General features: G+C 33.8%; 1 protein-coding gene across 1 annotated transcript; it reads right to left on the reverse strand.

The window, feature by feature from the left end:
- Nucleotides 1–12,197: 12,197 nt before the first annotated feature.
- On the reverse strand, nucleotides 12,198–49,707 carry PPP1R3A (protein phosphatase 1 regulatory subunit 3A). Its single transcript, XM_069462306.1, has 4 exons — nucleotides 48,919–49,707; nucleotides 17,682–17,740; nucleotides 17,460–17,584; nucleotides 12,198–15,543 (listed from the first exon to the last, which is right to left on the reverse strand). The coding sequence occupies exons 1-4, from the start codon at nucleotides 49,692–49,694 to the stop codon at nucleotides 13,138–13,140; spliced, it is 3,366 nt and encodes a 1,121-aa protein (XP_069318407.1). The 5' UTR covers nucleotides 49,695–49,707; the 3' UTR covers nucleotides 12,198–13,137.
- Nucleotides 49,708–72,089: the final 22,382 nt, after the last annotated feature.

Here is a 72,089-nt window from a genome sequence, read left to right on the forward strand (position 1 = left end):
ACCAATCTGCTTTGACTGAGTCCTAAAATTTAGTGATATACTTGTTTTTAAGTGTCTGAGACCATCTTAAGGTAACACTAAGGTACTCATGTAGCAAAGTTTAGGAAGAAAAGAGTGGAAGTTGAGATAGAAAATGGGAAATGAAAAAGCCTAGAAATCCAAAAACTTGAGTTCTCTCTCAGATTGCTAAATGGAATCACACGTCCTTGTACAGGCAACCATCAGTTTCCCTGCTACAGTGTGAGATATATTAAAAAAAATAATACCAACTACTCCAAATGCATGTATCTGGATTTTATGACAAAGGAGATGTCTTTCATTTCACTAGTCATTCGAATATATACTGTGTAAGCCCTGGGGAGCCCTTGGATTACAATGAAATAAGTATTTTATCAACTGTCCAGGAACTTTTAATAATGGGTCATTTCCTTTTCTTTCAAACATAATGACTTTCAAACATGTGTTCTATTTATTTTGAATTTCATATAAGGATATGAGGTAGAATAATTTATGGATACATCAGAAATATGTGAAAAATTAATTTCACACAGCATCTTTGGTAAAATTCTAAATGCTTATTGATTTTAAGATACACTTAGTATCCCTTAACAGACTAAGAAGAAACTTATACTTTTGTTAAAATTGGCATTGATCAAGTAGATCTTCTAAACAAAACTTTTTTTTGGAGTAAACTGGACTGTGGGATAACCCTAAATACATAGTGTTGGCATGGAGGCAGCTAGTGCACCTAACATCGCCCTCTCCTCTAACACCCCTTGTAGCTAATACTGCAGGGCTGAATTTTTCTCCCCCACTAATCTCCCTGCCATTTCCTAGGACACGATACATACAAACAACATTTGATAATGCGACTCACGGCTGTTCACAATTTGAAAACAAGAACTCGAGTGGGGCTTCCCTTCTCATGAAAAAGAACCACACGCTGACGAAAACCTAGACTGCAACTTTAACAAGGTCCAGGCCTATGGAGAATGCAGCCATAGTCTTTCTAGTAAGAACAGTACGAAAACAATCAGCTGACTTTGCCCTTGACAGAATCTGCAGCAGTTCTAGTATCCCCATGGCACAGAAGCCTCCAATTCCATGACATGGTCTGGTCTTGCATGTGGTTCTGCATCTTTACTGGGATCGTTCGTGGAACTTTCAAATGTAGAAACTCATGTCCTTCAATCCCAGAATATCCTTTCTGCTATTTATTTGATATTTTATTCCATTTATTCCATTTGTTTGTCTTTGCTGAACAACTTGAATGTTCTCTTTTGATCCTCTAATTACTCTTTTCTTTCTTTTCTTTCTCTTTGTCATTTCATTCTAATTTGGAAGAAATTTCCTCAATGTTCTTTTTCAACCCTTTCTAATTATTTATTTTCACAATTATTTGTTTTGTTCATTGTCTAGTCTTTTCAATAGCCTCTGTTTGTGTGTGTGTGTGTGTCTGCAATATTTTATTCTATCTCTTTGAGGATACCAATTATATTGTTTGGAATTATTTTCTGTTCCCAAATTTGTCTCTTACATTTGAGTTCTTTTAGTCTATTTCTTTCTTTTGGTTTCTGCTTTTATGTTAAAGACTTTCTTTAAAGAGCTCTGAGTATTGGCTTTCTAATAATATTTAGGGGTGTAATGAAGTACTAAAAAAACTAACTGAAGGTATGCATGTTTGTATGCATAGATATGTATATGAGTCATTTGTCTGAGTTCCCTATGTACGTGCATCTTAGGGAGAGGCAAGTAGACTTGTTGACTGATGGATCTCACAATAGAATGATCTAGGTGCTATTTCATAAAGAGCCTTCAAATAATGGACCTTCAAATTTTAGTGTCCCTAAGGGCTATTTTCCCCTCTATGTTGGTAGGTTGGCCAGTTTACTCAGAAAATAAACCTCTGGTCCTGCCGAGGTCTGGGAAGCACAGTTGACTAGCTATGTAGGAAGAGTAAGGGAATCTAGGAGTCTAAATGTATCTTACACAATTTTTCAACCATTCTTTATGTTTTCAGCTCTAACTGCATTACCATTTTCAGAGGCACCTAGTGCCTCTGATTTCTCAACATTTCTGGTGTCATGTGGTGCAGTTGGGTTGATTCTGAGCCTCTGCCAACGCTAAGATAAATTTCAACCTTATTTGTCTTTTAAATAAATTATCACTCATCAATATGTGTTACAGCTTCCAAAAATGTGTTGCTACAATGTCTTTCCCCAGTATTTTTATTGTTACAGCTCTTTACATTATTTTATTCTTTTAATCTCATTTTTATGAGGTTTTAGGAAGGAGAAAAGTTAGCAATAATTTTGACTCTACAAAGTTTATCCAGTTAAAGAGAAAGATCTTAAAAGCTTCCTTTTCACAAAAGGATCTTCTCTGAAAGTATGATAAGTGGGTGCACTTCCATAGGAAAAAGAGGGAACCCAGACAAACGACAATACGATATAAGAAACAAAAGTAAACACCAAATTGGATGAAATGTCTGCAAATTTAATAATTAATTTAAAATATAATAACTATATTTGTGCTAAATTGGTTTTTTAAAACTCTAGAAAACAGTAACAATATTAGATAATCAAAACACGCTTTGGTTCCAGTTGTGCTTTTTTTTTTTTTTAACAGAACAGAAAACATAAATGACTTTGTTTTAAAAAATCATTAAGTATAAATTTTAAAAATTAAGAGTAACTACTAACAGAATTGAAACAACATGTACAGATTGAGTATTCCTTATCCAAAATGATTGGGACCAGAAGTGTTTCAGATTTTGTATTTTTTCAAATTTTGGAATATTTCCATTATACTTACAGATTCAGTATCCCTAATTAAAAATCTGAAATCTGAAATGCTGCAATGAGCCTTTGCTTGCAGCATCATGTCAGCTCTTAAAAAGTTTCAACTTTTGGAGGATTTTGGAATTTGGGTTTTTGGAGTAGGGATACTCAATCTTTATCACTTCTAAAGCAGCAGAGATAATAAAGGAAGTTTTTAAAAGTTTTCACTCTTCAAAGTACAAATAAATAGAGAAAAATAATGGATAAGGGTGACAAACAGAAAACTCAAAATAAAATGGTTAAAATCAGTTAAAATATATCAGTTAATCAAAATAGTGTAAATTGCTCAAATTCACCTATTAAAAACAGATTACAGATTGGACTTTTAAAAAAATATAGCTATAAGTTTTTGGCAAAAGCCATGATGAAGTGATGGGGAAAGCTATAAAATGCAAATGCTACTCATAAGTAAACTAATGTAGCAATACTAATATCAGAATTAATTAATCTAATTAATATTAGAATTGAAGACAAACTATTAATAAGGATATTTTGTAAGATAATAAAAGGGAAAATTTTCTAAGAAATGCTAATAACCATGAGCTTATTTGCAACTAAGAACTAAGAATTTTGAAATATTAAGGGAAAACTGGCACAACCACAAGGAGAAATAGATACCTCCAGAACATCAGTATAAGATTTTCAATAACAACAATCAAAGGGAACTAAATATTATTTATAATACAGTTTTGAACAACAAACTTAAGAAGCTTGATCTAATAAATATATACAGAACTCTGTATCCAAAAGAGAATACATACACATCGAAGAATAATCAAATTGATAATGTATTATAGTAGGTCACAAAGGCAGTGCTACCATGTTTCAAATATTTGGCAATAAACAATATTCTATTACAATAGCCTAATATAATCTAACATCAACAATAAAAGATATTAAAAAATTGACTACCTTTCTAAACAACTCAGATGTTAAATCACAACAGAAATTACAATGAGAATTAGAAAATAAATTTGAAAAAAATTAAAGATGTATTTTACATGTGTATATGCTTTTTAGATATAATTATCTCAAAACCAGTTGAAATCAGCTAAAATGTCAGGTGTATTTTATAGCATTATATGGACTTTTTTTGAAAGAGAAAGGATTAAAAATAAGCAAGCTATACATTTAGCTCAAGAAACTGAGGAACGGAAAATGGAAGTAAGTGGGTTAAAAATAAAACAAACTAGTTTAATGGAAGAGTTTGGCAAGTTGTATAAAAGAGTATATAAAAAATTGATAGTGTTCTTACACTGTTGGCATAATTACCAAAGTATAAAACTAATAACTAGTAGAACTAACAATAGTTCAACAAAGTAGCTGAATAAGAGACACATAAAAATCAATAGCACTATAATATGCCAATAATTTCAAAAATGAAAATATAATAGAAAAAATTATTCATTTCTATTATAATAGCAACAAAATCCTTAAGGTGCTGAGGAATATGTCTAATAATAAATGTGTAATGCATTCATGGAGAAAATTATAAATCATATTTGAAGGAATAAAAGAAATGAATAAATTAGGAAAACTATTCTCATGGATGAAAAGACTTAATATTTTTAAAATGTTAAGTCTCTTCGAATTAATGTCCCCATTCAATAAAATTCCAATAAAAATCAAATTCTTCAAAACCTGATAAGCTGATCATACAATTCATATGGAGGAGCAAGGGGCCAAGAGTCAGAATTTTAAACAACAAATTGTACTACTTGATTTCAAGATCTAATATAAATCTATAGAAATTAGGGCTGTGTGGATCTACAAAAGGAAAAAAGAAAGGCAGAAACATTTTCATGAAGATGTGAATATTAGTTACCATGAAACAATGGATTGTACTCCGAATGAATATCTAACCCAGACTGAGCCAATACAGTTCTGTCCTAGGAGTTCAGAACTGAGACCCAGGAAACTCTAACCAGCTGGCATTTGGATGTAAGGCCACTGTTGGGGAATTCTATTTTCGGCACCATACATCTTGAAAAGTAAGTGGAAAGAAAAAACTCATTGACAAAAGTAGAAAAAATGAAGTGGACGAAGAAAACAGAAAAAAAAAAAAGATGAGAAAACATGAAAGCCAGGAGAGACTCCATTTCCAATGGCTTTTTATTTCCTAGATGCTTTTGCTAATGACTCCTATTTTCATCTCTAGCCCTGGAGTTGCCTTATTTCCTTATGATATGTTCAATTTTTTTGTTTAAACTACTTTGAGGGGTTTTGTTTATTTCTAACCAAAGAGAAGCAGTTTGACAATGATCAAATTATCCTTGGCCTTAAAAATTAAAAAATGATAATGCCCAACTTTATAAAATACTGCAGGCTTTTCAATGTGAGGACAGCTTTATAGATGCATAAACTTGACCCCAGTGATATATTTTATAAATTATAAATTCTATACAATATAAATATATATTTTATGCATTTTATATATATTTATATTGAGCAAAGAGAAGATATAGAAAGAATAGTATTCAAAAATTGTTCCTCTATGTGTTGTGTGGGTAAGGTTAGGATGAAGCCAGTCGAGGAATAGCTAACGGCTTTTAGGACAACTATGCTAATAAACCTTTTGCTAGCATATCAGTATGAGCATATTGTGTAGTCCTAAGCAATGATAGTAGCTCTTTGGATAAGCTGCCGATACACACATTCCTTAAGCAGAAGTCAAGAAAAAAAGAGATGCATTGTCATTCACAGTCTCAGAGCAATGTTACTTGTATGAAGTGAGGCTAAAAGTTAAGGTTACTGCAAAGGCCAAAACTAGATAGAGTGACACTGGTTCTGCCTGGAAATGTTATTGTCTCTTATTGGATACCTTTGGTCATTTGTTTATATTTTTATTTATTTTTGCTATTCTAATAGTGTTATCTTACCCCATAGTTGTTAAATCCCAGTAATATGATCTAGGTACTTCCCTCAAAATTTTTGTTCTTCTTTCCGATGATGAGCAGAACGTATATTCACAATATAGCTTCCGAGCAACACACACCATTATAACTTGTGTGAGCCCTCTGAATAGGTTGTAGTATCTGGTTTAACAATGTTATCGTTATTTGGTGTCGGTAAATGATTTTGTTCTAAAGGATTTTGACCAGCACATTCTTTTTAAAATATCCCTACTTTTTCTTTTTTTCCCCTGTCATTGCCCTCTACATGACTGAATCTGCAAAAACATTTCTTTGCTTTGCCTAAACTGATCAGTGGCTGGTGTATCTGAATTATAGTCTATGACCCTAAAGACAAGAATTCTGTTTGTAGGTTACAGATGGCATTTGAATTGGAAGCTTCCCATTTTATTCATGTGACACAGAGTAATTTACGTCTTCTGACTAGGTTATTTTCTTAGATTTAGGCTGAGCTTATAAATTATCATCCAAATGAAGTTACTTTGGAAAGTTAAAGGAGGTGCTATTAATAATTATACTGGGACATCAGACTTAAATAAGCCCTATACCGATCACATCAAGATGTATCCTCATCCTAGTTGTTGTGTATGTAAAAGTTAGGTGTAATAAGACATTTGGAGTGTTTTGTTGTAATTTTCTTGATACCTCAAATTACAGCGTTAAAAAGATGTCACATCTCTGGAATGTATAAAGCAAAGTGCCGACAGGATGAAATAGTTCTTCCCTTGTGCAAGATGTTCCTATCTCTATTAGTGAATTGGTCACAAGATATTGCAATTATTGGTTTATATCTTCATCTCCTTTGCTATACTCAAGCTAGGTAGGATGTAGGCCTAACACATTGCTTGTAGCCTAGCAGGAGTCCAGTGAGTGTTTTTTGAATTGAAATGATTTGAGTGAAAAATGAATTGAAAAGGATAGAATATTTTTAGGAACTTTCCATATTTAAGAGCATTAATAATGAGAGGATTCTCTGTGCAAAAGATACAGTATGTTATGTGTAATATATCACCATACATCATGCTGACATAGAACTGTGGAGGTCATAAGATAGCTCAGTGTATATCTGGATTGAAGGAGCAACATGGTGCAATGGTTAAGGGGGTTAACGCTGGAGAAAAACTGCTAAAAGCTGAATCTAGACTTTACTACTTACTAGATGTGTAGTCTTAGAAAAATTAATCTTTTTATGAAGCTATTTCTGCCTATAAAGTGAGAGAGTACAAGTACTTCTCTCATGAAAATGTAGAAGTAGAGTAGAATGGTGGTTGCTAGAGGCTGGGAGAGGGTGGAGAGAAGGAGGAATAGCCAGAGGATCATTCATGGATATAAAATTACATCCAGGTAGGAGGAGTAAGTTCTAATGTTCTATAGCACTTAGTGTGACTATAATTAATGACAATCTATTATATATATTCAAATAGTTAGAAGAGCAGATTTTGAATGTTCCCAACACAAAGAAATGATAAATGTTTGTGGTGATGGATATGATAATTACCCTGATTTGATCATTACACATTTTATACATGTATCAAAATATCACACTTTACCCATAAATATGTATAATTATTGTGTCAATTAAAAATAATAATTAAAGCAAGAAAAGACTATGAGATACATATGAAGGGCATTTGTAATCTCTTATCTTTATTTCTTATTTTCCTTTCCAATTTTCAAAGGGTAGAAATGCATTTGAAATATTTCCATTTATATCTATGAAAGTGGGAAATAAATGATTTTTTCTTTAATCTTTGTTCCCTTCTTTAGGTAGGGCTCAAAACCATTTCACTTTGAAACAGGGAAAATTTATATGCATCGTGAAAGGAGACAATTGGATTTTCCAAAGATTTATTTATTAATAAAATAAATATTAATATGTAGAAACAAAATACAATTTTTAGAGTTTTTTGTATAAAAACTATTTAAATGTGTGATTTTCACAAATTTCCATGCTAAAAAAATATTTTATAAACTCCAAAATAAAAGCCTTCTACATAAAATGACTAAAAGTAGATTATGGTTTATTTAAGTGTTTACACAGAGAATTTCTAACCTCTTTTAATGATTTTTAAGCACCATCTCTCTGGTGTTTGATATTATGTTTTATAGAGTGTGTCTTTTGAAAACTTTAAATGTTTCCACTCAGAACCAAGTCAACCAATACACAATATTAATGAATTCTACCACATAATAGACTTGTATCTGGCTTTTGTTTAAGTCTTAAGAGACTAATTGCTGATAGTCTTAAACTGTTATATGACATGCTAAAACGTTTCCAGGTCACATACTGTTTTCCTTTGGACTCTGCCTTAAAAATAGGCATGTCTCTGTGTTATCATTTTAATTTAATATCTAAATCTTATAAGATGAGTCTCTTCAAGGAAAGGATAAACCTTCACCCATTACATGCATCCCTATGTGTAGTATTAGTAGCTTATATTCACTGCCATTACCGTTATTTACTGGATGTAAGAATCATATGTGTTTTTATGTGTGCATACTCCCTTATAATCAAGCAAATGCTTTCTTTTTTAAATATCCACTGATGTATTTTTTCTAGTTGCTCTATTTTCTTACCCTAAAAGTTGTCGTGCAGAACAGGTGTGAAATTGAGAGATCAGCCATTTTCAAAGGGCATGGCAGCAGCTGAGAAGATTGAATTTCTTACACTTTATGCCTTGTGATGTTTGTTGGTTTTTGAGCCACTGAGCTACTTTACCTGAAAACATGCCTTGTTCTATTAATTTTCACCTTAGCCAGTGAATTAAATTATTGTTCTTTTAATATGTGATTGGCATATTGTTTTCCATGAAATAGAATAAAGGGACTATTTTGTGTGCTAGGAAGGATTTATGAATATGGAAAATCAATTTAATTGTTAGGAGAAATGGAGAGAAAGGATTGTCTCTCTCCTTCCCACATTCTAAATCCACTGGACCACCCTGTCTTGCTTCTCTATGTTCTCTTTGCCTTTTACAACCTTGTCTTTGGTAGTTAACTAAAACATCCTGGTTTCTATTTGGTCAAATTTATTCATGTTTAATTCAGACCTGAGATTATCTTGTCCACATTTCAAGGACAATAAACAATAATACAATTCAATTCTGTCTACAAGTATTGAATGAGGATTCCTACAAACTAGCAATTGCAGGGTGATAGGATGGAAGAGAAAGACCTATGTCCCTGTCCTGAACAAGCAGACAGTCCAGTTAGGATGATTAGTCAAATGGCCAGTGAATGCAAGAAGAAGGTTAGTGTCACAAGAGATATAAAAATGGTTTGATCCCACAGAAGGAAATAGTAGCATACTTCAAAACAATGCAGACTTCAGCTTTGCATAGCAAAATGTGCAGAGTTGGATAGGAAGAGAGGAGTAGAGATTATGCTGAAAATGTCCTGTAGGTAAAGGGGCATATGTGAGTAAAATCATGGAGGAACAGACAAGCATGGCATGTTCTGGGGACAGTGTGATTTGTTCAACTGACAGAGGGCTTGAGGCAGGGAGCAATGGGAGGGAGATAAGGCTGGGTGGCATGGTAAGAAGGAAGACGCACCCATTCTAACCAAGACCAGTAATTCAATTAGGCTTGATAACTGCTGCAAAATCAGATGTTGGAGACATCACAGCCAAATAAAAATAATTTCTCTGTAACCCACTATAGAGTTACCCATGCCTCTCTTTACTTTATTACCATTACTATAAAGAATTAGATATATTAGGAAAAGATTTAGGGTATTTATCATTAAATTTTCTCATAATGCATTGTTTCATATTTGAAAAATGAAGGTAATATGTATGCATTTAATGTATACAGAAATGACACAAAATCATAATTGCTATACTTTTCAAAGAGTTGTTTAATAATATTTTAGCACACTACAATAAAGGCATTTCTGGTAAACATCTGATTGTTCACATCTAGTGAAAATTTAACCTGCTGTTTAAAGAGGTTTTGGTTAAGTAATAGAAACATTGGATTAATGACAAAAATCTATTTTTAAAAGATGAAAAGTAAATTATGTTGCCACGATTTTTATTATAAATTATTTCTGAAACCAGAAAAAGATAAACAAGTGAATTTAATCAGAAAAATAAAAGTAACCTTTGTAACTGTTTTTTCATGTATGTGTGCAACGGTGGAGATGCCCGAAGAGTTTGTCCTGTCAGATTTCTGTCGTACCTTGTTGCAGAATCAAAGTCGATCCTATTCCTCAGTTCCACAGCAACTGGCTAAGGCAAAATTCAGATAACAAAAGAAAATCCTATTGTGTGGTTCAATTTTATATTCACTGAGGACAAATTTCAAAGAAAGGTCAGAGATCACAACAGAAATCAGGAGATGGACCTGCCTGCATCCTCACTAGTTCTCCTGCTAGTTTTTTACTGTTTTGCTTTGTTTGCTTTTTTAGTTCATTTATATGCAAAGTGAGCCTAATAAAGAAGACAACAGGCCTGGCGATATGAAATAATATCCATGGCTGGAAAAAATATTAATAAGAAAGCACTATGAATGCTCTTTAGGAAAAAGAAAATACTTTATTATTTCCCCAAATTTGGTATGGATATTTTTAAGTTTTCTACTTAACCAGCAGACTGGTTTAAGATGACAGATAAAAGATGATCCTGTTTCTTTAACAAAGAGATATTCTTTGAAATAATTTGCTACCAAAATATTAGAGCTCAGCAGGAAAACATGGCTGTATTAAGCCAGTGTTCTATAATGTTGAAGGGTGAGTGTCATCTCATGGGCTCATTTCCTCATACATTGAGAAATCTATTGCGATATTGATGATTTCTACAAATGTGATTTTTTAAAGACAATTGTTTTTACTACCTATACTTGCTTGACTTGCAAATTAATTTTTAGAATTTTGTTTCTAATGGCCAGAAGCCCAGCAAGATAAAAAGTGATAATTATATCACATTTCTTGCCCAATATATGAAGGAGATGTGTAATGCACTCTTTAGCCACACCGTCATTTCACCCTTAAACAATACTTGGACAGACACAATGCAGGCAGCCGTGCTTATAAATATTACCCTTGCTATGATGATTCACAGCCAAAGCTGTATTAACCAGGGGCTAACAGTTCTTCCTGAGATCCACTTTTCTTGCTCGACGTAGTGATGTGATCAAAACAGATTGCAAAAATCCCCCTCTTCACTTAGCAATAGTTTCACAAGTTTGTACAACTTGAAGTTCTTCATAAGTAATGTTTTGAAAAGCAGTTGAATCATGAATTATTTCTTCACTGCATACAGAGAAATACACAATTAAATATTTAAAATGTATTGAAATTTCTATTGTCATATTACAAATGTGTATGAAAAGGTTTGGTAAGTTAATGTTACCAAAAGTCAAATAAAAGAGATAAAAGCAGTTGTGTTGTTATTTTAAGGGAATAATTCCAGTTCAGGCACCTGTGTCCATAAAGTTATGAATGTAGTGTTCTTTGCATTAACACGGTATGGCATATTGACTAAAACTCTTAAAGGCAGAATTCAAAAACCAAGCCATTTAAGAACTGAGGAAATTCTAACCTTAACTCCATGGTAATTTAGACCTGTCAACAAAATTATCAGGATAGCAATTTTAGAGATAATTTCTAGGTACTACTTACAATATTGCAGTCCCACTTAATGAAAATGTGCCTTCTCAAACAATCAAATATTTGCCCTAAGTTCTACTTCAGGATGTTTGTATTTGGTCAACTAAAAAGTTGAAGTCAAGCATTCATTTTCAATGGGACTTGAGGGTAGCATGCAATTAGGGGATTTGGAAGTAGTTGTGTACCTAATGAAAATTAAGGAAATCATTTACTAATGGATGAAAGTCAATATAAATGTTTCGTTCTTATTTTGTCTTCCCATATATGCATATTTCTTAGATGTACGTGGTGATATATGTTAAGTTTTATTCATTGAATTTACCTTTACAGGTAAATAAACTGATTACTCTTTCTCTATATAGATAAATGTTACATGTTTTATTAAAGATGTTCCTACAAAAATGGAATCATACAAATAGTCTCCCTCTGAGTGGCTTTCTTTCACAATCCTAGCCAAGTCAAAAATATCACACTGCATACCAATGCCTAGACTAGCTATGCAGCATATCAAACGACGTGCTCTGCCATAGAACAGAGCACAGTTTTGCATACAGAAGTCATTCAATAAATAGTTGTTGAAATAAATTGTATATGAATCCTTGCATTACTCCTACTAGACTAAAATGAATAGTTTCATTATTTCACACATTTGGCTATAGGTAATAACAGCAGCCAAAGTCACTGCTATACTGGATACTCATTTCTTCTTCAGTAGATTTCCACATGTACCTATTTGTCTACTTAAAATTTTTTGTTATCATCTAACAACATATTATAATAATCCTATAATAAATATCACCAAAGACTACTTGTTTGCTTTCTAAGTGCACCTTAAGGAATAATTTATTATCTTACAATGAGAAAATATTGAAACTTTGAAGACAAAAATACTACCACGAAGAACACATAGTCCGTTTGGAATATTTTTATTATTATCATTTAATGCCTTATTCTTTATAGGTACAAATTTATTCTGAAGCAATGCTTGTGGAACTTTTAATTTACATTTTCAACTCTGAATAGTTGACATTGAAATAGTTCAGCTGTGTTATAGTCTCCTTTTACAAGAGAAAAACCTTGCTTAAAGGCAGGCCACCGACAAATTTTGTAGACTTGAAAGATAATCTCCCAATTGTTTCAGTCTTTGTCAGGTTTGGCTTATGAATGCCCTGACTTTGTAGGTATCAATAAGGTAAAAGGTGTATGTATAAAGCAAACAGAATGTGTTTCTTTAAGTTTTCTCATTTCGATATACATAGGTATTTTCTTAAAAATATGAAATAGAAGTTGAAATATTTGATTTATCAGTATGTGCTGGTAAGTGCAAATTTCATGGTCAATACTAAACGACCAAAAAAATCTGCTATTGTCCATGTTTTATCTGTTTTAAAAACCGTAGGGGGAAATATACTCTCAAGGAAAAAAAATGAAGCTTTACTGCAAAAGAAATGGATGTAAGAAATAGCACTTTAAATAGTGAAGAGACATGAAGCATTGCAACTTCATAACCTGCTAAAGAGCAACAGCTGTACCTAATTTCAACTTGACGTGCTTCAGATCTCATATTCATATAGGTATTTAATGATCCAAACATAATGGTCCTATATAGAATAATTACTTATATGAAGGAGCAAACTTCATACGCATTCCTTTTTAAATGATCCTTCAAGAGAAAAACTGCTGGATCTTTGAACAATGAATAGTCTCTTTCACCAATCCAAATGTTGGGGGCTAAATAGCTTATCTTTTAAGAGAGAAAAGTAATAGTGCTGAGGTTACTTCTTTTTAACAGACTCTTTTTCTCTACCCCCTTCCCAGGACAGCCAGTACAATGAAAAAAGGTAGAATGCCAGACCAATCATTAAGTCATAGTGGTAGATAGTTACAAGAAATATCAGAAACAAGAGAAAATAAGGTATTTTAGAATTGGCATATTTTGAAAACAAAGATTCGTTGCTTTGAACTTGACTTTCCTGGACAGGAAGACTAGCAGAAGCAGAGCTCTCAGATTGCTTTTCACTTGAAAAGCATAGCGATTGTCCAGAGTTTATTAATCCTTCATTTTCATGCCTTGATTCTTCTATGTTCTCAGGAGGTTCACTGATTAAAATTGTCGGCCCTAGAGATTTTTCCACACTGCTTTCTCCTGTTTGGAAAATCTGGCCTACACATTTTTCTTTTCTACTACCTGATGTCACTACTGAACTTTTGGAAACTTCTCCAAGTTTAGACCCAGGATGAGGGTGCTTCTCAGTACCCTGGACTTCTCTTGTTAGGTCACGATCATTTTCAGATTTAGTAGAAATAGATTGGAAAGTCGTCGTAGTAACTGTATTCCTTACAGAAAGTGGCTGTTTATAAGATGGCTCTGTCACGTTAGGATGGTGTGTGGAAATGTGACAGCCACTCTGAGAAGCTCGATTAGCATCTGAGCTAAAAGCAGGACGAACAATGGGATCTAAGTCCATTTTCGTCGATAATTCTTGGACCTTCCCATGATCTCTGTTTTGTGGAAACATTTTTTTGTCTGTTGGTAACATTCCCAAATGTAAATCTGGTTGTGAAATTGCTTTTTGATTTTTTGTAATGACCTGTGACAACTCTTCTACAGATGTTCTATTTCCAATGCCATGTTTCTCCCTGTCGTATGTCTTCCCAGAACTGTACATAGACATGGTTTCTTTCTTCTCTATTTCATCTACACGTACATTACAAATACCTAAACATGATTCCTTTTCAAAATCATTGTCATAGATTACACCGGCTGTATCTCGTTGACAAAGGGTATAATGTGAAGCATCATTTCTCCCTTCATGTGGATAAAACGCTGTTTCCTTTACCTCGATGGGCCTGTCACTTCGTGCTGTCTCTTGGGGTAGCTTAGCAATTATTGCTTTTTCTCTAGCAGACATGCTTTCTGGAGTACTTTCTGATGTTGTCTTAATTATATAAGCTGTACCTGCTTCTGCTCTCTCAGCACTACCATCATCAGCTAGAGAAGACAGTTCACAGCACACTGTTTCTTGGCAGGTAAACAATTCTTCTGTAGAAGGAGCTTTCAGACTCCTCGTGTGATCTCTTTTTTCCCACAGGTCTTCACAATCTGCTTGTTCTTTGATCTGCTCTGGTTTATTTGTCTTACTCTCTCTTGGTTTTCCCTGACTTTCCGGAACATTCCAACTTTGTTTATGCTGTGTGTTTTTATCCTGGTCTTCAGGATTAATCCAACCTGCTTTTTCTTCTTCAACTTGGAAAAGATAATCATTCTTCAAAACATTTCCATTTCTTGGTGAATAAACTTGACTAGTTATTCCTCCTAAAGGGATGCCTTCGCTAGTCAAGCGATCATGCTCTGGAGTGAACAGAGCTTCTTCCCCACTTAAATTTGTCCTTGGTGAATGAGATGTATCTGCTGTGATTGCCCAGGCGGGAATGGAGGTATCTTTGCTCAGCAGGGCAGTTAGGTCTCTGTTACTAGTTCCAGTCCCTTCCACACTTACCTCAGCGTGGCCCATCTCCCTTCCTTGGTCATGTGAGATTGATTGGCAAATTTGGCTTTGTTGTTCATTAACACCTAAATGTATTTTTTGTCCCTCATCATCCTTACCATTGCCATAATCTTCCTTAGAAGATACTTTTTCTGTTGGTTCTTCAAGATATGAAGATACATCTGAATGGAAATCCCTTCTTAAACATTCCCAGTCTTTTATTTCAATTTTACTAGCCCCTCCTTCCTGTTTTTTATTAAGGTTGCCTACTCTTAGTTGATCTGAGGAGGGGCAAGATATGTGCACTCTGCCCCTTTTGTGGGCTGCAGTAGCCTCATCGTCCAGGACTTCTCTGCAGCCAGTGTGCAATTGCACTAATTCATCACTACCCGCACCTCCCAAAGATGGCTTGATTTCTTCCATATCTGAAGTAATTTCCTCTTCAGGAAGTTGATGACTACACTTATTTCCTGGGCAATATTTTTCGTCACAGTAACAATCCCCCTTTAAGGAGCTTTCTGCTGATGAACTTGGAGACAAAGGCCTTTGGAACAAGTCAGTGCGTATTTCACCATGGATTTGCTTCTTCTCTAATCCCTCAGCTTTACTTGGAAAATTGACTGGATCTGTAGAAAATGTATTCCTTTCATCTCTGGAAGCAGTGCTTCTAGTTCTTAGTAAGCGTTGGTTTATCTTATGGGATAAAAACAACAAAAATAATGAGCATATGATCTTTTTTAAATATACAGAATGAATTAGATAGGTTTTATTAACTTGACTGGAAATTATCTAGTAGATTTCCTTGACTCATTTCATTTGTGGATTTCATACAAACTCTGAGAGCCAGATGTTTTGGGGAGATCTTTGTAGGCTATGACTTGGGAATGAGATTAGTAAGAAAAAGGGGCCCAAATTAATCACTCTCCTTCCCAGCTTCCAAATATCACATTGTATTATTCAACTATTCTTGCTTGTCATTGCACTTTCTCCTCACTTAGGATATACACATTGATAGCTCCATGCTAATCAATTAGAGAGCAGCTTCCTGGGTGCCCCTTGCTGCATTTACACTTGCTGTAGGTGCCCCCATTACAGTTTCTCTTATTAATATGTTTTCTGCAAAGCCTCTGCAAACTATTAATAGCAAAACGTCACTCAAAGAAAAGTGAGGGAGTTAATGTCTCTGCAAATTCTGTTTTAATGACCCTCTGCCAACCAGTACTCAAATGTATTTGAGCTCTTCAGTGATGCCAACTGTCAGGATTTAACAGTGAGATGCCTGTGTTTTTTTTTTTTTTTCCTCCTCATAACTGACATTTGCATGATCTCAATAATTATATGCAAATCTTACGTTTTCCCCTTCTTCTCACATAAGGCTCATGTTACTTGTCAACTGCACAGCTGTCTTGTAAGCCAATGCCTGTGGGTTCCACAGATTTGGTTGTATTTCCATCTATTATAGAGGTTCATTGTTTTATGCATTAACGTCAGCATGGAGCAAATTAGCATCTAAATTACAGCTCCCTGTTCATTTATTGGACGTACAATTTCAGTAACTTCTAAACAAACTTTTATATTTGAGCCTGCTCATTGTAATGAGATGTATTGGTGAAGTATGTGATTTTTCAGGGCCCTTTCATTATATTCTGTGGTTTGAAAAAAAAATGGCAATGTTAACTTTCAGCTGGTGAGAATTCTCACAATGGGTGACAACTTTGTAGTTTCTTAAAGTTGGAGCAAAGTAAATTGCATACTTTAGTGATGCAGCTCCCATATCACCATAGAAAAGGTGGAATATGCGGAGAAAGAGATGAGCTCTATTTCTTTTCTGTTTCAGCACTGACACTGGAAGAGGCAAATGTCATTTTAATCTTAGATGATTATAAATCCATGTATCCCAATGATATGAACTCCAACCAAATACAGTAAAGGAGAAATTGCATTATGTGACTCATTTACTCCTATTTCTTCCTTTGTGATAAAAGTGCTATCTACATCATCCCCCCAAAAATCCCAAACAGATTGAATGTTCACCAAGTGTGAAATTTATAACAAATTTAATACTAAATTGTACAGTACTGATTTTGTTTCCTGTTTAAAAATTATGGCACAGGCTATTTTCTTCTCACTTGGTAATTTAATACTCGACAATGATATAGAACTTGGAGATTTTCACAAGGATGGAAGTTAAAAAATGCTGCTAACTGCAAGAATCATAGACTTGCAGAGTTGGACAGGACCCTGACAATCATCCAGTCCAGCCCTCTCATTTTACAGATGAGTTTATGCTAAGTGTACACTTGTCAAAAAGATTAGAAATGCACATTAGGATAGTGCTACCTCTCCTGTAATTCCTACAAACTATTACTCAGAGCCACCGGTAAAGAGATAAGAAATGAATGTCATTAATTTACCACTGCAGAGACCAGAAGCAACATACTGAAATCAAAGTGCCTTGTTGATCAAGCTAGAGATGCAAGGATAGAATAGGCTGTGCTTTCGCATTTGCAAATTATATTAGTTGAAGCTATTGAAAGGCAGGCATTGTGGCATCTTTGAAGCATAAATGGATTCATCTTCTCTAATACCGTGGCAACCAGAACACTTACCATCAACTCTAATTCTTCTTCATTATGTTCATCATGTTCCCTATTTACATCTTTTACATTTTGATTACTGGCTTCCAAGTCTTCCTTGTCCTCATGAGAACACACAATTGTTGGGATATAAGTATCTGAAAAGTTAATATAATTGTGCCAATGTAAGATTGTTTTAATTGTAGCCTTTAACAAAACAGACAAATTTTGTTGAAAAATTAAATAATAGTATACCTGTAATCTTTGGATTCTCAAAGTCACTCTCTTCTGATGTTGCTGATGAGTCTTCTTTACTGTTAAATTTAAAACAACATGTTATTCACTTTTCTGGGACTACATTGTCTAAAAATTTTTATGCAGGGGAAAATTTAAATCAATAACAAGCCAAATAAACATTAAGTAAACTTTCATATTTTCTTGTATTACTTTGTATATTTTTAAATAAAATAGATCTTTTAAAATGTCATGTTAGTAAATATTGGCTGCAGAAAAATTTTTTAAATAATTCATACAATGCCATATTTCTGAATCAGATTATGTTGCTCATATTAAAAGTTGTATAACCAAAGTAAAAATACATGTAAATGTAGATTATTCCATCATTCATGAATTTAATCTTGGCAAGTGCGAACATTTTTCTCTTGGTTTAAATGATAAAGTTTTATGAACTGACAGTCCAATTGTGGTTGGGGAAATTGCTTTCTAACATTTCAATTATTAATTTTTTGTGTTTCATTTTACTCAAAATTCTTTCAGTAGAACTGATGTAACATTAACTCTCTCTCCAGAAAATGAGGAAAAGAAATAAGCTAACTAAAAACTGAAATGCAGCTAAATTTGTACTCAGTTAAAAGACTTTATATGTGTATTGCCCGCAAGCCAATTTTATAACCCAAACTTCTGATCTTTCATATGCAAACATATACTTTCTTTCTTTAAAATGATTCAGGTCACATTCCCTTTTCTAGCGTATTCTGCATACTTAGTGAAAAAGATAAATACCTTATTCTTTCAGATTTACTATCTTTTGGTGTATTTGTGGAATCATTAGAATTTATATTTGCCCATGACAGTAAATAGGAAAAACGCTGTTGGTGAAAAAGCCCCCTTTGTGTATAGTTATGTCACAGGTCAATTTATCAGAAATATTTGACCCAGGACCCACATTTTCTTGTACTGTCCCAGCTGAATTTTCTTCTAGTTATTAATACATTTCTCAATGACTTTTCTATAACAAAAGAAATCTGGAAAGTTGGCAATGGCTGATACATTTGTGAAATAGAGACTAATCTTCACTGCATGAGGAATTTTGATCCAAATCCCAGGAAGGCTAATTTTATTTCAACAAATCATGAGAAAATTGCAAGTTCTTCCATCCTGACTATATAAGAAGGTAATTCAGTTTTGTATGTATTTATGATGCTTACTTTTAACTTTACTAAAATCATTAGGTACCTTTAGCAGACCCATAAATGAAAATAATGTTTCTATATGAATATAATTTTGTTAGAAAAATACACTGTTTGCACAATTGATACTGACTTAATCTATAAATCTGTATTGTTTCATGAGGCCAATAACTATTCAAAGATTTTTTTGTTATAAACCTCAACTACAAGCTGACACATCTTTCCTTCTCCATGTATATAATGTCTATGTGCTTAAAAAATATAAACCATTACACAGCATTTAATTGCTCTCGCTTCCTTTTTATTCCCATAACAATACTGAAAATCTCATTTGTAGAGTAAAATTAAGAGTCATTCAAAGGCTTTTGTTTTTACCTAGCCAAAATAGTATCAATCATTTTTATTTAAAAGCATTTTTTTTCTTTCATTTTATTTGTTTAATTGATAACAATTGTAATATTATGGGGGGGATGTAGTGATGTTTTGATACATATAATGTATGGTGATCATATCAGGGTAAGAAGCATATCCATCACCTTGAACATTTATCATTTCTTCATTTTAGGAACATTCAATATCCTCTTCTTAGATATTTGAAACTATATAATATATTTCTATTAACTATAATCATCCTACAGTGTTGTAGAACACTAGAATTTATTTCTTCTATCTAGCCATAGTTTTTTATCCTTTAGCAAATCTAATTCAATTCTCTAAAATACTTTAATTTTTAAACAATGATTGAGTTAAAAGTATAGGAGCCTTATTTTGGGAGCAAATGATTAGGTACTCAACTGTGTATTATTACGTTGGTGTTTCACAAAAATATGTAAATACAGAAATACAAAAGGAAAAATTTAGATTCAGGGATAAATACAAGGAAGAAAGTAGAAATAAATGATATTTAAATATATCAAATATCTATGAACAAAACCAATAGAAAATGTGCAAGATTTCTGCAGTGAGAAGAATAAAATTCTATCAAGAAATATTAAAGAACATCCAGAAAAATTGATAAATATACCATGTTCATAGACAGATAAGAAGAAAATGTTATGAAAATGTCAATTTTCTCCCAAATTGATCTGCAGATTCAGATCAATTCTAATCAAAACTTCAAAACAGGTTTTTAAAGATTTTGAAAATAGAATTCTAAATACAAAAATAGAGGGTTAATGATCGCTGAAATATTTTTGAGAAATAGCAGGGAGGGAACCCTGCTTTACTTGATTTTAAGTGTTATTACAAAGATTTATTTGTCAAGACAGTTATATTGGTACAGGGACAGACAGATTAATGAAACAGGATTGAGACCTTAGTAACAGAATCACACATAACTGGAACTTTGTTATATGACAAGCATAGCATGTTAGCCAATAGGGAAATAAGAGACTTTTTAGTAAATGGAGACAGGAAAAATGGTTACCAGTTAAGTTCAGACCTTATATGTCAAAAACTTTGAAATTCTTATATGTGAATATCTTTTAGGCTTCACAGTAGGAAATATTCTCTTAAATAAAAAAAGAAGGAAACATAGACTGTTACAAAATTGGTCAGTTTAACTCTATTAGACTTTAAAACTTTTGTTCATTAAAAGACTTTTTAAAGAAAAAATAGAAATTACAAATTGGAAGAAATGCTTATGTTATGCAATATCAACATATATGAGTATCAAAAATATGTAAAGAACTCTTACAAATCAGTAAGAAAGTACAAACAATTCATTGCAGAGGGTGGGGGAGATAGATATTTCACAGAAGAGAAGATACATATGGCCAATAAACATATAAAGGGATGGTCAGTATTATTAGAGAACAGAGAAATGAAGTACCATGAATTGTATTAATTTTGGGAAATCAAATATAAATAATATCTAGCTTCTTACCTCAAGGAAGCTATAATGTCATGATGGGCATAGACACATCAATAGGTAATTATAATTATTATAAGTGGTAAATATCATAATAAATAATGGGATATGATCAAAATTCTCTTCGAGATAAGAAGAGAGTACAGAACTGAGGAAGACACTATTGGGGAAATCAGGGAAATGACATTCTGAGTTAGATTTTAGGGATAACTAGGGGTTTCTCAATTAGAGAAGAATGATAAGGTCATCATAGGCAGAGCAAACAACAAGAAGTCAAAGATGAGAGTAAGAAAGCACAAAAGAAAAGGCATATTTACGAACAGTGAGATGTTCAGAGGATTGGACTCTGGAGAAAGAATGTTAGGGGACAGAACAGAGGTAGTTTGAACCAGATGGTAAAGGGCTTAGCATGTCAGGCAAAAGGGGGCTGAAATTTTTAGGTACTTTTTTAACCAGGAGGATTAAATAGGACAGAGATTGACTTTTAGATAATGTAATGGAGAAGCTAGACAGGATGAGCCACAGAGGAGCAGAAATACTAGTCATGAGTCTCCTGCAACATTTCAGGCATGAAATGATGAGGGTTAAGGGTGATAATAATGAAGAAAGAGAAGATGAGCCACGTATGAGTTATAATTTTTGATGTAGCATCAATATGATTTGTTGATAAATTCCCTCCATATAGATTTTTTAATGGTAACTTTTGTTGCTTACATGAGAATTAGAAATCTACAATATTATCCCTAGACCTAAGCCAGGGAAAGTTAAATCTGGTGGTTAACTGAGGGCTCCCGCACAAGTCAGCAAAGTCTTGAATTAGTCTGCAGGCTCGTTTCTGGTCTCTTAAGGGCTGGGTGATTCGCTTTTCAGGTGTTCACATAGACACCTCCTTGGGATTTCCCCCCTAACCTCTGGTACACATGCCTAGACAGTGGACCAGTACATTTTGCCTATGTTCCTAATTTTTATTCTAGTCCTTCACCAGGGAAAATGAAATGTTTCCCATGTACACTTTGTTCACCTAGGTTTATAACATTCTAAGTAGTCCTTGACAACCTGTTTACTAGATCCGGGCATTCTAAGTACATGAATTTCTAAGGAACTAGAAATCAAGCTCATACAGGAACTTTAAGCATCTCAATTGTTTAAGAGTCCTTCTGTCTTGGTAGTCCCTTGTCACATGAATACTACTGTTCTCAAATATATAATAACAACAGTTCCCAGAATTGCCTTTCATATCAGAAACTCCAGGCCCTACTTCTGTAAAATCTAAATTAATAGACCTGCACATGGAAGTGAGAGGCGAAATAGAGAATGATGGTGCTAAGAATCTTCTAAAATGATTTTCATATGAGGCCAGATTTGCAAACTTCTGGTACAGACAATGTATCTCACTGCACCAAGTCCACTGGATTAAGCTATGCAGACAGCCACTCTCTAGAAAATAGGCAGTAGGGAGAGTCACTTTTTCAGATATGTCTCCTGTTCCCAAACCCAGTTCCCCTACTTCTTACTAGTTTTATATGTGTTTGCAGCGTGCTTTGTTACTATTTAGATAATAATTAGGATAAGAGAAAAATGAAGGATGATTCAGAAGTTTCTAATTTGAGAATTTAAAAGAATGGAACCACCATCATTTGAAACAGAGAATTTAGGAGAAGCAGGGGTACAGGGAAGAAGATGAGCTTTATTGAGAGAAATATATTGAGTTTGAAAGGTCTTAGACCAAATGGGAAATGAAAATGAGTGTTTGTTGAATGTAAAATGCCCAGATTTTGTCATTTTTCCTTTTTCTGTCACAATATAATTACACAAAGGTTTGCACCATTTTTACAATTTGAGGTAAATTTACCCCCACTTCAAAGACATGAACATAATATTGAAATTTTATATGATGACCTAGAGTAGACAATAAATACATATGTGCTGAACATAGGAAGAAGTGAATGGTTTCTAGCCAATAGTTACATTTATGAAGTATAATAGTAATTTTAAATTTATAGCAATCCATATTCACTCGTCACTTAACCAATATTTATTGAGTACTCACAAATTTCCAAATGTTGCATTAAATCACCACATGTAACAAGACAATATCCCTGCCTTCAAAGGGCTCAAAAGCTAGTGGGGAGGATGGACAATTAAATAAAGAAATAACCCCAGAGTATGAGAACTGTGTGCTTAGTGAGGTGCACAGTGAGGTAGGAATAGCTTCCAGAAGGATATGGCTCCTAAGGTGAAACCTAAACCAGAAGTAGCATTTTGCTGGAGAAAAAGAGAAAAGCAATTCCAAGCTTAAGACATCATATGCAAATACCTCATAAGTAAAAAATAATTATTCTAAATATCTCAAGAAATTCAAGGTAAAGATATAATTTAGGAAAATGAAAGCTAACAGCCAGAGCACGAATTGGTAGTCAGCTAGCTCAAGAGGCACAAACTTAACTTCAAACAATGCCTCTCAAAATGTGATTCATGTGAAAATGACCTGGTACTTGTTATAAATTCTGCTTCAGTGGCCTCAAATTGGATCTACCAAATCAGCATCTCTGGAGTGTGGAGTCGGAATCTGCATTTTTAACTGGAAGCTTAGAGTTAGGTGTTATGTACTAGTGTTTGTCTAACAACAGATATGAAAAAAGGCGTGCAGGCAGATACTCTAAATTCTGGGAATGGGGTACAGGAAGACCCTTTATATGCCTCAGACTTTTAAACATGTCACACTCACTTATGCTAAGGACAGATGTAGCTCTATGCACAAAAGAAAATGTTGATGTAGCTCATATGTGCCCAGAAAAGAAGAAACATATTGAAGAATAGGCCAATCATCTTATGTGCCTTACACAGAATAAAATGATGAGATATTAATGGGGTAGAAAGTGAAAGGTATTCTCAACCTAGCTAATAAAATAAGTAAATAATAATTTGTGTTTCTGAATCAGCTGTTAATCATTTAAAAATTTGAGTTCAACAGACTCTTTACCTCTGAGCCCCATCTAACTTACAGAAAGTTTGTTCTACTTTTTATACCAAGTTCCTCCCTGATTTGTAAGAAATTTCACACTTGGATAGTCTCATCTCATCATTTTATAGAGAAAGAAACTCAAGCCCAGTTCAACAATATGGTAGAAGTTGAACAAGCTAACTAGTTGTAAAGCTACAACTAGATCCAAGTGTCTTAGTCACCATGTCAGTGTTCTTTCCATAGAGGGTCAACCCATAGTGAAACAGAACAGAAAGATCTGCATGCAAATCTCAGTCTTTCCTAAATTTAACACTTACTAAGGCAATTACTCACCAGATGATCTTAGACAAGATATTTAACCTCTCTGTGCCTCTCTTCTCTCCAAAATATTGCCCACTCCTTACACAGAGTAATAATTTAACATAATTTCCAAAACATGGAAGTGTTTAATAAATTCATTAGTAGTAGTAGTAATGAAATGTAGTAAATACCACACTGATTACTAGTTCTACATTACCACAGAAACAAATTCCTATGCATCTTCTTTTACTTGGAGTTATCTTTATTTTAAATGCTTACCATATTCTCTCATATGTTTAATTCACAAGCTACTTTTAAGAGTAAAATTTGCAGCCTATGATAGCATACTCACTTAGCCTTTTAAATATACACTTATTATCAGAAGACCACCCTTCAAAGAAAAATCAGTAGATCCTCAGTGAAAGTAAGCTTTTATTTAAAAGTATCCTCTCCAAATACAGTGTGCACTGGAATGCTAATTCACACCTTCTTTTATTACCCAATTGATTTATTCAGTGTCAGGATTTAGGCACCATGTTAATATTACCACAGTTTCTGGGTATGTTGCACTTCTGCTTTTGGAGTTACGGTTAATTTTAACACTGTCAAAATGTAGTAGTTTTCAGTGTAAGTAATAATATGGTTTTTCCTAAGGTCCTGTAATGCCATTGTGCTAAAACCCCACATGTCTCTTAAAATGAGTGAAAACTCTTGGATACCTGTGCCACAAAATCTAAGTCCGGTGTGATGGAATTGCCCAAACAGTTAGGGTGAATGACAGGATTAGGCTGCAAGAAGCAAAATGTAACTCTCCTCCAAGAGGAATTGAAATGTTGGCATGAAAAGGGGTCATTTCAAAGTGAGTCCTGAATGTTGTATTTGTGTCTCCTTAACATTCTGCCTAAAAGTGCTCAGAATTGTCTAAAGAAGACCAAACTTGGAAATGTTGGTCCCACCTCTCACTCCAGAATAAACAGCTAAAAAGAAAATGTGAAACTACTGAAGAAGTTCAGACCAGTCCTCTTTGTTCAAAGCTTGGGATCTCATTTGATTACTTTCACCCTCCTCCCCCACCCCACAAGAAAAAAAGGAAAATAAATGATCTTTTAAATCATAAATTATATGCACCTTCTTTGAGATGTTTTTAAGTCATTTAAGAACAGAATACCAGCATTGACACTAAGTGGACACATGCAAAAACACTGAACAGTTTTTCCCAGGGTAAATAATTACATACTATAGTATATGCTGTTTCTTTTCATAATGTTATATCGCTGTTTCCCTAAAAATTGCCTTTTTAGCATTCTGACATTTCATAGCCCCTTATATATAGGAGGGAGGAGGAAAGCAAAGACTTGTACTTAATGAGAGGTAAAGTTCATAATACATTAGCCAACTACTACAACTCAATATCTTTTCCTTTGCTGTTAACAATACTGGTAGTCTTCTCTCGATGAGGAATAAAACTGAAAAAAGAAGAGAGATATTTGATCAAAAGAGAGATAAGTAGAGAGATAAACGTTTAATTGTGAACAGAAGTGTATAAAGAAAAAAAATTAAGGCATTATGCAAAAGGAATAAAGGATGAAAAGATGCATTAAGTTTCTTGATGATAATTCCAGAAAGGAAAACAAAATAAATACAATTCAGTATTATTAACAGGCATTTAATAAGCAAGAAATAATCTCAAAGGAAAAAATATTAGTAAATGTCTTTCTATTCCCCTTATATGCTAAATCTGGGGACTAACAACTGACATGGTAATGCGCATAGTTTTGTTTTGTTTTGTTTTTAATTGACTGGCCCATTGTTTTTTGTGGGCATTACATTCCTTATTTTTAAGGTGAAAATTCTGGATTAGATAAGGGATTCTGGATTAGATTAGGAATCAAAAGTACAGTATGCTCATGCTGACCTCCCTTTCCAGCAAGGATTTAAAACAGATAAATGGACTTCCTTGCTAGGACCAGATTGAGCCCCATGATCCTACTTTTACACAGACAGACAGCCACCACTCATCACTCTCTTTATTGCTCAAAATGGAACCAATTTGTTCTTCTAAGCTTTGGTATTAAAAAACATGGCTTCTCAATATATAGCTCTACATTTATATCACTAATAGGAGTATTCTAGGAATATAATATAGATGTCTAATTTGAAAAATTCTTAATTTTCTCCAAAAGACAAAAATGCTGGTAGAATCAATAGAAATAACTACGAACTTAAAATTTCAGTATAGCCAAAAATAGTCAATTACACCTTATGGTCAGTGTTATCCATTTACATTTCATGCCATAGAAATCTTACCTGTACAGTTTGTAAGCTAGTTTTCTAATATAATTTTAACTACATATTATGGAATAATTTATTTCCACATCATTTTATTTATTTCCAAGTAAAACTTTTCAAATAGTGAAAGATTTTCAATATCCTCAACAGATTAAGATAAATAAGTGTATTGAGTAATATCTATTATACAAGTTAGTTCATGACTTTTAAAATGTAATTATAAACCATGGCAAACCATAAGCCCCTTGAGTGAACTGTAGTAAACTGCTCAAGCATTCAAGTAACTAAGAATATACCACTATGTTAGTGACCAGATGGTTTTATCAAGTTATTTTTCTGTTTTGCATAAAGCTGAATTATAACATTCTCAAAAATCTTCTCTATTTCAATATCTAAATTAGAATACTGACCACTGCCTTGGCACTTGATCTTGAAAACATACTGAAAACGATGATCTTTTGCCTTCCTGCTGCAGGGACTTTCAAGAGCAGAGAAAGAAGCAACTGAAAGACATAGTCTCACTGGAGAATTCTTTGGTAAGTCTCTTTTCCAAAGTTTCTTCATTTTCTAACTCTTTAGTTTCTACCAAGGATTACAGGTCTAAATCTTCTTTGTCATGTCAAAGTGTGGGTACCATTTTTTCTAGCTCCCCAAAGGAATCAGTGAAAGACTTTTTAGATTTAATTCTGTAATTGAATTGAGCACCACGTGCAATTCTGTACTGATGTGTATTTTCTAAAGAGACACTAAATTGCGAGGATCTAAGGCATAGTTATATAGAATCCTGGAAGTCCAAGTGTGAACCAGAAAAATTGTTATGTTACTTTGAAATGGGATGCAATTACAAGCAGAATTCATGAATTTTAAGTCCAAAAAGACTTATAGGTAAACCTTGCCCAAGTAACTCTTCTGCCACACCTGCCAAATATATTCTATCCAGAGAGAAATGTAAACGTTTGTAAGTGATGGATACTGAGAAAACTGAAGAATAGACCTCAGATAAAAAGTAGAAAAAAATTCTTAAACTTATTGGCCTGAAGTCCTTATTTTACCTGAGTTCTTAAACAAAGGAATCATCACCCTTGAAGCAGATGAATGGTAAGAAATGATTGTCTAGCTGAGATTTTGCTACCTCGGAAGTCTGACATTCCTATTCTCCACAATCCCCCACAAAGTGGGTGTCAAGAGCTTTATTCTGCTTACATCTTTTGAAAATTATCAGGGTATTACTGTGTATATTTTTTTTCTTAAGGATTCTAAGTTTAGTCCATTATTTTCTTCATAATGATGTTAATTTGCCAGTGATTGTGTAAAAAAGTCATTATCACAGAGTCATGGCTACTGAGCCAGTTAACAGCAGTTAAAGAAAACTTGTTTAAACACGTTTTCTCTGTGGAACCTACAGTAAACATCACCTGTTATTTGATTTGTTAAATACTGAGCTCTGACATCCAAGTTCTACAGAGTTTGTGTTATAGGTTGTTTTGAAAACTGTTTTAAGAAAAGATAACTTAAAATATAAACTGATAGCCCTAGTGTATGTTTGGAAGGGTTCAGGGAAGAAATGAAGACTTCCAGACTTTGCAATCAAATCATTCTGAAGTGACACTTCTCAGAAGGATCTTTTGCCAAACCCAAGGTGGCGGATGTGAGCCCAGCAAACTGCAGCCACTCACCTGAGCATCGGTGCCCTCTATTGTTCCCCAAGGTGGTGATGGTCTCATGTCCTTGTTTGTTTTATTTTTTATGGGGGCCAAAGTACCAAACTTCTCCAACATTCCTGCCAGTTTCTGTCCCATTCCTGGCTCTTAACAAAGAATTTCAAACATGTATCAATAGTCCTCCCTTTATCTGGAGAGTAAATCAGGTGGAGAGGTATATAATTTAATAAAAGTAGTAGAAGAGCAATGCTTCAATATTTTCAATATTTCTTATGGTCGATCATAGACTTTAAGTTTGTAAAGAAAACAGATATCTTAAATATAATAACTGGGACTAAAAAAAGTTAAAGCATGCCAAAGCAAGTTAGAAATTTTATGATACTCACTGCCTTGCTTGTGTGACTACTTTTATTTAAATCTTAAATTTAAAAGTCATGAAGTCAATTTTTAGATCCCTAACATATTTCTAGATTGCTATGCAATCAAATATATGTTTAGTATTTCCTCTATATTTTTAAAATTTTTTTATCCTATTACTTACTGCTTTTTAGTTTTTATAAGTGTTTAGCAGCATCTATGATATGAAGTCTGCAGGAATTCATATCCATTTTCCAGCAATTCCATTTTATAAACATATTTTCAAACTAGTTCTTCTACCTATGCTAATCATACCATAAATTAATATATCAAAGAAAATAGAAATATGGTAAATTGGGTTCAATGGTTTGTGATAAAAATCCAAATAAGAAACCTATTATCAAACTGGTTTTGTATTTAACTGCATTTAAAAAGTTTTCTTGGCAGACTGAGTAAGACTTAAAGGATTATTTCTAAATTGAATGCTTTTGTGAACTTACGTCACACATTAAAATCATCTTAATGCACCTTTTTGTCAATTCTTCACAATAGTATTACAAAAGGAAGGGAGGAGAAGATATATTTAAAAAGCAAATGAAAAAGAACTCAATGGAAGCCTATTAGGCTACCTGTTGATGAGCATGTGAGAGAGTCATTAATATGCGGATCATTGCCATGATAGGCCATAATGACTTCTCCAGGGACGTATCAGTCTATTGTGTCAGAGACTAGTTAGGGATTCATTAATGTGCAGACTCGTGACTTCTTAATATGCAAATTATTAACGCAAAGCACTGAGGCATACCTCACAAATGTCCATATTTTGTGTTACACATTTTCTTTGCCAACCCCTCACCCACACCTTTCGTAAACTATTTTCCTTCTTCCATTCCCTGTCACAGATTTCTTTACAAAAGATTCTGTACTCATGGAGACTCGACCAGTTCACTTTTGAAGACCTCCTCTCCTTCAGCGCATGTTTCTTGATTTAAGGCAGGTTTATACACACAAACCACTTGGCCCATGTTGACTAAATCAGTCAAAATTCAGTACAAAATCTGATTTTATATTTCTCTCCACTGGTTTGGTTTGTAGCTAATGACAATCCAAAGCAAAGAAAGTGCTTGTTTTTTAAAATTCCAACTCTGAAACATGAGCAGTTGAATAGTTTGGACTGAAGGTGAGTGGGGAAAGAGTAGTGGAACAGAAAAAAGAAAAAGAGAAAGGCCCGAGAGAGGACACAAGAAAAAAGGGTGCAATTAAACCAAATAAAAGTATTCATACCAACGTAATACATCAATTGAAGAAACTGATGTAAACCACTCGGTGTCTGGCGTGCAGTGAGCAATCAATCAGGATCAGCTGTTAGTATTATGTTGGCATTTTATATTTATGCAAAAAGATGAAGTTAACACCCATCTTTCCCACATTCCCTTTTGAAACAATATGAAAAATTTTATGGAGTGAAAGTCGTTTAGTCTTTGAACTAACAGTCTATGAAGAAGGGGATCAAACTTATATTTCTGCAACAGAATTAACTACAGAAACCATGGAAAGGTATTCAAGTATTTTTTGAAGCTTATCCACATACCATGTTATGGAAAATACATTATAGTATAACTTTTCATCTGGAACTTTATTTACTGTCTATATTCATTTTCTTGCCACTTTATTACTCTAGCCTAATCTGAAATACAAAATAATCTTTCATTACTATTCCTCTACTAAATTTCAGGAGAAACAAACCCTTAGTTCTTTACTCCTAAACTCCATATGCCCTAAACTCTACAGTGGGTCTACAGAAGTTTATACCTATTGATCATAAAACATTCACATCTCCATATAAAATCATTAATATAATTTTTAAGTTAGTTTTACAGTCCTGGCAGCCTTGAAGATATCATACATAGATTTTGTTTGATTAAAACACTTTAAATAGGAGGTAATATTTTTGACATAAATGGTAATTATTAGTATTGATCACAAGCAACTAATTACACTTCATATTCTGGCTAATGTTAATTTTAATATTAAATGCCATAAAGCATCTAATAGTTATTGGTTATACCCAGGTTCTAATCTGGAGCAGATGTAAGCAGATTCAGAGATGATGCACCTAAACATATAATTCAGAAAACGAAGTCCAAGTGATTTAGGAAGTTTGCAATAGAGACACCATCTCATTTTCTCTGGAGCTTCCCACTTGAGGGAATGGAGGCGTTCAGGAGAAGCTCATAAGCACCAAGATGGCTTGCCCAGCTGAAGGTTTTTGTGTCCCTGATTAAATAGAGCAAAGTTCATTACCAGGAAATCCTAATAAGAAGACATGAGAAGGGTTCACTAAGGAGACCATGGTTGGAGATTAGTATAAGAGCAATCTGGTGCTTAGGGAAGGACAAGTTGGGGACCAGATACAAACAGAAAGGCAAAGAGAAGTTGACTGAGGAAGTCGGGCCACATACTGGGATTGCCAAAGGAGTCAGGTGCAAGAGCCAAATGCTGAGATGCCGTTATGTTGACAAAGACAGGGATCTCTGCCCCACTTTTAACAAGACAGCACAGGGCTTTATAGTCAACACTAGCAAGTGAATTTAAAATGACACAGTCCTCCTACTGGACATGATGCTAATTCAGAATAATGTTGGATAAAATTCAACACGTATTCATTCAACAAATATCTAATATGCTAGGCACTTAGCTAGAAGTTAAACCACTAGTAAAGACTGAGAATGAACAAATTTTCCCTTTAGCAAGTTTACAATCCGGTGATGGATAAACACAAACCAGCACTTTATAATCACAATTATGTTTCGTGATTTGGGTAGCATGGAGTCCTACAAGAGGAAAAAAAGAAGAGCACTAACCCAAACTCAGGGAAGAAAGGTGGCCAAGGAAGGCTTCCTGGAGGAGAATGCATTTTGTCTCAGACCTGAAGGCTTAGTATTACTACTCAGATGAAGATGAAGTTGAAGGAGCAGAACAATATTCTAGGCAGATGGAACAACACAGGATGATGTAATGAAAGAGATACAAATGCCCAGTGAAAAGAACTAAGAGATGAGTATAGGTGGATCTTAGGGACAATGATTCGACAAAGATTCTCTCCTTGACCAAACTCTAGCCAGGCTCTTCAGGCCCCTGTTCTCAACTAGGCCTCAACCTGGGCCTACAAAAACTATGGCCTCTCAAGACAAGTCATTTTGTTCATCGCCTCTCTACATATTAAAAGACTTAAACAAATATTAGCATGGTTTTTAATAGCTCAAGGCTGCATTTCTAGGATGACCCTAGCCCCTCCTAAAGTGCTCACTTGAGAAAGCTCAAGGCTTCCAGAAGAATTTACTGTTTGTTCTAGCCAAAACTTAGAGATAGCCCCCTGAGCACCATTTACTAAAAAGGGTTTATAAATATGAATCCCTTTTCTGTCCCTTTGAAATGTGTATGTATCTCCTACAACTCAGTAGTGTCTTTCTCAAGGACCTGAAAGCCATTCCATTAAAATGTGATCATCAGTAAGGACAGAGCCTTTGTTTCCCAGCCTCTGTGGAAGGATAGAATCCTAACTCTAGCAATTGCCAGCCAACAGACACAGCTAGCCCAGTCAGCATTTATACAGACCAGCTTTGCACTTTTCACTTTCCTGACTCCACTGAGCTCCCGCTCGCCCCCTTCCCTACTCCCTCATTCTCTCTTTAAAATGCCTGCTCACTTCTGTACAAATCCAAGTTGAGTTCAGTTCACCCTGGACCCTCCTCTTTATTGCAATAGTGTAGCACTGATTAAAATCTGTCCTTAACCGCCTTAACTAATGTCTTCAAAAAAATGAATACTTTCTAAAAGTTTACTTCATTCTAAAAGAAAATTAATTTTGCTATGCTGTGTAAGGTGCCCTTTTTCTCCAAGGAAATGTACCTTGTCTCCAAGTCAGCAAAGGGGCAAAACAATTGATAGTTTTTAAGGCTTATTCTTTGTATTTCAATGTCCCACCTTCTTTGATGCTTAAAAATCTCTCATGCCACGTTTTCAATGTGTTATTTTGTTTGAATTTACTAACTTCCCTTGGTTTAAATTGCCTCATTCTTTTGGGGGATACTGTGACTAATTAAAAGGTTTTCAGTATTATTTTAAATTATAAATCTAAACAGCATATTTATGTCCTTTATTTATATCAGTCATTCTCAAGCCTTGGGCATATAGGAATCATCTACAGAGCTTTTAAAAATACCTCTGCCTGGGACCACCCTAGACCAATTAAATTAGAGTCTTTGTAGTAGGATTCGGGGATGGGTATCTTAGTTTTTCCCTTTCTTATGTGCAGCCAGGTTTGAGAAGCACTGGTTTACGCTATTATTCTACACTGGCTTTTACTATATGAAGGGATGGTTAATGTGAAATTAAGTCCTCCGGTAAAAATATTCTGCTATTAAGGTTTTCTAGAGGGGCAAGGAGGAAAGGGGTATACATAATCAAATAGGCCAGCATGAATGGAAATTATATATGGATTGCATTTCTGCTACTGGTAAGTCTATACAACAATTAATTTTCATTCATCATGAAGATTACCTACCCATACTTCAATGAATTTAAATTTACTTTTCTTTTTTAACTGAAAGGAAACCTAGATGTTGTCTTGGGTAAGAGACATTCATCATTTCTAAGTTAAAAACTACTGCTTATTATAAAGTAGATCATGATTATGAAGATTTAGACCTGGGCTAGCAAAATGTTTTCCAGTTGTTGGACTATGTGGCAAATTGCCCAAACAATTACTGTAAATGCAAACGCCGTCAAGTGTTTCGCCGAGGACACTAGCAGGTTAGATCTCATAAAAGAAACAATTAGAGTCTTGAGGTGAAAATAATAGAGATGAGGTGGCAGTTTTTGAAAAGGTAGAGCTGCAATATAATGGTTTAAATGCAGGTTCATGGATAATGCTGATAGTTTAATGTGTTCGGAGTTTATTATGTGTGAGGGAATATTTCATATAAAAATACCAAAACTGCATATATTCTAGTCTTTTCTTTTTGCCTGATATGGTACATAAGTGAAGGCACTTGAAGCATCACACTTGCTGTCTTTCAGAATCATCCATAAGAACATAGGGAAAAAATTGCAAGTTTATATTTCAAATCAATTTCTCCTCAAGGAAATGAAATTAAATGGGTTGAGATAAGAATGTTGCAAAGAACACTATGAAAAAAGGGTGTGTTTTGCTTTTTTTCTTTTTTAGTACTCTTAAAAAATAATTAAAAAAAACCCACAAAAGTAACCCTCCCTGCCAAAGACCTTTGTGATGGACTGTCTTTCCAACTAAGCAAACTAAACTAGTCTAGGGCCGGGCCCGTGGCTCATGCCTGTAATCCTAGCACTCTGGGAGGCCGAGGCGGGTGGATCGCTCAAGGTCAGGAGTTTGAGACCAGCCTGAGCAAGAGCGAGACCCCGTCTCTACTAAAAATAGAAAGAAATTATCTGGCCAACTAAAATATATATAGAAAAAATTAGCTGGGCATGGTGGCGCATGCCTGTAGTCCCAGCTACTCGGGAGGCTGAGGCAGTAGGATCGCTTAAGCCCAGGAGTTTAAGGTTGCTGTGAGCTAGGCTGATGCCACAGCACTCTAGCCTGGGCAACAGAGCGAGACTCTGCCTCAAAAAAAAAAAAAAAAAAAAAAAAAAAACTAAACTAGTCTTAGCTAGTTTAATTAAGTGCAGGGCATAGTGGAAGGATCATATGTAGTGTTGTCAGAAATACTTGTTCAAGTCCCCTGAAAACCCACATGCTCATTCTGTGACCTCAGAAAAGTATGTAAATCTTTTTAATCCTCTTTCTGCAGTTGTCACAATGGAGATAATAACACCAGCCTGACCTATATCACAGGGTTGTTGAAAAAACAAATAAGCTTATAAGCACAAAGGCACTTTTTGGAAGCTAAAAACATCACCAAGACAGGGATTTTTCAGTTCATGGCAACTGAAATAGTTTTATAGATGCAAGTTTGGTCATAACTTTTAGAGAACAACAAGTGTGTTGTACAACTTGGCTCCTAATTTTAACAATCTTTGCCACTTCTTTATCTAGTCTCGACTTCTTAACGTTGGAATTCCCCAGAGCTCAGCCCTTGTTCCTTTTCTCTTCTTTATGTACATTATATTCTTGGTGATAACTGTCAGTCTCATGTTTTTAGATATCATTTACAGTCTGACAACTTCTAAAGTTTTACTAGCCCTGAACTCTTCCAAACCACAAGCTTGTCTATTGTTCTACCTCTCCACTTGGATAAAGACCTCCCGTGGACTGTGATGCTATCCATGATTGGCTCTCTGCAAGCTCCCTGACTGCATCTACTTCTGTGCTCACCTTCACTCCCTCTGCTTCGCCACACACTAGCCTCCTTGCACTACTCAAACCATCCTGTTCACTCTCCCCTGGAGGTTTTTGCACTGGCTGGTTCCTTCAGCATGGAGCTCTCTTCCCCCATATATCTCCATGGCTGACTCTATTCAAGTCTCTGATCAATTCTCACCTTCTCAATGAAGTGCATTTTTCACTCAAGAAAGTGAAGGAAGAATATGCCTTATTCTACTTAAGCTTCTTTGTGCTTATTTTTCTGAATTGCATTTATCATCTTCTAACATAACTTATTTATTTTCATGTTTATTATTTATTATTAGTTTTCCCTCCATTAGAATGTAAGCTAAACTAGGACAGGGATTGTCATTTTTTTGCTGATGTACCTCCAGTACTTAGAACAGTACTTGGCACATAGTATGTGTTCAATAAATATTTGTTAAATGAATGCAGATCCTTTATTCATTTCTTCTAATCACGTATTTTTTTTGACATTCTATCAATGTACAAACTGAAGAGTCCTAGTAAGAGTTTTGCTACTGTTATTTAGGTCATTAAAAATGAAATGTCTGACTTTGAATCAAAAGTGTAGTTTATTGTATCTCAAACAAGAGGCAGTATAATTTATCAAAGTATGCACCTAAACTATCAACACAGTTTTGCTATCTTAATGGCAGTTTGTTTATGCCAGCAGCAAAGAAGCCTGGAGAGCCAGTGGTGATAAAATTGCAAAAGGCATTTTCCACAGCTTGTTGTAAATTGAATATTTTTCCTTGCAAGAAGTGGTCCAAAGCCTGGAAAAAGTGGTATTCAGTTGGTGCAAGATCTGGTGAATATGGTGGCTGACAGAGAATTTCCAAGTCCAGCTACTGTAGTTTGAGCAGTATTGTTTGTGTAACAAGTGGTCAAGCATTATCGTGCAAGAGGATTGGCCTGTCTCTACTGACCAATCTCAGCTGCTTAATGACAAGCATCCTCATCATATCATCCAATTGGCTGCAGTAGACATCAGCTGTAATTGATTGACCAGGTTTCATGAAGCTGTGGTCGATAATAACAGCGCTGGACCACCAAACAGACACCATTAGCTTTTTTTGATGAATATTTGGTTTTGGACTGTGTTTTGGCACTTCATCTTTAGATTGTGCTGAACACTTGCAATTGTTAGAAAGAATCCATTTTTCATCACACATAACAATACAGCGTAGAAATGGTACGACTTTATGTCATGACAGCAAAGAAAGGCAAGCTTTGAGATGATTTCTCTTCTGACGGTCGTTTAAATCATGAGATACCCATCTATCCAGCTTCTTTATCTTGCTGATTTGTTTCAAATGGTCCAATATTATTGGAATAGTAATATCAAACCTTTCAGCTAATTTGTGCATAGATTGAGATGGATTTGCTTCCACTACAGCTTTCAGCTCATCATTATCCACCTTGGTCTCAGGTTGCCCACGTGGCTCAATTTCAATATTAAAATCACCAGAACAAAACTTCTGGAACCATCTATGTACTATATGTTCATTAGCCACCTCCTTCCCAAACACTTCGCTGATATTTCAAGCTGTCTGTGCAGCATTGGTTCTACAATGAAACTCATATTCAAAAATAACATGAATTTTTGCTTTATCCATGGTTTCACAAAAGTTGCTCTAAAAAAAAATTTGAAAGATAATCACAAGCCAAAAACCATGCATTTGAAATAATGAGGATTTACCTTCACAATAAAAATAAAACAAGAAGTGTCAAAATGAAAATGTCAGAGATACCAACTGTCAAACTTAGCACTTAAGGAAATCGGACATTTCATACTTAATGACCCAATATATATCTGCTTATATATGTTAAAAACAACCTATAGTGGAATTTAATAATTAATATTGATTATGAGAAAAGTATGAAATCTATGTTTTAAAATACCAACATATATGGAAAAGAGTAAGTAAAAAATGGGTATGAACATAGAAACAATTATTTAAACCATAGCATGCCCAAAACACAATCATAAGTATGATGGTGTTCATAAAAGTCATAAGAAGTTTCTAAGGCAACGAAGGACCATTCATATAACATGATTAATGAAAAACATCTTAGGAGGAAAAAAATAGGGAAATTATACTCAACATTTACAATTACATTCAATTTTTGTTTTTATAGTTAGTGAACTAGATCATTCATTTTTCTCCATTCTAATTTATTCTGCATACTCTTTCTGGAGTATTAATATAACTAAAATAATACTTTGTCCTTGAGCATAGACACTAAAGTACAAAATCTGCAGTCTAGCAAGACTGTACAATTCTTTTTCAACCTTATTTTTCAAGATTAACTCCCACAGTTTCTTCCATTTCAGGGAGTCTGATTGACTAACAAAATCTTCAACTTATTCTTTCTGCTGCCATCTCCACAAGTATATTTTTATTCTATGTAAATGTTCTCCTGCTCCTTTTCCACCTACACAAATTTTACCATTTCAGGTCAAGTTCAATTCCTCTGTGGTGTTATCACTAATCAGGGTAGCCTGCAGTATAATCATTTCTCTAATGTCTGTTGCTCTGTGTCTCCTTTGAACTTCTTGTGGTATGTCTCATTCTATTTGGCCCATACAATGTCCATAGCTAACTTCTCATGTGTACAAATATTATCACTTAACCAAATATTTGCTTGAAGATAGATGCTACCTAATAGAGTTCTATGGAACATAACATAATTACTCCACAAGTTCTTCATGAAGAACTGGTTTATTAAGGCACTATGCCTCATTGCTATAAGGAGTTAGAGACCTTACATCACAAACCTAGCTTCTCTTCTTATATATTTCCTGGACTTCACCCAATAAATTCCATTTGCCTAAATTTCTTCTTATGTGAAATGGGAGTGGCCCTGCTTACTACAATGTATAAATGTGATCTAATGGGATATAACTTTATATCACTTAAGAAGTAATAATAGAGAGATTTAAAACATAAATTAAGTTTATATAAATTGAAATTTCTAAATTCACAAAGAACAAGTTAACTTATTAACATGGTAAAATATCATATAAGTAAAGTTGTCAAAAGGCTGCAGGTTTATTCACACCTAATGGGTGCGGTGAGCACTGTCTGCAGGATGGACACACTTGTAGCTCTGACTCGGGTGGGGCAAAGGCCTGAGTCAGAGCTACAAATGGTTCATCATACATGAGATGAGAGTCCCACCTGGCTTTATAGGTGGGTTCTAACAAATGTTACAGATCTTCAGACATAAAATTAAAAAGATATAAAATTACATATAAAATAAAATAAAAATATAAAATAAAAAAATCAGATATAAAATTAAAAGAATGAAAGGAAATTGGTTCAAAATTATCATAAGTGTTCGAAGAATTTCCCAGGAATTGAAGAAATTCAGACAGAGAAAAAAAATGTCCCTTATAATCAAGTCAACATAATTTTGAAAAGAGTTTCATAAAAACTAATTTCCTCAGTGATCACAATTTGTCAATGACAAGTACATTCTATCGTATTAATATTCAATATTGTCTAGTCAACAGCTCATCCTTTCTCAGAAAATGTTTAATTCAATCTCACAATATTTTTATATTTAAATGTACAAATATGGGACTTCACACAAATTGTATTTTGAAAGTTAGTGGAAAAACAACAAAATGTGCATGATAAAACTTTAATTTGTAGCTATTTTCTTTGAAACACTCATTCTAAGAAAATGAAAAATAAAATATTTTAAAATGTCATGCATTACCTACCTTAATACTACATTTATACTTAAGGTGGAGACTTCAGGTTTTGTGCAACAAAGTCCTTAAGGGTATTAGGAAAATTATAGTAAAACTCTTAATCAAAACTAAGAAAATTAATCAAGAATAGTGATAATAAGAGTTAATTGATATATAATTATTGATGGAATTTATAATTATTTTTGCCATATAGAATACATAATTATTTAGACTTCATGCTAATTTCCTAAGATACATATATTTATTTCCAGTTCTTATTGTCATAAAAGTATAATTTTAAAAGCTTTAAAAGCATTATAATATATCTGATGACAATAATACTATACCATTAGAACTTGTTAATATTTTCACAAAATCCTTTGGGGTTTTATTTTTTTTAGTTTTTTTAAATTTTAGCTTTTTAATTGACAATAATGGTGAACCTTCATATACAGTGATCAGATTAGGGTAACTATTAATAGTATGTCTGGCATCACAAATACTTATTATTATTTTGTATTGGAAACTTAAACTTCTAGATATTTGAAACCATGCAATATATCACCATTAACTGTAGTCATCCTGTAGTGGTATAGAACACTAGAACTTATTCCTCCTATCTAGTTGTAGTTTTGTATCATTTAACAAATTGCACCTTATCCCTTCCTTCTCCCACCAATGTTTTATATTCAGTAAAATCAGCAATCAGTTACTGGAAGGATATCATTGTTACAGTTTTCAAAAGTGAAAGCTTCTGCTTCCAGAATCAATGCAATGGGCCCCCTCTATTACACACTTTAAAACATTTCTTTACTATATATACGAATATGGAAATTCTTTATTCTTCCTGTAACTTTTCTAAAATCTAAAATTGTATCAAAATTAAAAAATTAAATAGTACTTAATACAGTGTAGCAGATACTGTAACACATTACCTTTTTGTAGGTCTTAAGTTTAAAAATTTAGATGCATTGCATTGCTAGCCTTTAATTGTTTCTGTTTATTTGAGTTTCATGTAGGGAAAGACCAAGACTCTTTCCAATCTCAAGATAGAGATGCCAGTGGCATACAACTGGTAGCGTATCCACGGATCTGGGCATCAGTGAGGACCACATAAGCATCCATGTCTGCCCTAACATGAGCCCTGGCCCTGGTCCTGACCCTGGCAAGAAGAAAGAATGAATGAATCAATTATAATCAGTGGACTTAGAATATCTGCCTTGGTCTTTTATTATTCAGCCCACTGGGTTTTTCTAGTTCTGGTCCCACTGGTCTGATATGAAGGAGACCAAAGGCTGATCAATTAATATTTCTTTTATGCTAAAATGACTTGACATTACTGAAGAGTAAAATTTTAGGGATTCCATGAATCACCTCTTTAGAAATCATAGGAAAGAAGAAAGGACTGAATAATTAGGGTAGTCTATAGCAGAATATATGAATTTATTTCTCAATTTGATTTTTCATTGATATCTTTGTAACTGAAAGAAACCATCTAAATTTAAATTGTCTGCAAGATGTTACAATGGTTAACGTGTTCAATTCTATACTTAATTTTGAGCCAATTTAGACAACAAAAATACAGTTATTTCAGGGACAAAAATCTCTTTTATCTGTTGTTTTTATATGTAAATATAGTATTTGTATTACTACATTCTATTCTGTTCTTAATTTTTAAAATAATTTTTATTTCTGATCAAATAAACAATCATTATCTCCATGACCACAGAATACAATATGGATGTAAAATTAATAGGAATTGGCAAAAGAGAAATCAGTTACGATCTTGAAACTTCTTATTTCCATGACAAGAATGACTATGACTTTAAACAAAATATAGGATAAAAGAAAGGGAGCTAGAATTGGGGGGGATGTAACTTTGGTTTGAGACATAAGGTAATTAATTTGCCACCTGGCTATCCAGATGGGAATGTCCAGGAGGCACCTTATATTTAAAGATCATGAAAACAATAAAAGCACTCATCATTAAATCTATAATAAACATAATTCATTATTTAATTATTCAGAAGGTACCTTTGTATTTTATCAGGCCTCAGGGTTATCAATGAGAAAACCAGTTGCCATTAATAAATTTTTTCCAAAGCTTTCTCTATGCGAAATCCTGTGTTAGTCACTGTGAGGAATATACTTAAACTAATACACTATTCCTGACCTCAAGTAACTTGCAATTCAGTTGGAAAGACGGGCACACATACAAAAGTTTTTTAAAAGTGAAAAAAATAAAGGCAATATTTGTGTAGTAGATGAATGATACAGGCTTTACATGCTAAGCTTAGAGAAGGAAAGGATCTGAATACATTTGAGATAGCAGGAAAGCCTCAAGGAAGAGGGAAAATTGAGCTGGTCTTTGGTGGATGGTAGGAATGGGATTATCAGAGACATTAAAAAAAAAAAAAAAATTTTCAAGGAAGGCAAGTGACCGGAATAGAAACTGTGAAGACAGGCGGAGGAGCTAGAGTCCAAATGATGGAAAGCTTTAAAAATAAACCTTTGGCTCTGTTCATGTTTACATGCAAATTGGAATCTTTTAACAGAGCATCGTTAAACTCCAATAGCTTCAGAAGTCAGAAAAGTCCAACTACAGTCACTGCATTATATTCATAAACTCTGAGGCACTTCCCAAGTATTTACATTCGGTGTGTTGGGAGTCCACTACATTACTGAGATTTAATATTCTTAATTGTTCACATATGTTAGTGAGGCTGCATCAGTAGTGAATGGGAAGATGGTTTTGAAAGCAGAATCAGCTCTATCCCAGTTTTGTCAAGGGTTATCTTGAAAAGCCTGAGTTTCAGGGTCTTAATTTTAGTTTCTCCATCTATAATAACTACTTTGCAGGATTAAAGGAATATATTTCTGGAATTTAACAAAGTTAATCCAAATACTTGTTCTCATCACCTTGCCTGTAAGGGCCAGCAAAATGCAGTCTCACAATTGTTTTTAAACAATGGTGTAAGTGTAGTGAATGACCTCCTTTGAAAAGAGAATATTGACTGAAGGGCTTTATAATAAAATAAATTTGGGATTTTTCATAAAAGAATGAAACTACATATTAAAATATAAAAATTACAAATGATAAACTTTAATGTGAAGGTCTGAAAAAAATAGTCCCTAGATAGGGACTGCCTAGAAATACCACCACTGTAAACATTCTGACTAAGCTGATAGAGAGGGCAGTATGGCAAAGGTCCTATTCCTTCCAGACACAAAAATACCTGATAAACAGTCTTTTGCTATGTGTTCATTTCTTTACCTACAAATAAATCACATCAAATGTGATAATGACAAACAACAACACTGTCATTTAGGAAGAGCTGTGTTATTTTGTATCCTAGAAGTAGGTATTCCATGGGAAAATATTACCAGAAATATTGGTAATTTAAAGGAAGCGTAACAAAGGAATGAGAGATCAAAAGCACAACTCATAGGATGGATAAACAGACAATAGAACTAGGAGTCCTGTTGAACTAAATGGGTTTTCTGATATTTGCAAATATTGCCTTGAATGTTCATGTAATTGCCATTGTCTAAAAACTTAACTTGGTTTACCTAAGCTAGCTTTGAATGAGATATTAGTAATATAGAAAATATAAAATACTAGCTAATATATGAACTGTATAAAGACTATCTTTATTATATGTGTTATACACACACATACACACAAAAGAAATAAAGTTTAAGTGAAAAGCTCACATATACATATGTGTGTGTGTGTCTCCCACTGAAGAAAGCAGTACATCAAGGATGAGTTGAGTGTAGCTAGGTAGCATTACACCACTCCCTGTGTTTAATTCCCTAAATAAATTATCAACTGGAATGGCTACACCAGTCTTCTGTATATATTCATTGATTAGAAAAAAAAAAAGCTCTTAGTTAAAATTGTACACACATACACAGAGTAAAGAGATTTGACACATATTCAAATGATACCTGCTTGTAGACACAGTACTAACCATTTTTACAAAAGGATAGACTTTAAACCAATTTAAATCTCAGCTGCTCTACAGTACATTTGATTTTTACAATTTATTCAAAAATTTTTTTCAACATCTTATTTATACAGTTATGTTCTTGAATGAAATTTCATTTAAAAAATTAGAAATCTAGAAAATAGCGTAACTATTATCCTAAATTATTCATTATTTTCCTAAGAGGTAAGGATTGAAAAATAAACTGAGTTTATCTTCTGAAGTACTTTTAAGTTTCTAATTTTGCAAATACCATCTCCTTTGCTTCTCTGACTCCCAGAGGAAGTACTGCAATACTAATACCACCAGTACTCAGAACTCAAAGCTAAAGTAGCAAGATTGGGAGAGCTGTAGCCTGCTGTGAACCAATTGGGCTGCGCCTGGTCCATCAGTACTGTTAACGTGTGGTCCTTGTCATAGCAGTATCTTTCTTCTTTATCAGAATCCAGGTGATGATGGGTTTTCTCTTCTCTGACTTTTGGATTAAAACACTACAGACTAGTTTACTAGTTCAGCCCTTTAGAAAACAGTGGCAGTAGAAATTATTATCCCTATTTTACACCTGAATAAAATTGATACAAAATATAATTTATCCAGATTCAAATAGAGAGTAATTAGTTAGAATTAAAGCCCACAGGCTTTGCCTTACTTGAAAGCCCTTGCTGCTTCCATTATGCTCCATTGTTCTTAGAACTCACAACCCCCAATACACACACTCCAAACCCCCAGAGTCCTCACACTCCCATAAAGGCCTTACCACAACTATACCAAAATCTGCCTTAAACCCTATAGTGCTCTCTGCTCTAAAATTATCCATTACCATGGTCTCCATCCAAACGCAAAGTGCCTCTGCACAACTGACCCCAGTGGGTATAGTAGAAATAGCCTCTGCCACCCTAGAGGTGTCTGCATTTAAGAGGGGAAAGCATATGTGCGTGTGTGTGCATACACATAAACATACACGTATACACACATAAACATATACATTTTAGGCAAGGTTACAAATTGAGGTGTCAGAGTATAGAAGATCTCTTAAGTCTGACAGGGCACCGGGCAATTGGGCCCACCCCAAGTGTCTGCCTTTGAGGTCACTTTCCCTACATTATTACTGTCAAGGCGTTGGGATAAAAACTTACAACAGGGACAAGAGTCACAGCTAGCAGGATTGGAGGAAGGTGAAAAACTAAGTTGGCCCACTTCACAATGGTACCATCATCTTTTTTTTTTTTTTTCCTGGTGCATTTTTGGCTCAGAGTTCTTGGGCCCTGCTCCACTTTTACAGGGTGCAGATGGGCTTCAGGTGGTAAGGTTAGACTCAGAGGATCCCAGAGGATCCATCTGCGGGATGGCATTCATAGTGACTCCTTTCAGCTAGAGCTCGAGAGAAACCCTGAATGAGGATACCCTTTTGTTCCTCTTCTCTCAGAAAAGTTTCAGAACTACACTAGGAAAAGCCTAGGCTCAGGGGGGTATGGATTTCCCCAAAACCAGGAAGCCACGAAGCCTTGGTGGATCTCCAAGGAAACTCGAAGCCAGTTGGCTCCTCGCTGTCAACCAGCTGGCTGCTTCCAAACACCCTCTTGATGGGCCCTGCGCAGCTGTGTTTTATGTTTCCATATGGCCTTGCCAGAGGTCCCTACCCTTAAACAGACCCAGCTTCCACAATTAGTGTGGACTCAAAATGAGTTAGTTATGGAATACATTAGGTCCCAAAGGCCTCGTGGGGCTATTTACACCTCTTTGGACTATTTCCAGGACCCCAGATTACACTGTACGTGTAAATTAAGGAAGTCTCACAATATAACAGCTCTGACTGGAACACTCAACATGGCCATATCTTATGCCCCATTTCCCAGTGCTTTTCTTGGCCTCATTTTAATGATTTTACCACCCTGAAAGATAAACTCTGTATTCTTAAAGTCATACTTTAGAAAAGATCTCTCTCTTTCCCTTTCCTGAATGTGCCTGGTTCTCTATTCCTCAAGCACAAAAATTAAGGACTGATCAATTTTCTCCTTTGGCATTAAAGTCACTGAGGGCTTTATTTGCATTCACCTGGCCATGTTATAAATACCATCAAATGCCTACATCATGCAATTTCTTTTCTTAAAATAAATCGGTTTCACGTAATAAAATTCAAAACCAGACACAATCAAGCCATGTACCCAACCATTGGAAACATATATTTAGCAGGCAGTAGGGGAGAAAAAACACAAGGTTCTGAGAAGGCCACTTCTCTGGCCAGTACACAGTGCCAGTTATAGATCACAGATTCTAGAAAACCTAAAATGTAAATTGTTCCTATTTCATTTTTTATCTGTGGCTTCCATTGTTTACCCAGAGAATCTGGGCTTTGTTTTGGTGTTTTATTTCTCCCACTGTCTTCTCTCTGCTCTGCGAGGCCTTTTCCCGTGGGACCTTTTCATTTCTTCACAGGCTCCTGACTCCAGCCACGTGTCTCAGTTGGATACGGCTGCCTAATAACACAGGGTCTGACACACAGACTCTCAATAAACATTTGCTGAATGAGTTTTGGAAACTGAATAAGGAAACTGATGATGTCTGGAGAAATAATGCAAGTCTAAGAATCAGGAAATTAGTTAGCTAAACAAGATTTGATAATAATAATGACAATTATAATAGTTAGCTTTTGATGATAACTTTATAAGTGTCCAACACTTTACTAGAAGCTTTAAAGACATGATCTCATCTTACTTTAATTTAATCATCACAATATCAGGCGTCATGACCCCTGTTTGACAGGTGAAGAAGTAAAATAATATGGCCACAGCCACATAGCTATTAAGCATATATTTTACTGGGATTAGTATGCATGTCTGTTCAATACCAAAATGAATGCCTTTTTTTTTTTTAACCACCTCCAGTCTGACTCTTCATTTTTTCATTTATTAAATGCTGAAATTTTAACAATCACTAAGTTCTCTTCCAACTTGAAGATGGTATAGATATAAGCTGACACATATCTCAAGAAAATTTACAGTCCAACTATTTTTTCCTGTTGATTAAAATCCTGCAAGAGACAAAGAAATGGCTCTGCAAAGCTGAAAGTTTAGAAACTCTAAAAGGAAAAAGCAGAGGAAACTTTGGTGCAGCTTGAGTTTTGCTAGAGTTTTTCAGATACACCTAAACCTAGAATTAGCATTGTCATTATAGCAGTTATCATTTACTGGTAACTTATTATGTGTCAGACACTATGCTAAAAGTTTATATGTATAACCTCATGGAAATCTCAAACAACCTTTACGAGATAGAGCTACTGCTATTCTCAACTAACAGATGAAGAAACCAAGCTAATATGTTTAACTCTGAAGAGGATAACTAACTTTGAGGTTATACTGTTTCTGCATGCTATTTTTACCTTATTTATCTATGTTTATTTAATGTGATTTATATGTCATTTTTTGTTGTTTATTTTTAAATAAATCCCATGGGATACAGATCAGAAATCTGCTTAGTTTGTTTGCAAGCACATACTCTAGTGCTGTGTATACAGTGACACTTAACAGGTGTCTCGTGATACGTGCCTTTCAGTGCAATTAAATAACTTTGGGTCACTCTCAGTCACATGCCTATGAGTTACAAACTCTGCTTTCCTCTCCTTGTAGATATTTCTTTCTGTCCAAAGTGGATAGACTATCAAGCATCAAAAGAAAATAGACAACCCACACCAATGTGGAGATTTGCAAACTCTAACCAGACAAAAATCTCCATAGAGAAAACATAATGCCTGGGTGGGTGATTGACATATAAGAAATCCTACCTAAATATGTTCCCACAGTTCATTCTATACTTATTAGAAGGGATTATTGACACTTTCAGAAGATGTAATCTCAGGGACCCTGATAGCAAATTAACTTTGGTATTAAGAGGAATTGAAGTTAGATGTTACTCTCTATAGTAGGGCTGCCTAATTTTCATTTTAACTCTGACTTATATTACACACTATTATTAATGTACCTGCATGTATGAAGCAAAAATTGATAGACCTTTTTGTCTTTTGTTTTCATCTTTTCAAAGAAATAGCCTCCAAATTAAGCTACACAAAAAGTGTGGAAATGCTCAAAAAAGATCCATTTAGAATCTATAATGATTTGGAGGGAGGAGGATATTTTAGAAGCTATAATTTTTCGATCAAATATTACTTCATTTTTATTTTAGCCAAGTACACATTTTGTAAAATAACACTAATAAGGTGTGCTATTTTTCTCTAACCAAATTCTTTACAATAAAATCCAACTGCAATATTCATTTAGAAATTTGATAATGCTCTCTTGTGTGAGTTTTAGGAATATTTGAAACCCCATTGCATATAAATTATATCATGGAAAAGCTGTATAAATATTCTATTATGGCACATGCTGTTCTAAGGATCTGTCAGGATTTCCTTTATACACTCCATTTTGAGTGGTATATAAATCAGATGTAAAAATTCATGTTGGACTGAAACTCAGCACAAAAAGCCTTCTCCAGAGGCAAATGCTTTTTTCAAAATGTGGTTTGAATTATGTTGGTCATTTTTAAGTTATAGAAGTGCAGAAAATGTATTTGTGGTTTTGAAGGAGAGAGATTTTTTCCATTTTTATAACTCATTAGGAAACTTTACAGGCCTTTAGACCATTTTGTGATTTAGTTCTTCTCAGGTTTTTCCCCAAAGCAATATTAAAACTTGAATGGTGTCCGCTATGAATCCAATGATTACTGTTCTGAATACAAATGTGTGTGTGGATATAAATAGTTACATACATCTTCAACTAGGAGAAGTTCCAAAAATATCATGACTGTGGTAGAAGTTAGGCTTATCAGTTGTCCAGTCTTTGTCTTGGTATCAAGTCAAGTTTGCTCTAGCAAAGTAATCCCTTATCTAAGTCATAGTTCAGCATGGGTTGCTTGTGATTTTAATGCTGTATCTTTAACTTGCAGAAAAATACACTGAGTTCAACACTGCTTCCTTAATGAGCTGTGCTTTCCTAGGTTCTGTTTTCTATAACATATACAGCAGGTTGCAGCATGTTTAATGGATAGTCACTGATGATTATCTCATTTGTAAAGTATTTAATATATATATGTATTTATGTATCAAAATTAGTTTGCTAAATATTGTTGAACTTATTTTCTTTGTATAGATAATTTGTTACTATTTTCATAAACATCAAAATTATTTTAGCATATTCAGAGATTATGATTATATTATCTTTTGTAATAGCACCAGTTAAAATCTGACAAAGTTTGATTTAGACTAAAACAGTTGGCATAATTCACAAACTTGATTCAGCCAATCTTTCAAATAACTTGAAAAGAAAATTAAAACAAAAATATTTCATATGTTTGAATTGCTTTCACCTGTACTACATTTAGTTTGTGAATGTATTGGAACAAAACATTTGGTAGTATTTCTTATTGCTTTACCCATTAAAGCATAAAGAGATTAAAAATTTCCCAATATCATACCTTTTTTTTTAAATTAAATTCCATTTAGAGAATTAGAATCAGGGTGTCTTGATTCCTAATACAATACCCTTTTCATCGTATTACACTATTTCTGGTGCAGTTGCTAAAATCTTTGGGTTTAGGGACAGTTAGAATGGAGCACTCAGAGGACAAACACTTGCCTGTGGCTGGTGGAGCAAAGCAGACTTTCCCTTGGGGACTCTGTGAGGCACAGAAGGAGTCTGACTCCTCCTGAATGTTTTATCTACTAACCTAGTGTCATGGAAATTAGCCAGCTATGCACTACAGAGAGAGCTGAATGCCAGTTTCCTTTATTTTTCACATTAACAGGAGAGCAGGGTTACTAATGAGGGGTCACATCCCAAATCTCTAATCTATGTAGCTGAATATCCTTATTTATATTTGGGTCATTTTCTATTTTGCTCCATTTACTTGCTAAAGTATACTGATTTGTGTTCCATAATGTTACATTTTGTTAGAATTATGAAATTTTATGTATAATTTATACATTACTAATATACTTATGTCCTTCTGTTAGTTTATCATTAAAATCATATCTCTTATGATTTACCTTAACATGTATCACTTCAAACATCCCTCTGTGACTCAGTCAGTCATTAGGAAGTTTGTTGCAGCCTTTAGGGAAAGTCTACAAATTTTTGAGCACTAAGTATATATTGAAATATAGTTTTATGTTAATCAAAACTGTTTCAAGGTAGAGCACACACATTTAAAAACCACTGAAAATAAATAGACTTTAAAAGCCAAAGTAAATAGTTTGTATATGTGAGTAATCTAGATTTCATGGTTTGAACATAAGTAATTTATGACTTATTAGGCAAGTATTTAATAATATAGACATTGCACTACCCTTCTTAAATCTATTGCATTGTACCCATATTTTTTCTCACATTTGGAGAATGTGAGTTATTATTTGAATAGCATTGAGCTTGTTAAAGCATGGCACCATTGTGTCTTACATAGCAAGAAATATGTTTTTATATAGAATGACTATTCCTTACAATACATGAAATAAAGAATGACATTTAAAAATCTAAGATTATTAGTAGTAAAGAATGTAAGATATATTCTCACCTTGATTTTACTTTTAAGCAGCCTTTTATTTGTCTATTAGGAACTTCTTCCCGTGGTTTTACAGGCTCCGGTTCTTGTTCTTTCTTTTGACAAACCAATATATAATTTGTGCCATTATTGTTTGACCAAAATGTACCAACAGAAGTTTCATAACGTATACAAAATTCAACTTTACTGCCATCTTTTTGATAAGGAGGAACCAGTGAAATCTTAAAGGAGAACTGGTCAGTTTCACCATCACATGAATTAGGAACATATTCTGCCAAAATGTCATAATGTGTCTGCCAGTCATCTAAGGACATTCTCACATACACTAATTTCTCAAAAGAAACATTCAAAACTCGAATAATACCCTTCACGCTTGTAGACCCAGGAAGACATTCAGCTGACTCCAGTATGGCTTTCTGTACTTGAAGTTGTTGCATAAGATCTTCTTTTGAAGGCAAGTCAAATAGTGGAGATAAAACATATTCTTCAGTATTCTTCCTTAATTCAAAATTAGTTGAAACACCTGGTAAGTCCCAGGAATCAAATTCTTTAACAGACACAAGGTTGAATCCAAAGTTGTCAGCAAACGAAACTCTTCTAGTACCTGAAGTTGGGGTGTCCAGGTACATGTCTTCGGAAGAATCAGAACCTCGTCGACTTGGCTGAGGGGAGAAACCAGGTTTGAAGGTAATTTTAACTTCTTCATCTTCACAAAGAGAATCAGATAAATTAGGAACTTCTAAAAAATTATCTTTGCTAATCTGACTAGGTACTTCAGAAGGCTCCATCGGGCTCTCTGATATCAAATAAGGGAGAACTGTACAACTAGTAGAGGCTGATATTTGAGATACTGAGGCTTAAAATAAGTATAGCGTTACAGTTGACATTGCAAAAAGGAGTCAGCGCTATAAATAGGTCCAGTGGCGTGTAAACTATGCTAGCCTGCCTCCAAAGGCCTTTAATATGATAGCATCCAGGCTACCCTTGCCAGTATGTTTCAGATTTAACACTCAGTTTTTAAAGTTGCATTTGTTTATGAATTGAGTTTTAAAGAGACATTTTAAAATGATTTTCTTCTGTATCAAGAGTTCTGGAACCTTAGGATAAAAATATTATTTTACCAGTTGATACTAAAAATTAAAACTTAGAACATTTTAAAAAATAATAAAAGTAGTATCACAATAATGAATAGGTAGTTTGAACTAAATCAATCCGTAGAGGAGGCAAGTGCAGACATACAAGGATAAGAACATTTATAGAACTAGAGAGATCCAGAGCCAGGTAACAACGATAGCTACCATTTTCAGGGACTTATAAATGTAAAATGTTTACTATAAAGGGTTAAATAGAGGCACTGAAAGTTCTCAGGAAGGAAACATCATTTAGATGGAGAAGGTATCATTTGAAATAAACCATGAAGAGTAGGTAGAATTTAGATAAGCAAGGTTGGTGTAAGATGAATTTTCCAGGTGGAATAAACAGCCTGAGCCAAGAGGCAGAACAAGGAATTAATCAAATCCATTATTTTAAGCATTAGTAAATTTTTTTAAATTAAGCCTGGGGGAAATACAGACAAGTCATATGTCATTAACTTGAAAGTATAAGTGGGCAAATGTAAGCCCGGCCCAAAAGTAAAATATTTATGTAGCATAAAATGTTCATCTTTTGCAAATTGCCATTTTATGCTGACAGAGCAGAAGGTGATTCCATGACATCTTGGAATTTGATGTGAGTTTTAAAGTGTAAACAACATATTTAGTCTCTCACATGTTTTTTTTTTTTTTGTTAATATGAAGCCTACATTGGAGATGACAATTTGGTAAAAACCTACAAAAATTTTAAAGGCACACATGATTTGACCCAGAAATGGCCCAGCTAGAAATTTGCCCTATCAGTATGGAAAAATATGCAAAGATAAATATAGATACATGTCCATAATATAATTGTTTATTTAAAAATTTCTAGAAACTTATCTAAATGTCCAACAACAGGGAACTGAATAATGTTACACTTATACAATAAAATTTTGTGCAGTCATTAGAAAAGATAAAGTAGCACTTTATGTGCTGATGTGGAAAGATAAAAAAGATAAACGGCTAAGTGAAAAAAAAGAAAATGTGTGCAGATATGTTCATAGAAAATTCCTGGAAAGATCTAAAAGAAAATATTAGCAGTGCTTACCTCTAACCACAAAGGTTAAAGGTTCCAGGGAAAAGGGCTTCTTATTCATTTCACCTGGTAGTCCTCTTTAGACATGAACATGATTTTCTTTCAAAATATCTATAAATTAAATTGAAAAAATACAAAGTATTAATCTTTTTAAAAAGAATACATAACCTAAACATTTGGACCCCCATAATATGCTGAAATAAAAAGGAAAAAAATAAAAAAAGAGCCTGACGGCATATTTTTTTTCAAGTGATAACTTCAGAAATATATTATAACTTATTGGATAATGTGAATTGCATAAAATAGGGGATAGAGAAATTATTTTCCAAAATTTAAAATGAGTAATGACAAAGAGGATAAGGAAATGAAATTATTTGGGCTTTATCTCATCCACATAATTAGAATGGGTGGTGACCACATGGATTGTTCAAGAATGGGAAATCGCTGTGGAAATGGCTATCCCTTGTAAACGTGATGTGATGACCATGAGTAGCCAGATTTCAAGGTACCTAAAATATATTGTTATGTACTCAAGGAAATTATTAACAAAATATTTCATAGAATTAGTGAAATAATCCACATAGCCATGTAAATAATAGAATAATGAAAATTTGCCATATAATAATGTACTAAAGCACTTAACTATCCAGTGGTTATAAGCAGAGTAATGGAGATGAAGACTCCTTGGTCTATATCTTTGCTCTGCTGCTTGCTAGTTGGGTGACCTTCAGAATGTTGCTCAAAGATTCTAACCTTCAATTTCCTTAATTGTAAGAATGCAGTGTTAAAAATTAAATAAGATGCTCATTAAATGTCTAACACAAAACTTATAGTAATAGTGGCAATCATTTTTATTCCTACATATGTTTGTGAAAGACTGATTTCTAACATATATGAATAGATAGAAGATAAATAGATAATGGAGGATCCATATATATAACGTTAAGGAATTATTTGCAATTTGTTTCCCTTTTGTCTTTTACAAAATCTTTAGTATGTAACATTAAGCTTTACAAAACACAATATAGCTCTACATTAGAAAATGGTCCTGTTAATTTGATCTAAACTTTTCCCTTTTTAATGTATCTCTCTACATGGAGCACTACTCCCATGATTTGTAGTAATCACCATCTTTGTTTTGGAGTTTATAAACCTTCACATAATTGTAGACAGTTGACATGTCTTCCCTTGGTCACTACTTAGCTAAAGCAGAGTGATGTCATCATTTTAATCTCTTCATATGTCAGTCCTCCAGTGCTTTTTATTATTTTCTTCCTCCTCTATGAACTCCTTCCAGCTCGCCTACATTTTTCTGTTAATGAGCTGCCCCCAGAAGAATGCAATATTACGGATCAAGTGTCTCTGGAGCATGAAAAGAAACACTAACAGCCTCAGCCCTGTGACTCGGTGTTTGTATTCAGTTAAAATTCACTTTTCCGCACTTTGTTTCCATATCATAGGTCAGACCGACATTCCATTTTCTCAAATTCACTACTACCTCAATTTCAACCCAGCTTTTACCGCATTCTTCCTCAGCTGCTGAGGTATACTGCTTTTAGCAGAGTTGGAGCTTTTTTACAAACTAAAACTCAAGTCTGCTCACATTCCCCATTTTTTTTGTATTAATCAAAGATTCTCAAAGATACCTTTAACATAAAAGTATCAGTCAGAATCCTAGTATGGAGGAAATAGATAGCATGTTCAAATAAGATAATCCCAGGAAGGTTTATTTCCAAGGGTCTATTTATAAAGTGTAAATGCAGAAAAGCCACAAGAACTAGTATGACAAACTGGAGCCGGTCACATCAGACCTGTGATCATCCATTAAGGGATAAGGGGAAGGGAGAAATTATCGGAACTTGAAAGCAAAGAGTGCCATAAAGAGCTTACCATTTGGAGACTTGGTCAAGGGACACAGCCAGTTGAAGATGACCTTGCTGAGAATGGTCTAGGAACATAAATACACTGAATTCATTATTTTTGTTTCCTGTGGTGTCCTAACAGGACTACCCATTGGCCAGAGGGCATGGAGACTATTATATTCATTCAGGTCAGTCTCCTGGAGCAGAGAGCATGGTAGAAAATGGTGAAAAGGGCGGCAAGTAGATTTGGAGGAGGAAACAGAAAATATCACAGATTAAACATATACTTATGCATATATATACATATTATAATTATATATGTAACATATACATATATAACTTAAAGTATGTATGTGTGTTCATCTTTCTTTATACATATTCCATTTCAATGCCAATTGAGTTTCTATTACCTGATCTTTTATTGCCACAGGTTCAAGCAAAAAAGGGTTAAAATCTCTAAGGTCTGTAAGCTCTGGTCCAGTGGAAGTTACAAATAAGAGAGATTGAGTTTATCCAAAAATGACTAGGAAAGAAATGATCTTTTTTGAGATAAATTATAACTTTGTATTTGTTTCCTTTGTAGGTCTTTGTCCGCAACCTAAACTCAAGAAACATTTTATCAAATGAGAATCTGGAACAGTGGTTCTTACCCAGAGATAGATATCAAAATCACCAGGAGGGATATTCAAACTACACCAGCTCAGATGCACTATCAGATTCACTAAGAGTTTCCAGCACAAGGATGCTTCGCAAATGATTCTCGTATACAGACCTGGGTAAGGTGCATGATCTACTAGTCTGTCTGCCACAGTCAGGGACTTATGTTCTAGTTATGAAAACAATTATAGCTATTATCCCTCAAGTACTATGCACTTTTTTTGATATGGAGGCTGTAAAATGCTTTTACCAAAAATTACATACGAATTTAGTAGAGTTATAGAGTAGCAGAACTTTAAGGGTACTTAGCAATCACCTAGGTAGGAACCTTCACATTCACATAAGAAAACCTAAATCCAGAACCACTATTGAGTAACAGACACCTGACTTGAACCCAGCTCTACCTTGCTTTCAGTCCAGCATTCTCCATACCATACCGTACATATGCCAACTTCTAGTTTTAGAATTCATAATTAACAAATTAATCATTCTTTGAAAATAGTCATTAACATTAATTTGTTCTAGATTTAGTTTATTTTTTAAATCAATTAACTTTTGTGAACTTTCTTTTTTCCATTTGATGAAAGATCTCCAGGGATGTCCAGATAATTTTTCTTCATGACAAGGTCTCTCAACCTTTTGCAACCTATGTCCCCTTTGACAAATATAATATCCTACACTGTCCTCTCCTCGCCCTCAGAGACTCTGCTATATTTTTATTTGGGAATTCCTGACCTAAGTTATAAAAATGAATCATGCAATCTCTTTAGAACTAATATTGATACTTAGTATTTTAAAAGGGTATTGGTTAAAGGAAACTACTTTAAACATAGTTTGAGACACAGATTTGTTTATCAAATGCCAATCATTGAAAAAAATCCTTTGAAAATGTTCACATCTACCAATAGGGCATGCACAGATAAGTCAGGAAAGAATGGAAACTTTGTCAGATAAATATTTAAAGCGTTGTATCATTTATTCCTTAGAGAGTTGAATGATTCAGTATAGGTAATTGATCATGTTAACAGCAGAAGAGTTTTGCCACCAAAGGCAGTATCCAGATTGTGCAGCTTAATTTACAAGAGAAAAACTAGTATAGTACTCAAGCACCAAGTGCTTATTTTGTATGGATTACATAATGTGCTTTAAACTCCCTTGACCAAAATAAAGGCATATAAATATAGAGTAGAGTTATACAAATCTAAAGCTCTAAGGTGCTAAACAAGCCAGCATTAAGGCTAACCCCCTTATTTTACATATAGGAAAACTGAAATCTAAATGGTCAACTGGATTCTTACCTTGAGTTATATGTGATTCCAGCATTAACCCTAAAAGAGAAATATATTATAAATGTAAAGACAGATGTTATCTGATATCTTAACAAATTGTTATTTGGCCCATAAAATATATGCTCATAGTATGTAAATTTTGATATTAAATTGTACAGCTAAGCACACTGTATTAGGAGTTGGTAGGCCTAAATTCTAGAGTCATGCTTATCATTAAGAAACTGTCTGATCTTGGAAATCACTTAACTTCTTTGTATAAATGTCTGAATATTTATTATCCAAAATTTCTTCAAAATAGGGAAATCTGCAACTCATGGATTTTATCATGAAAGTTGTCATATATATGTAAAGCAAACATATATTGACTTCCTACTTCCATGTGAGGCACTTTGTTAGGTCCTAAGACACAAAGTTAAATACACAGTACAGAATCTGTTCTCAATAGCCTAACATCTAGTGGAGAGATAGGCAACAGTAGAAATTCTGCATCCCGATGTACCTCACTTTCTTGCCATAATAGCCTTAATCACTGACTGGAAAATCTTGAGAATAATCCTTCTAAGCTTGGCTTTAGGGGTTCTGCCCATATTCTCCTCTTCACCATGTTACAATTGGACTCCTGTTTCACATACAGATTTTTAAAATCTTTATCAGTGGCCAGGAACCAGCTATTCTTATTTCAAAGAAGCCTGGACTTGAAATCCTACAAGATATTGACTCATGTGGCTGCTGTTTACTTTGTTAATCTTATTAACTATTCTATTGCAGGGACTGTAATGCTAGAATGTTAACCAAAAATGCTCTGCTAATTTTCCACTCCACACTTTCATTCTAGGTAAGAACATCAGCCCAGAAACACTTAGGAGTTCATGCTAGAGTACAATATCCCTTAGTATGATATAGATCATCAGGAATTACTACTTTACACAGTTAAGGAAGAGGCAAGATTCTATTTTTTCTATTTATATTAATGTGAATTATCAAAAGATTATTTTAAATGTTAACCTTTTACTTGAAATTGTTTCTAATGGTTAAATTTTAGACAATTTATTTGATTCATTTTTGAATACATATGTCTTTTTTGGATACAAATACTTAATTCATTAAATAAATATGACTGGAGGAAGTTTAATAAAGTGGTCAAGAGTGTGCATTTTAAACATACCTGAGTCAAATGCCTGCTCTTTGTTTTATGAGCTGTTTCATCTTTTTAAATTTTTTTTTATTTTTAATTATTATGGGTACATAATAGTTGTATATATTTATAGGGTACATATGATATTTTGATACAGGCATAAAATGTGCATTAATCAAATGAGTTATTTCATTTTGAGCAGAATATTTACTCTGTGCCTCATTTTTCATTCTATAAATGAAACATGATAATGCCTAACTCATTTGGTTGTTGTGAGGGTTAAACTAGAACATGTCTATGAGCAGTTTTCAATAGTGACAATTCTATAATAAGCAGTAAGAATTTGCGTATATTATTATTGTTATTCTTGCCTATAATATTGAGATATTGCTGATTGTATTAGAATACTTCTTCATATTGTATTATTGAGAGACAATACAGCTATGGGGTTTAAGATCACAGTGTCTGGAGATGCACTACATAAGCTCAAATCCGCTTCTTCTATTTATTAGCTGAGTGACCTTAGGTAATTATTTAATCTTTCTGATAAATAAATCTTTTATTTCCCCATTTATACAATAGGAATTCTAATAGGCCCTACCTCAAAGGGTTGTTATAAGGATCCGATAAGTTAATATATGGAAAGCTTTTGAAACAATAAAAATGTAAATGTCAATTAAATTATGGTGTTTAAAATGTACAAGGAAAAAGATTACTTAAAATCCCATCATATAGTATAGCCATTGTGTTTTTTCTTATATTTTTCTTTGTGAAAGTGCCATAAGAGCAAAATAATCTATTTTGTGAACCATTGCATTCCTGTAAATCTCATACTATATAAGTGATTGAAAGGAGGGGATGAATGGAAGGATGGATGGATCAATGAATCAACAGATAGATTGATGGAAGGACATATGAGGGGGTGACTGGATGGATGGTAGGCAGAATGAATGAATTTAACATAAGCCCTCATCTTCCTAGTATTCTATTAGCAATACATTTTATTTTTGTACTTCTACAGTATAGTAAAATCAATGTTCATAATATAAGATCCTGAAGTAGCTTCTAAATCATTACAAAATGGTTATTCATGTGTGCTGTATGTGGCAATTCTCCATCTGTCAAAATATTTTGTTAAGCAGAACACTCTATTCTTTGTTTAGGCCAGATATTTTCCATAGTGAACAGAGTAAATACCAATGCATGCTCTTGGTAACCTTCTATTTTGTGTACATCCAAATAAGAGCAGAAAGAAATAATTGCTTTAGTTGTTTCACATTCGTTTTATACTACTCTGTTTTAGGTGCATACATTTTCTTTGGACTGTCACCATTAGTTCAGATTATTAGAAGGCTTTTTCCTCCTTCACTCTGTACTAGTCCTTCCTTATTGTGAGCGGATTCAATAAATGGTTTAAGGTAGGACGAAACAACATAGAACATGGAAGGAAATAAAAATTGATTGTGGAAAATTAAGAGTTTCTGGGATTTTTGTTATGCTATCCCAAATAAATCAGCATATAAGAAATTACATTTTTTTCCCAATCTGCTGATACGGTAGTATTGTAAGGATAGGTGACTTACTTTTTATGGATATCTGTAATTTGGGTTACTTAATATAGATAAAAATTCAGCAATAACTATGGATTTCTCCAAAAGTTTCAAAGATTATGCATGTGCTTTATGCAGTACTTGGCACAGTTTTGGGTGATAATGAGTACTTTATGTCTCTGCAACAATTTAAAGAATCAAATGAATTTACCATGCAGGATAGGATGCCTAATAATGTTTAACATTGTAACAAAGCCAGCAACATTATTGGTATTACATAGTTCTCTAAATTTTATATTATATTAGTTTACCAGGTTAGGAGTTTATAATCAAGGATATGTGGACACTGCAGGGTTTGTAGATGGAAAACAAAGGGTCCAAAAATTTACCTAAAATTATATGTTAAATTTATGCATGTCCACATTTTACTGTGTAAAGTATACAAAATTTTCATCCCACATTCCTGAACCAAAATTTAAGAACCTATAAATAATTATTGATATTTATAAATATCAATTTATAAATTGATTTTGTTATTTAATAATCAGTAGGATTTGGTCCTAAGAATTAAAGGTAAAATATATTCCAGTCTGTACATTTTATGCACCTAAAGTTACTGTTCAGCCCAAACTGAATTAGCATTCACTATCGAAATCTCTTTGCTGTGTAAAATGAAAAATACATAATAATGTTTATATGAATACACATATACATTATGCATATCTAATCTGAACATTTAGGTGAGAAATAAATAGAACTTGCTTTTCATAAGGCACATCCTGGTACAGTGAATAAATATATTCAACATCATTCTAAATTTTCCCATGGAAAATTATCTTTTACCAATAGAGCAGTCAACTATGTTTGGATTATGTTGAATTTTTCTTAAGAATAGCAAAATAAAAAAAAAAAACTGAGCATAATCTCTTGCTTAGCCCAGTAGCTGAGTCATATATATTTTTAAATCATGTACCAAAAAGTTGTCAAAAATAGAATGAAGAATATGTGTTCCTTCAAGTGGAATCAATTTGAAAGTTTAAATGATTTGCTCACTGGTGAACACTGTTTGGCAAATCATGTGGTATAACCCATTTGGGAGTTTGTATTATGTGGCACTATAAGCTTTAAAATTATACAGTCCTAGAGCCAGAAACTGCTTGGAAATCATTTTGTCCAGCCTTCACTCTTTAAAGACTTTCCTTTAAGATGTATTAATAGGAGTGCTTCTATCTTTGCTTGGATGCATCCAATGATAGCAAATTCACTGTTGTATAAGGCAGCACATTTCATTGTTTAAACATTTCATTGTTTAAAAAATCAATAAAATGTTCTTTATCATTTTATGCCATAATATAATCTACATTAGTTTTGTGTTTTATTTTTATTAGTGTTTTAGAAGCAAGATTTGATATCCTCATAAGAACTTATTGCGTTAATCAGAATTTTTCATAAGCACTTATTGTGTCAACAAAAGTGAAACTTTTTAAGTATTACACTCACACAGAAAAGTTCAGAAATCATAACTGTATAGCTCAGTGAATTTTTCCCAAAGTAAACTTAGCCACATAACCCCCAAATAGTTTAAAAATAGATTATCAGCACTCTGACCAGAAATTCATCTCATATCTATTCCCAATAGCTACCTCTTAAAGGTAACCACTATCTTGACTTCTATCATTTACAGAAAAATATCGGTTAATATTGCTGGGTTTTGAACTTAATATAAGTAGAAATAAACTCTTTCGTGTCTGACTTCTTTCTTAATATAATGTTCTTCTTGCTGTATAATATTCTATTTTATAAATAGATCATAGTAGACATTTGGTTTGTTTCTGGGTTTGAACCACTAATGACAGTTCTGCTATGAACATTCTTGCATATTGTCATTTGGTGCACAGGTATACAAATTTCTGTTAGATATATTCCAAGGAGTGAATTTGCTGGATCATAGGTATTGCATATATTCAGCTTTAGTAGATACTGGCCGTTTTCTAATAGTGGTGGGACAAATTTACACTCCCAAACAGTAATATATATAACTTGTTTTCTATCCTTGCAAGCACTTGGTATTGTCAGTATTTTTGTTTGTCACTCTGGTATGGTATGGTGGTATCTTGTTTGTGTTTCTCATTTGAGTTTTCTTGATGTCTAATAAATTTGAGCACCTTTTTATTTCTTCACTATTTGGATGTTTGCTTTTTGTGAAGCAATATTCAAGTTAGATAGATAGGTAGATACATGTATATGTAAATATGAGGCCTTTGTCACAAATACGTATGTCCATGTCTATATGTGATTATTTCTCCCATTATGTGAGTTGCCTTTTCACTCTTAATGGTGTATTTTGATGAATAGAATTCATTTTAAATGGAGTCCCTTTGCTAGTCTTTTATGTAAATCCTTTACAATTTATCCTCCACATTTAGATCTATAGTCCATCTGGAATTAATCTGTGGGTATGATATGAAGTAGGAGAATCAAGATATATTTTTGCATAAAGATATCTAATTTATTCAGTATCATTTATTGAAAAGATCACCCATTCCCCCTACACTGTGGTGTCACCATTGTAGTAAAATTAGGGACCGTATGTGTGGGTATCTGAAAGTCTATTTTACCGTTTTTGTGCTAAAATCGCATTTTTAGTTGTTGTAGCTTTATGGTAAGTCTCCATATCCTGCAAAGTAAGGCTGAGATTCATTCTTTTTCAAAATTTTCTTGGCCCTTTCCAATTCCAGTTAAACTTTATAATTAGCTTGTTAATTTCTACAGCTAAGATTTTTGTGTGGAATACATTCAGCCTATAGAATATTTTAAGATAATTTGAGGAGAATTGACATCTTTACAAAATTGACATTTTTAAATTATTGAGCTTTCCAATTTGTAAACATTGTCACCCTCCCTGTTTTAGCTTTTTAACATTCTCTCAATACTATTTTGCAGTTTACAGTGAAAGGCCCTTACACACCTATCATTGGAAGTATTCCTTGGTATTTGATTTGTTATGCTGGTATAAATAATGTCATTTTAAACATATCATTTTCTATTTTTCCTTTTGTTTCTATACTATATAGAAATACAATTTTGTGTACTGACCTTGAGTTTTGTGTACTGACGTTGAATATGGTAATCTTAATTATTTATTAATTATAGTAGTTTGTTACAGTCTATTTTGTATTTTACATGTACAATATCATGTCATTTTGTGAATAATGACAGTTTATTTCTCAGTTTCTCCTCTTCATATCTTTGGCTTTGTTGTCTTGCTTTATGGCACTGGCAAGGATTTCTAATAGGGTTCAATAGGAATGTCTAGCTAACACCCTTGTCTACATCCTCATCTGGTAAAAAGATTTGAATATTTTACCATTAAGTATGCATTTAATCTTGGTTAAACTGGATATCCACATGCAAAAGAATTAAGTTAAACCCATTTCCCATCATATACAAAAATTAATTCAAAATGGAATAAAATACTTAAATGTAAGAGCTAACACTATAAAACTTATAGACAGAAACACAGGCACAAAATTTTCATGAGCTTGCATTAGAAAATGGTTTCTTAGATAAGTCAACAAGCCCACTAGTGACAAAAGAAAACAAATTGTCTTCATCAAAATTAAAAATTTTTGTGCTCCAAAAAACACTATAAAGAAAATGAAAATACCATCTATAGGACAAGAGAAAATATTTGCAAATAATATATCTAATAAAGGACTCATACCTAGAATCTACAAAAAGCATTTATATCTTATCAACAATAAAAACAAATAACCCAATTCAAAAATGGTCAAAAGTTTTCAGTAGACATTTCTCCAAAGAGGATTTACAAATGGCAAATAAAGACATGAACATATGCTCAACATCGTTAGTAATTAAGAAAATATGAATCAAAACCACAATGAAATACCACTTCATATGCACTAAGATGGCTCTAATAATAGACAATAACAATTTTTGGTGAGGTTTTAGAGAAATCAGAACCCTCATGCATTGTAATCTATGTAAAGAATGTAAAATGGTACAGCTGCTTTGGAAAATGGTTTGACAGTTCCTCAAATGATTAAACATGAGTTACCAGATGAACCAGCAATTTCACTCCTAGGTATATGATCAAGAGAAATGAAAACATAAATCCACACAAAAATTCATTCATGATATCTCAAAAGTGGAAAAAAATCAAATGTCCATCAACTGATGAGTGGATAAACAAATGTGGTATATCCTACAATGAAATGTGACTCGACAATAGAAGGGCATGAAGTACTGATACGTGTTACAACATGGGTGAACCTTGAAAACACTATGCTCAGTAAAAGTGTCAGCCAGAAAATGCCACATATTGTATGATTCCATTTACACAGAATATCCAGAATGGGCAAAGTTACTGAAACATAAGCTCCATTACTGGGGCTGAGGGAAGGAGAGAATGGCAAGTGATTGCTAATGGGTACTGAGTTTCTTCCTAGGGTAACAAAAATGTTCAGGAATTAGACAGTGCTGATGTACATATATGTGAATATACTAAAAACATCCTCACTGAATTATATACTTTAAAAGAGTAAATTTTATAATATGTAAATTCTACCTGAATTTTTAAAAATCAAATTCTCTAGTAAAATTCTCCATCGTGCACCATTTTCTTAAAATCTACTGATCACAGTAACCTTAAAAATCACATCTGATAACCACTTTTTCTGTCTTTTCTAGTTATTCTTGGCAATTCATTAGTCTGCCACAAGCTATGACATCAAAACAGAAAGAGGAAGTAAATGTCTGTCTTTTAAATGTGCCATTTCTCCCTGGATTTGTATTTGAGTAATGAATTTTATAAACTTAAATGTAAGATAATATTACTCTTGCCAGGTTGTTTCAACTGCTACAGCATCCAGCTTTCATATTAGTTATAGCACTCAGCTTTGTTACAATAAGCATTTCTAAATAGGATATACTTTTTTGAAATCTAAATTCTTTATTGACTCTTATATGCAATATTTCCAAATTTCCTCACCTTGCATATACAAATGTCTAGGGATTATGTAATGATAATACGTGAGATTGAATGCCAAGGACAAAATGCTTCATTGTAAAGCAATAATTACAAAGAAAATTTTGATAAAAATAAAAATTAAAAGCTGCTATCTTTTAGAAGTTTTGAAGGTAAGAAGGTCTTCAAAAAGTATAAAATGGAACATATTTCTAGAGCAACATGGAACTTTAGCTAAACCCCTTTTTTTACAGATGTGAAAATTCAAGGTCAGAGGGATGGAGTACCTTGACCCAACCACAGATAATTAGGAAGAGGATAGTATTAGTCTCAGAGCAAGTACCCACCACCTATGTACCACTTTACAACAAATCCAACTAAAATCCACTGGAGAAAGAGAAGCATATTATGAAAAGAGCATTCAAGTCAACAATATTCTATTCAAACTATGGTTCATAGATTGCCAGCATTTTGACCTAGGGCAAGTATTTGATTTTTCTAAAGGATCTTCATTTTCTTTATATACATATAAAACAAAAGTGATAATAGCACTGTCAGGAATAATAAATAACATATTTTTTAAAAGGCCAAGCACACTGCCTACCACAGAGCAAATGTTCAGTTAGCAATAGTATATATTAGAGAAATTAAAGAGAAAGTAATTTAATGCTTTAAACTTATGTAAAACATTACATTTTTCAAATTAAAATATCCATTTGATATTATTGTTTTTATAACAAATCTTTTCTTCAGTTTCTCTTTTTGTGACTTTCTTTTAAATATAGCAGTTTATAGTGTTCAGTTTGTATTTAAACAGGTGAAGAAGGAAAATAATTTTTTAAAATTAATGTAATTATATCTTAATCCATGAAGACCATTAACTCCTAATTTTCCTGTCTCCCACCCCCAAATTCTATCAGCTCATCCTGAAAAACACTCACCTAGACTCCCAAACCACACCAAAATAACTTTAGGAAACACATGAAATTCCTACTGATATAAACAATAAAGAGATAGGGATAGAAAAGATCTGATGGTATTCTTTCTGCACTTCTGGAATTTAAATTTATTTTAATTTAATAACTCCCTCACAAAGGTTAAATATAAACTCTTTTTCATCCCCAGCTCCCACAGAATGAGTATGTGATTTCCAGTTACATTCTCTCGTTATAACAAAATTCCATTATCATAAAACAATTAAAAGATCTCCAAGGTCCTGTTTAATTTTGTCATTCTTACTCTATGCCCCACAAAATTTATTACACTGTGATTGAAACTGTATACTGAATTATGCCCATTTGCCTATTTGTTCAGTGTGTGTGTACAAGTATATGTTGGGACAAGAACTATTGATTAACCCCAGAAACTTCACGAAGGAGGTGAAAGATCTCTACAAAGAGAACTATGAAACACTGAGGAAAGAAATTACAGACAACACAAACAAATGAAAAAATATATCACACTCATGAATCAGTAGAATCAACATTGTTAACATGTCCATACTATCCAAAGTGATTTACAGATTAAATGGAATTCCCATCAAAATACCAATATCATATTTCACAGATTTAGAAAAAAAATTCTATGCTTCATTTGGAACCACAAAAGAGCCTGAATAGACAAAGCTACCCTAAGCAAAAAGAACAAATCTGAAGGCATCACACTACCAGACTTCAAACTATACTGCACAGCTATAGCAACCAAAACAGCATGGTATTCACACACACACACACACACACACACACACAAATAGAGACATAGACCAATGGAATAGAACCAAGAACCCAGACATAAAATCATCCACATACAACCAAATGATCTTTGATAAAACAGACAACAATATACACTGGGGAAAAGAAGCCCAATTCAATAAATGTTGCTAGGAAAATTGGATAGCCACATGCAGAAGAATGAAACAGGATCCATATCTTTTACCACTCACAAAAATTAATTCAGGATAGATAAAAGACTTATTAAATGTAGAGCATGAAACCGTAAGAACACTAGAAGAAAATATTGAAGAAATTCTTCTAGATATCTCCTAGATACCCTAGGCAAAGAATTTATGAAAAAGACCCCAATGGTCTTCACAGAAACAACACATATAAATAAATGGGACTTGATTAAGTTAAAAAGCTTCTGCACAGCCAAAGAAACGATCCACAGAGCAAATAGACAACATACAGAATGGAAGAAAATATTCACAAGCTACACGTGTGATAAAGGGCTAATAATCAGAATCTACAAAGAACTCAAGTAAATCAGGATGGAAAAAAACAATCAACCCCATTAAGAAGCGGGCAAAAGACATGAACAGAAGCTTTTCAAAGGAAGATAGACAAATGGCCAATAAACATATGAAAAAATGCTCAACATCACTACTCTTCAGGGAAATGCAAATTAACACCACAATAAAATATCACCTTACCCCAGTTATAATGGCTTTTATTAAAAAGTCCAAAAACAATAGATGCTGGCTGGCATGCATAGAGTTAAAATCCATTAACAAGTAGACTAACATCATCTTTGTCAAGTATAGTATCATATAAAATATAAAAATATGAGGGAAATGATTCATTAAATACTGATATCAGAGAATTAGAACCATTAGAGGAGATGTAATAAATATATACTATCACTACTTCCCCCTAGTTGTAAAGGCTTTAAATTTAGGAATGGCCTATTTCCTTTCCCCAGGAGGCTAATCAGAATTTAAATCAGGGATGGGGAAGGTGCCTCACAAGTTTTCTAATCCAGAACTTCCTCAGACATGGAGAAAAGGATCTAAAAACATATGTCCTAGCCTACTTGGAATGTGACATTTTCTTCCACCTGTAAACACTGGAAATTATAATCCCTGCAGTAAAGAATGAGGATTTAACCATTTTATATAATTATAGCTTAAGTATTATAAGCATAGGTGAAGTGAAAATAGAATATGAATAAAGTTCATTTGCCCAGTCTAAAATTCATAAGTGGAGTATCAATCTCTGCTTCCGAGGTTCAAACTACTACAATCATCATAGCATACATGGTCTGTGATCCAGCATTGCAAATTCCAAAAAACGAAGCCAGAATATACAGAGTCATTTTGTTCTGCCCCCTGTGTCTAGGTGTTACTCATTCACCCTCTACTGAAACTTGAGGAGTTTAGAGGCCAGGTAGATGAATTTATTTTCCACACTATCCCTATGAGCTTTTGTCTAAATTATCTGGCTACACAAAAGATCAGCTTGATACTTATTGCTCACCTCTTATCTGTTCAATGGTTTGATGGAATAGCAAGGAATATCGTTAAAGACAATGAGGCATCAACTCCTTTAATTATTCTTTCTTAAGAATCTGCCATTTCGGACCATCTATTTCAGATTTGGAATCTGACATTTTAACCTTTTCTTGATTAAAGGTTTCTATCTCCATCTCAAAGAATGCTTACTTATATGTGGTTTCTCACAAATGGCTTAACCTTTCTGCATCTCAGTTTCATCCGTTATAAAATAGAGATAATTACAATGGGTCCTATTTGCCCAGCATGTGGCAGGCATGCTCCATGCATGGACTCCCTGTAAGGTCTTCTTATGGAGTTCGAAATACGTCATGAGAACAAAGACAGAACCGAAAATAGAATTGGGACAAAAAGCAAGGCAGGGCTCAAGTTAAATGTTGGTGTTCTAGAGTCCTTTTGTGTCACTCTGCCTTTTACACATTTAATTCACCTACCCCCTAAAAAAAAAAATCTAAAAGAATCATATACAATAAGCAAATAGAACTTTACAACTACTATAAATTAAAACTTTCAAAATGTTTCATCAGGCTTACAAGTAACAATATTTTTCTTTTTTTTTTTTTTTTTGAGAGTTACAGAAACACAAAGTTGAGAACTGATATGATTTTAGTTTTCAAAGTCATTTTTCTGAGGGAGATAAAAGATGTGGGATACTTGGGATACTGATATTATAATGAGGAAGTGAATTATCTCATGATTTCTCCAGTAAAAATAAAAACAGTCTATACTGGCAAAAGGTTTTGTATTAATTTTTCAGTGATTTCAATTTTGAATGGTATTTGTATTTCCATTTTTGAATTATATAATTTTTGTTTTCTCTTTGAAAAATACTTTTATCCAATTTGCTCCATCAATCATTTGTGATTAAAGATGTCAGTCTATATCAAAAACAATTTTGAAAATGTTTCACACACAATATCGACAATAGCCAATAAATTCCAATAATTATGAACATATCCTTGAAGCAAATTTTTCTTTTCCTGTATTAGAACTATGTTAGAGCTGTCACTAGTAATACACTATTGAAATGTGTTCCACAGTCAGATATCAATCCAAAAGTGTTTTATGACTTCAGGTTTTTTCACTACAGTATTCACTGTTTAGCAATTTTAAAATATATATACTTACACCAAATTTTTTTCACATGATAAATTTTCCTTGCTTTAGATAAAATAGCAAGGCTGAGGCAAAGCCGGAGACATTGATTTTGTGTCAATAGATTATAACCTTATTTCTTTTTAAATAACTGGTCAAATGAAATGTTCTTACTCATTTTTTGTGAAGGAGGTTGAAGTGGAAAGAAGTTGTTCACTAAATTATTATGGATTTCCCTATTATTTTTAATAAGCTTAGAAAATCAAATCAGATCCTTATAGAATTTTGACAGTAAGAAACAATTTGCTAATAAATAAATCTTAGACTATGAAGTAAGCTTATTCTTTAGTTTGGTTGATAAGACAAAATTCTAATATGTTTAAATTTCTTTCTATATATAGTAGTTCTTTTTTGACATTAGACATTTAAATTTTATATGGTTACTTGTTTTTAATGTATCTTCTAAAGAAAATTGAAAGAATCTTCTATACTAGTCTATACAGTTTCAGCTACTTGAAGAAATAATACTATATTCAGATTTGATTGTGATCATTTATTTATTGTTTTCATTGTTCTTTTTTGGCCAGGTAATCTTTTCCCCATTTTTTCTTGCATCAATGCTACTAGCAAGTACAACAATATCTTTAGTGTCTACATGGATAAAGGCATCACGTAATGAGGAAAGTAGCTGATCATCACTATTGACTTCCCCACAAAAATAAAGGGATTTCATAACCCCACGCTGGCTCTCACCGTAGGACAATGTTATCATGTCCTCTTAACTCTAGTCAAATGGGAACACTGTGTCTACTACCAGAAGGGCTTCCTCCCTAGTATCTCCTTGAGTGTAGCCAATGTATTCGTGGCTTCCCTAGTCACACCTGTTTATGATCTTTGCCATGAGATGGAGATAAGTGAAATAGATTTCCATGCACATAAAAGTAAATAGCATGATTAACATTATCCAACTTTAAAAAGTGTACAATTACTTACTTTGAAGCAAAGGTTTATAACTTCTCTTAGAAACATTATAGTAGTATCAAATAATTTAAACTTAAAGAAGAATAAAGAACTCCATAATCTTTAATATAGTGTCAATAAACTAACTTCTCCAGTAGGAATGGTAGACCAACATCTTGGAATTATTTCACACCAGACTGAATTAAAATAATCAGAACAAAACTACCCCTATATCAAATTAACAAAACAATCAATTTAACACAATGTAACTCATGATCCTTAACAGTGTTAGTTTACACATACACTTATATTATATTTAGTCACAAAAATTGACATATTCTGGCTGTCTTTCCTATATTTAAATAGTGTTCTGACTTGTTATCAATATAATAGACTATATGAATTGCTTTGTAAGTACCAATGGTAGCTTTGGCTCGATTTGCAAAGACCTCATATCATTTATCCTTAAGAACAAAGGTTTAGATCAATAACTAAAATGTATAGGTTCATGTCTATAATCCCAGTTATTAGGGAGGCTGAGGCGAGAGGATTGCTTGAGTCCAGGAGTTGGAGACCGGCCTTGGCAACATAGTGAGACTCTCATCTTTTTTTACAAATATGAAAAAGTTAGCTGGGAATGGTGGTTGGTGCTTGGAGTAAGGTTTCTTGGGAGGCTGAAGCAGAAGGATCACTTGAGCCCAGGAGTTCAAGGCCATAGTGAGCTATAGTCATGCCACTGCACTCCAGCCAGGGCAACAGAGCAAGATCTCATCTCTAATGAAAAAACTCTGGCTGGAAACAGAGCCAGAATGGCAAAGAAGTGGCATTCTCATACCAAGAACAACTAGCAGACAATGGCTCCTTGGAGCACCATTGAGAAAAATTGTGAGACCAGTAGGAAAAATATTTTATAATGGAATCTTATATAATAACAAAAAGCAGGGAGTGAAGTATACATAAAGGCTGGTGACATTGGATTTAATTAATATTTATCCAGCACCTAGTATGTGGAAGACTCAGTGAACATCAGTCCAAAAGATACAAAATTAAATAGGTTACAACTCTTGACGTCAAGGAAGGCAGCAGGGTGAGGAGGATGGAAGAATGCAAAATAAACCATATTGCACTGAACGATAAAAGTGGCATATGAAGAGTACAGATAAAGTGCTAATTGGTAGTTTAGAGAAAAGAGATTATTTTAGTTCAAAAGATTTTTTTAAAGATTCATGGAGGAGATGGTAAGAGATTTTACAAATACTTTTTTTAGGTTAAAAAGAGCCCTGTACCATTGCCTGAAGACCCTGCAAGTTTACCAAATAAATTCAAATTTTAAAATCTAAATTTAGTATTGAATATATTATAGTTCAGTGTAATTGAAACTTTCCCTAATTTCTGTTTATTTAATAAGTAATCTCTGACATTCTAGATTTCATTTTTTTCTTTTATTTTTTTGTTTTTATTCTCAACCAGAGTACAGCATGTGCTCCTTTCTTCTCCCTCCAAACTGTGAAACTTCTAGCAGAAGACCAAGGGTTAAGGATTTAACTGATATTTTGAATCTATCAAGCAACCACTCACTCAGACTCTCAGGCCTCTTGGTCCTATTTCGAGAGTGGCTTGCCCCATATAAGCCATAATATAGTTTGTAAATTGTGCAACTTAGCTGTTCAGCTGCAGTAGTCTAAAGTAAAAAATATGTAAGTGGGTCAGTTCTAAAATTAATTCAGCCCAACTTTGCCTGAAAACACTAAGAATATTACCATCATGAGGGCCAAAATATCGCCCCCAAGCTGACAGAAACAATCCATGGGGAACAACTGCCCAGGATGAGGGCTGTATGACATACTCCCTTTGTCACCATGTTTGCAGCCTTGATTACACCTAGAATGTTCGGAGCCTGCTTATAGGACAAGAAAGATTTAGCTGATACACAAATGAACGTAGGCTGATAAAATGAAGCAGTTAAATAACAATTACAAGTAACATTTATTGAGCACCAATAATTTACTAGAAACTGATTTAACTTTTTAACAATTCAACAAGAGAGACATTATTATTATGCTGCTTTACAGATATAGAAACTAAGTCTGGATAAGAGATATAGCTGGAACTTGAACCAAAGTCTCAAAACTTTGTACCTTTAATTACCACATTATACTATTAATACTTTGTAGATATATTACTTTCCTTTGTGTCTATTCATTATTTATTAAGCCCCTACTCTGTGCTAGTCACCATGCTAGAGAGTATGGATGTAATGATGTCTTCAGGTAACTAATATAATGATGGACACTGTTATTGACTTAATTGTCTCCCCCCACCCCTGAAAATTCGTATGTTGAAGCTCTGTCCCTTGATGTACTGTGTATTTCGAGATAAGGTCTTTAAGGAAGTAGTTACGGTTAAATGAGGTCATAAGGGTGGGGGCCCTAATCCAATAGGGCTGGTGTCCTTATAAGAAGAGGAAGAGATACAAGGGGTACACACACTCACAGAACAGCCCATGTGAGGACTCATGAGGAACAGCCATCTGCAAGCCAAGGAGAAAGGTTTCACCAGAATCTTGGACTTTCAGCCTCTGTAACTGTATAAAAACAAATGTCTGTTGTTTAAGCCACCCAGCCTGTGGTATTCTGCTATTGCATGGCAGCTCTAGCAGAGTAACACAAAGACAGACACATACCTCACTTCATAGAAAAGAATCCGAAAAGAGCTAATAGATGCACAAATTGAATATTTGGGGAGAATAAATTTCAATTTACTTCAATAAAAATAGGAAGCTGGGTCACAAAATTTAATTCTCACGGAATATACAGTTTCATTATTTTTGTCTATAGCTAAGCCGGTCTTCTTCAAGAGGACCTGCCTGTGGATTACTGGGAGAAGAATTAACTAATTGTCCGATTTAGCTTAAACTTAGTCCAATATGACAAATGAAATAACATATTTTGGTGATATTCAGTAACTCTAGCAAACTGTTCTCAATCTCTCAAATTTCTCACTCTGTTGTACCACCTCCCTCCCAGGTTCCTCTCCTATATGGCATCTGGGTATGGGATTAGGGTGGCAAGGGTGGGAGGTTCCTCTAGAGGCACAGTACGGATCCTCCAGTCTCCTCGTGATGTTCTTGATTGCCTGGTTTTAGGATGCTCTGTGGTCCTTCAACCCTGGAATGTGACCAAGAAAATTGTAAACCATTCTTTTGGCTTCTACGATGTGCCAGTGTTGCTCCCTTATAAGGTTTAGCCTCACTTTTGCTCATATTGTTGCTATAAACACTAAGCTGAGTACCAGCCTAGGTGGTCCACCACAGAAACACACTACACTGCCAAGTCTTGGCAAGTCGCCAATCAGTCTCTTAGCTACCCTGGGACCAATAATAAACAGAAAAGGGTAAGAGTGAATTGCAAAAATTAAATTTCAGGCTGTGCCTTCAAAATTATTCTGTTATTGCTGACTCCCAGCCAGGATGGTACAAGGAAAAGTATGAAAAGGCCTTTACCCAGAATCCTAAATTGGGATACAGGGCAGAGGCAAAGCCTCACTCTGCTCCTGATGACATCTTTACTAACAGAAGGAATGTATTTGATCATTGCATCCTTTCATCTCTTTTTTTTCTTGCTATATTTCTCCAGGACTAGACAGGGACAGGATTTTCCTCCATCCTCTTCCCATGTAGAACTTTTATGTAAAACTCTATGGACTAGGCTCCCAAGTCTATGCTAATATAGACATAATAAAATTTTAACATCCAATTTTCAATCACAGAAGGCGAGACTATTCTTGCCTTGTTGCAAATTATTCTTGAATACTAATTATTGCCTCAGTGTTTTTCTTTTCATTCCTTTTGGAGGGAGTGGTAATCTAGAACAAGGCAGAAGGGTATCTTCAATGGAATATAGTTCAGCAAGGCAAAAGAGAAAACCACATTAATAATGTTCAACATGTAGATCTTATTACACTTTTAGTTTGGTGAATAGATGGAGGTGAATTACTAAACCTGACTTTAAAATCCTTCCCAGAAAAGATAACATTTGAGCTCTATGTAGAAGAAAGAAAGAAATAGTTGTTAAAATGTTTAGGAGTGGCTCAGTTTCAAAATGCACAACTAGCAGTTTCTTTCCAAACTGGGCACGTTTGAATATCACTAGAGAATAAACAGTCACGGCAACAAGAAAACTTGAAAATTATGA

This window comes from Eulemur rufifrons, chromosome 29, assembly GCF_041146395.1.
Source record: "Eulemur rufifrons isolate Redbay chromosome 29, OSU_ERuf_1, whole genome shotgun sequence".
Taxonomy (NCBI): Eukaryota; Metazoa; Chordata; class Mammalia; order Primates; family Lemuridae; genus Eulemur; species Eulemur rufifrons.

Bases quoted from the DNA above. Each gene is read 5' to 3' on its own strand.
- PPP1R3A (XM_069462306.1), bottom strand. From the start codon at position 49,694: ATGGAGCCTTCTGAAGTACCTAGTCAGATTAGCAAAGATAATTTTTTA. The intron at 17,741-48,918 runs GTGAGAATATAT...TAAATTTAACAG, and splicing joins TGCTTAAAAGTAAAATCAAG to TAAAGAAGACTCATCAGCAA. The intron at 15,544-17,459 runs GTAAGTGTTCTG...TTATCCCATAAG, and splicing joins AAGAAGAATTAGAGTTGATG to ATAAACCAACGCTTACTAAG.